Source organism: Zingiber officinale, chromosome 1A (genome assembly GCF_018446385.1).
Source record: "Zingiber officinale cultivar Zhangliang chromosome 1A, Zo_v1.1, whole genome shotgun sequence".
In the NCBI taxonomy this organism is placed as follows: Eukaryota; Viridiplantae; Streptophyta; class Magnoliopsida; order Zingiberales; family Zingiberaceae; genus Zingiber; species Zingiber officinale.
The window spans coordinates 160,932,919-161,004,659 of record NC_055987.1 but is presented as its reverse complement, the minus strand read 5'-3'; the positions used below and the strand labels follow the sequence as shown (position 1 = coordinate 161,004,659).

General features: G+C 40.6%; 4 protein-coding genes across 5 annotated transcripts; all 4 read right to left on the bottom strand.

Moving 5' to 3' along the window:
• Positions 1-39,184: 39,184 nt before the first annotated feature.
• On the bottom strand, positions 39,185-40,805 carry LOC122038205 (EPIDERMAL PATTERNING FACTOR-like protein 4). Its single transcript, XM_042597846.1, has 3 exons — positions 40,020-40,805; positions 39,879-39,913; positions 39,185-39,716 (listed from the first exon to the last, which is right to left on the bottom strand). Exons 1-3 carry the CDS (start codon positions 40,147-40,149, stop codon positions 39,471-39,473), a joined length of 411 nt encoding a protein of 136 aa, XP_042453780.1. The 5' UTR covers positions 40,150-40,805; the 3' UTR covers positions 39,185-39,470.
• A 32-nt stretch (positions 40,806-40,837) lies between these two features.
• LOC122038207 (transcription repressor OFP17-like) lies at positions 40,838-41,274 on the bottom strand. The gene has a single exon (XM_042597847.1). The coding sequence runs from the start codon at positions 41,247-41,249 to the stop codon at positions 40,929-40,931; it is 321 nt and encodes a 106-aa protein (XP_042453781.1). The 5' UTR covers positions 41,250-41,274; the 3' UTR covers positions 40,838-40,928.
• Positions 41,275-42,123: 849 nt separating this feature from the next.
• On the bottom strand, positions 42,124-46,129 carry LOC122038204 (superoxide dismutase [Mn], mitochondrial-like). Its single transcript, XM_042597845.1, has 6 exons — positions 45,696-46,129; positions 45,223-45,269; positions 45,027-45,152; positions 44,886-44,942; positions 43,542-43,619; positions 42,124-42,475 (listed from the first exon to the last, which is right to left on the bottom strand). Exons 1-6 carry the CDS (start codon positions 46,021-46,023, stop codon positions 42,383-42,385), a joined length of 729 nt encoding a protein of 242 aa, XP_042453779.1. The 5' UTR covers positions 46,024-46,129; the 3' UTR covers positions 42,124-42,382.
• A 1,352-nt stretch (positions 46,130-47,481) lies between these two features.
• On the bottom strand, positions 47,482-63,083 carry LOC122038203 (superoxide dismutase [Mn] 3.4, mitochondrial-like). 2 transcript variants are annotated; one of them, XM_042597843.1, is made up of 12 exons: positions 62,734-63,083; positions 53,768-53,816; positions 53,562-53,676; positions 53,377-53,472; positions 53,201-53,275; positions 53,053-53,122; positions 51,370-51,757; positions 50,875-50,921; positions 50,679-50,804; positions 50,539-50,595; positions 49,067-49,144; positions 47,482-47,899 (listed from the first exon to the last, which is right to left on the bottom strand). In XM_042597843.1, exons 1-12 carry the CDS (start codon positions 62,905-62,907, stop codon positions 47,807-47,809), a joined length of 1,368 nt encoding a protein of 455 aa, XP_042453777.1. In that variant the 5' UTR covers positions 62,908-63,083; the 3' UTR covers positions 47,482-47,806. The 2 variants fall into 2 exon arrangements, with proteins under 2 accessions (XP_042453777.1, XP_042453778.1); XM_042597844.1 differs by lacking the exon at positions 47,482-47,899 and having other exon boundaries at positions 49,074-50,429.
• Between the last annotated feature and the right edge of the window lie 8,658 nt (positions 63,084-71,741).

The following is a 71,741-nucleotide window of genomic DNA, read 5'->3' as shown; positions in this document are numbered from 1 at the left end:
TTAACAGCTCTAGCTTTGTTATGCTGTTTGACTTCCATGCGTGACTTTCATAGATATTTGGGTGGCCGCACGTGCGCGCATATCTTGATATCTATATATCTATACAAAGTTTTATATTAAGGGTTTATTTATAATTTTGTTTATTTGGTCTCCCGAGCAATGGTACAATTACATGCACACCTACTTAATTTTTTAGACATCTCAGAATAAGTCCTAGTTTTAATGAATTAATGGATGGATTCTTCTTAATGATTAATTAATCTAAGAACTAATTAATCTAAGAACGTTAAACTGATGGATCATCTACTATAAGTATTTTTCAATTTATTTTGATGGTCGATAAAATTTTTTTTGTAAAACTAAATTAATTAATCATTTTTAATATTAATTGATTTAAGTTACGTTTGATACGGGATGTAAACTAAAAATAATAATTAATTTTTAGAATATTTATTTCTATTTTGATTCGAATTTTGATTATTTTAATTTTTTAGTGTTTTATCACTAAAATATATTTTTTGGGTGGTAGGTTGGTAGGGTTAAAATAAGTTTTTATTAATAAATTTATAATGATATTTTCTTTTAACCCACTTAGAAATACTTATGCAACTTGAACTCCTCCTCCATGGGCTTGATGGTGATTCTTATGGTAATATATAATTCAAGGATTATACAAATTAATATAGAAATAATATGTTGACCATTCAATTGGCACACCACGTGTAAATTAACTTAACACACGAGTAAAAAAAAATGAAACTAAATTTTTAGAATTTAAGGCTTGAAAAGTCAATATAAATGTCCCCAAAGGAACAAATATATATATAATGATTACATCACATTATAAAATATGAAAAAAAATAATTTTCTTATAATCAACAAGATCAATTATTATTATTTTTTATTCGCGTGTTTGACAGATATTAATAAATGTTATCACTTGTTTTGAAGATTCATGATTCATGAGGTTTGTGTTTGTCCTAAAATTGAATCATTGCAACTACAAATTAAATTTGGGCTTCGCTTGGTAATTAATGGCTAAGTGTTTAATAATGATACACAATAAATTAATCAATTAGGCTTCTCAATTCACTTACGCTAGTGTCTCCTTCGTACATTAAAGCATGTTATTGATGGCTAGCTGAAGAGTAACACTATGAAATTGGAATGGAGATGGATAGCTTCACGAATTAAATATTTAGTGTGCAAGAAAGACTTCATTAGAGAAAGATTATTCAATAACTCACACTTGATTAACTCAGCACTTAATTAGTAATTCATATAAACATGTGATTACCTCAAACATGCATGTGTCTCTCTCTAGAATATAGTAATATAAACTTATAAATAAAGACAAAAACAACTAATATGGTTTATATAATGTGAGAATATATAAATACCACACTTTTTGTGGTATAATTAGTTATCATGAAAAACAAATGCAAACAGAGATAATCCAAAGTGAACTGAACTTTAGGTTTTAATTGAAGCCTATCATAATATATATATTTCCATGTCTATTATGAGATAGCATATCTTAGCGATTTAGATTTTATGGAGAGAGACATTCAACCACATCATCACATTCTATTATATGGGCGATATCATATGCTACGTCAATTACTTAGAAATTATAGTAAGATCCATGTGGTGTTAAATGAATGGCCAATTATATTCCACCAATTTAATTTCCAAGAATTAATGAGAGTCACTAGCTAGCTCCACACTATCAATTATTTGGGTCCAAGAATAATGGAGAACCAAGTTTCGGTTTCTATTATTCATATTCATAGCATATTCCTTTTGTTTTTTTTTTAATTTTCAATTTTTCGAATTGCGTTTTAATATTGTTTTTTCCAAATTTGTTTTGAAAAAAATGTGAAAAAGTCAAATAAAATTTCACGATTAAATTCTAGGTTTTCAATCATTTTCACCCATTTTAAAAATTAAAATATACATATTTTAAACAAATAAAATACTTAAGATGCATTATATATACTAATCAAATGAGCGAATTAGATGAAGCCAATGAGTTGAATAAAAGATTGTCTGGTGCATAACGTTTTTGTCAATAGGGGCATGACGGAATTAGAAATTATAATTTACTCAGGCTGATTACAGAATTTGATTTGAGAATTTAGGGTTAATCGGGAGTTGCATATAAAAAAACTCCTCCAGCTAATCGTGAAATTTAGTTTGGCAATTTAAGGTTGATCGAGTCAACAATTGCATATTAAAAAAAAAATTAACTTTGAGCTAAAGTTATATAGGATAACACCTCTCTCTACACTTAAATGCTATTCGAAACTGTGAAGTTGGTAAGATGAGAGATGACAGTTTCACTGATCAGACATGGACTCTGCTCCGTTTTGTAAAACAAATAGCGTCAATACCGAGTCAGGAAAGGGGTCCCCGGCGTTAGCCCTCCGACGCTCAAGTTAGTAACCGAAAAGTATAGAAAAGCAGAGCAACTATAGCAACAGTAGAATCCAATAGTAAAACATACCTCCATCGGTGAAGGACCCCCTTTATATAGAGCCCTAGTGGGCAGTTTGTGCGCTTCTCGAGGCATGAACACGCTCTCCCAAATGTCCCATGACAGAGAATGGGATCCTCTGGACCACCTTTCCTGCTTCGCTCCTAGACCAGGAAAGGTGGATTGGTGGGAGGCAATGACCCCCACATGTTAAACAGGTGGGGGACATTGCCTCCCACCAATGCAAATGTTGGACCAGGGGATGGTCCAGTATTTGCGAACCAAAGGATCCCTTCTCCCATGAAAAAACCTTATCAAGAAAGTATTATTAACATCATACATTAACAGGGCATGCATATCTCTGACGCGACAATAGATGCTTCAGCTGTACGATCCGCCTGTCGACCATACCTTGTGTCAGCGGTACTATCTCCCAAAAGGATGTCGAGAGATACTACAGTGGTCCTGTTGCTTGGCCGAGCGGGGTAGCCACTCAGTCGGGACCGCTCCGTCCATAACCAGGTCCCGTTGTTGGACCGAGCAGAGTAGCCGCTCGGTCGGGACTCCGTTGTGTCGTTGGCCAGGTCTCGTTGCTTGGCCGAGCGGGGTAGCCGCTTGGTCGGGACTCCGCTGCATCCTGCCACTCTGTATCAAGAGTCAGCTGCCTCGCTTATCAACCCAAGCCTGAGTGGGGATCAGCTCGGACCTGTATCCTTTCGATCAGGACCTAACAACCCGACCGACCATTGCAATTGTCCTCCGTTTGGCCCTTTGACATCCGAGCATTGACCACCTTGACTTTGACCTCCACCCCAGCAATTGACCTCGTGCTAGATAGACTTCCCTCCATTGACATATCACAAGCCCCCTCCCCTCAAATCTAGTCAAAAGATGCTGTAAGTCCGACTGACTGGACCAGTAGTCTTCGATGATTTATCCGCTTTTTCCGTTCGGCCTCGCAAGGCCCGACCGGATATATAAAATGCTGCTCGGCCTAATTCGTGCGGAGTGACTGTATTAAGGCCATTCAGCTATGTGGTAATCGCATTCTCGTGTCGCTCGGGTGATGAGCAACCACATTTGGTGAAAAATCCTTTTCTTGCACTCCTCGGGTGATCGCTTTGACGTCATCCAGATTTCTTGAAGACCATGCAAATCTCTGATCATTATGACTGAGCACGCGACCATGCATTTTAACTAAGCCTCATTAATGCAGCCCAGTGGTGGAGCGCCATGTGTCCTTCTTTCTACCGCTGCACGTTTGACGTGACAGGCGGATATCCACTGACGACGTGACAAACGTCTTTTTAAATTCAACGGCTGGATCTTCTCCTAGTTTTTCGCAACCCTGAATCGGGCGGCTCAGGGCGATTAACCGTGAGGTTTATAAACCTTGCGTGCGTCACCTTTGTTGGTGCAACCTTAGGTCAAGGTTGACCTGGTTGACCCGACTCGAGGTGACTTGACTCGAGTTGTATTTTGATGTTTGACTTGGGAAGATTGTCGGTGCAACCTTAGGTCGAGGTTGACCTAGTTGAGTTGCATGTCGATGTTTGACGAGAAGAGAGTTGTATTCTTGATGTTTGACAAGAATAGGTGTTTGGGAGATTGTAGGTGCAACCTTAGGTCAAGGTTGACCTGGTTGACCTGATTCGTGAAAAGTCCAAGTATGGAGACTTAGCACTGGAAAAGTCCAAGTACGGAGACTTGGCATGGGGGAAAGTCCAAGCAGGTAGCTTGGCACGCGGAAAGTCCAAGTATGGAGACTTGGCACGGGAAAAGTCCTAACTGGATGTTAGCAGATGGAAAGTCCCGTGAGTGAAGCAAGGAGAAAGTCCTAACTGGATGTTAGCAGTTGGAAAGTCCCGTGAGTGAAGCCAAGCAGGGGAAAGTCCTAACTGGATGTTAGGCATGAAAGTCATGGTGAGTGAAGCCAGGCAGGGGAAAGTCCTAACTGGATGTTAGGCAGTTGGAAAGTCCCGTGAGTAAAGCAGATAGGAGAAAGTCCTAACTGGATGTTAGGTAGTTGGAAAGTCCCGTGAGTAAAGCCAGCAAGGAGAAAGTCCTAATCGGATGCTAGGCAGGTGAAACCCTAGTGAGTGAAGCTAGGTGAAAGTCCCGTGAGTGAAGCCGGCAGGGAAAATCCAGATGGATCAAGGATGATCGACATCCGGTGTTGAGAAGGTCAAGTAGGTCAAGGGAGTGACCGGATACTTGACACGAAGAGAAAAGTCCAAGTGGGTCAAAGGGATTGACCGGACACTTGGTGGAGTCTTAGCAGGTCAAGGAGTGACCGGATGCTAAGCATGATGTACCAATAGGTCAAGGTTGACCGGATATTGGTTTGAAGGTTTGGGACTTGGTTTGGGCAAAATCTTTCGGATCGGTCTGCAGACCGATCAGATACGTTAGGTATCCGATCGATCCGGTGACCGATCGATAACAAATGTAAGGCAAAGCGCAGCTTCAGAGCTTACCGATCGGTCGGGACCGATCAGATGAAGTCTGATCGGTCTCCACGACCGATCGAGACGCAATGAGAGGTGGGATCGGTCCCGGACCGATCCAGTTGTCTCGATCGGTCCACGCACCGATCAGAAACGAATGTAAAGTTGGGCAACTTCAGAGAATCTGATCGGTTCAGGGACCGATCAGCCAGTGGCTCGATCGGTCCCCGCATCGATCGAAGGTCCCGGACCGATCGTGGAGCTCGATCGGTCCACGATTCGACCGTTGAGTCACAACGGGTCGCTCCGTCTTCTCCGCTGGCTTCTGTTTTCACTGTGCAGGTTCGCAGGTTATAAAAGGAGATCAAGGCTTTGGTGCTACTTCTTCTTTTCTTTTCCCTACTCTTCTGCTGAAGATTTGTGGGCTGTGATAAGAGCTCTGTTGAGTTCCTTCCGAAAGCTTCGCTGCTGCTGTTAGGGTTTTTGAAGCTGCTGCTTCATCCGGACTCCAGTCGACGAGAAAGCAAGTTTGGTAGAGTGCTTGTGTATTCTTATTGTATTTCTTGCTTATTCTTTGTACTTGTACTCCTGTTTACTGTTGCAAACAAGTGTGGCGAGGTTTCTCCACCCAGAAGGAGTTTTTATTAGCCGGTTTTCCGGGGACTCATCCACCGACGGATTGATTGGGTTCGTCCACCTTACGGACACGCCGAGGAGTAGGAGCATCATCTCCGAACCTCGTACATCGCTGTGTTAAGGTTTGATATTCTTCCTTTCGTTTCTAGTTTATTTTTCCGCTGCGCTAACGAATTGTAGGAAGAAACGAGCGATTTGGGGCGGCTATTCACACCCCCCTCTCTAGCCGAGTACGAAGAGATCCTAACAAGTGGTATCAGAGCGAGGTCGCTCTTCACGGATTAACACCCGAGGGAGCACAAGCTAGAGATGGATCAACTCGGAGACGACATCACCATTCCACCCTTCTACGATCGCGACGACTTCGCGTTTTGGAAGGTAAGAATGAAATATTTTCTTATGACTAATCTTGAGAATTGGAGTTGTGTCCAATTAGGTTTCAAGCCTCCGACGGACAAGAAAGGAGAAACCCTAGAGAAGAAGGAGTGGACCAAGGAACAAGTCCACCAATCCCTAGTCAACGATGAGGTATTGAAGATTTTTGAATTTTCTTTACCTAATGATGTTTTGTGTAGGATAGGTGGATACAACAATGCCAAGGAGTTGTGGAACAACTTGGCTAAGTTCCATGAGGGGAACTCCACTTCAAGCCATGAAGAGGAGTCAAGTGAGCCAAGTAGCTCACTTCATGGAGATGTGGATTTAGAAGTTGAGGGACACTCAACATCTAAAGAAGAAGAGGAGGAGAGTTCTTCTTCAAGTTCGGAGCAAGAAGAAGCTTCTACCTCCGGAAGGGATGAAGGAGAGAGCGTTCATCCATCCTCACCTCTAGGTAACTCAAGCCATTTAGTTTCTAGCAAATTGCATATAATGTGTTTTGAGTGTAGGGAATTTGGACATTACAAGAGTAAATGTCCAAAGAAGACTAAGAAGACTCCACCGGCGCCAAAGATCAAGGAAGTCGGAGTCCCAAAACGCAAGGGCAAGGAGCACGTGGTGTGCTTCCAATGCAAGCAACGAGGACACTATAGGAGTCAATGTCCAAGGGGGAGGCAATCTCACAAGGACAAAAGACCAAGCACGTGTAAAGGGGGAGCGAAGGCAAACCCTAAGGTATCCTCTAAGGTTCATTCTTGCACTTTTAATAAGATACATGCTAGTAGTCTTATTGCAATTGTCAAGAATGATAAGCATGTTAACCTTAGAAATCAATACATGTGTTTAGGTGCTAAACATGTTAACTTAGATAAGGATAATACTAGGAAGGCCAACTCTAGGATTAACTCATCTAAGGCTAAGGAAAACCTAGGTAGAAATCCCAAGAAGACTAGACACATGCCTAGGAATATCTCAAGAGAAAATGACAAATTAACACTTGAGGTATTAGAGAGGGAAAATCAAGTCTTGAGGTCAAGACTTGATAATTTAGAAAAGGCTCTTAAAAACATGGAGAAGTCATCTCTAGGGTTTAAGAGTCAAAAACCCAAGTCCAAGGACAAGAAAGGTTTGGGTCACAAACCTAAGTCCCAAGTGGTCAAGCCCACTTATCATAGTGTTCCATTCGATTATGGAACAAAGCCTAGGGCTAGGAAGACCACCACCAAGGTCACAAGGGGAGTCACCCCTAGAGTTGATCTTGATGAGTCCCAAATGACCAAGGCTTCAAAGCCTAAGAGGGTCATTATGAGGGTTGCTAGGGAAGTCATCCCTAGTGAATATTTAGTGAACCCAATGAGCTCACATAGATATTGGGTTCCTAGGAGCATCTTCTCTATCCCATAGATGGGTTAGAGAGTGTCAACTCCAATTAGAAGGGTAGTTAACCCAACTTTGAGGAAATTGACACTCAAGGAGCATTTTCAAGGTTTTGTTAACCTTTGAAAATGAAATAAAATTACTAGTTACTCCTTGAAGAGCTAAATGTGCCTGATGGTGGAAATATCATTTTTAATCTTAAGTGGCACAATTTGAGGAAAACCTAGAGAAATACCATAATTGGGATTTTGGTTTCTCTTAGGGATATAAGGGCAATCTAGGATTAGATGTTAAATTAGCTAAGTGATTAAGGATACTTAGATAGGTAATCTAGGTACTTCATTTGTGCTAACTTACCATGATTGTTTGCCATATGCCATGTCATGACATCATATTTAATTTATAATCATTTGAAATGTCATGATAATGATTAGGTTATTTATATGTCATGCTTTATTTAAGTTTTCAAACTTTATGCCATGACATCATGACATTGGCACATGTTTTTACTTATGATATCATTTTATGTCATGTCATCATCTCTTGCATTATAATCAATGAAATTGATTTGAGGACAAACACAATTTGATATTGAGATCAAATTGTTATTTAGAAAATGCATGAGAACTTAGCCTAAGATGACCTAAACCCATATCTCACATCAAAATTGACTTGGATGTGTTTGATACACTTTAGATGTGTGTGAGATATTAGGATGATGAGTTAGGATCAAGGTGCATAGTTCTTGTACCTAGATGAGCCTAATTCAAGAAATTGGGGATCATAGGGAAAGCTTATGTACAAGTCATGTACATATAGCCCAAAGATTGTGGTCCCAAATTAAAGGGTTTAAAATCATTTCAAAATTGATTTGAAAAACCTTGATGAAGCTTTTCTAGTGATAGCATTCATCATTGAGCAAATTGATACAAAGTTGAGGTAAACTTGAACTATTTCAAAGTTTTTGAACTTTGTATAAAGATTTGAAAATGGAACTTATTTTCACAGAAAACTATTTTTCCATGATAGTATATGTTATGAGGAATGTATCCTCAAAATTTCACAATTTTTCGAATTTTCTGGAATTTTCTAGGAGTTTCTGAATTTCGAAAGGAAATTTAGACCGATCAGCATGGAGCGGATCGGTCCGGGACCGATCCAGAAGTCCCGATCGGTCTCGGACCGATCCATGAAGGCATGGATCGGTCCGCAGACCGATCCAAGAAGAACCGAGACCTTGGTGCGATCCGGTGATGGCCTCGATCGGTCCGGGACCGATCCATGGGTCTCCGATCGGTCCGGGACCGATCGAGCGCATGCGCTTCGATTTTCAGCCGTGGTCTGAAATTTCAGCCGGAAGTTGGGTTTTTGGATTTCTAAAGGTTTGGAACTCACAAGGACATTGTTGGTGCAATGGTCAAGGGGAGTTAACCTTAGGGGAGTTTTACCTAATTGTCAAGGGAGTTGACTCTTAGGGGAGTTTTACTCCTTAAGACTTTTGAGGATTAGTGATATGGGATTATCACTAAGTTGATTGTTGAGTTTAGTATCAAGGGGAAATTAAGAGTTTCAATGAAAGGTATGGGACTTTCATTAGGAAGAAACTTTGACCTTGATACTCTCCTTTTTTTTTGATGTGTGTCAAAAGGAGAGTGTTCATTGGAGAATTATTGAGAACCCAAGTTAGGTTATCGGGTTAACCTAAGCTAGGGAAGAATGTCAAGGAATGTTCGAGGAAGAACATTGGAATTCTTTTGATGTGTCAAAAGGGGAGAATTATTGGAGAACCCAAGTTAGGTTATCGGGTTAACCTAAGGGGAATATCCGAGAATGTTCAAGGAAAGAACATTGGACATTGGAAGATGGTTGAAAACCTAAGTTAGGTTATCGTTAACCTAACTTGATTATGGGTTTTGTCAAACATAAAAAGGGGAGATTGTTGGTGCAACCTTAGGTCAAGGTTGACCTCAATGACCCGACTCGAGGTGACTTGACTCGAGTTGTATTTTGATGTTTGACTTGGGAAGATTGTCGGTGCAACCTTAGGTCAAGGTTGACCTAGTTGAGTTGCATGTCGATGTTTGACGAGAAGAGAGTTGTATTCTTGATGTTTGACAAGAATAGGTGTTTGGGAGATTGTTGCAACCTTAGGTCAAGGTTGACCTAGTTGACCCGAGTTGACCGATTGGTGAAAAGTCCAAGTATGGAGACTTGGCATGGAAAAGTCCAAGCACGGAGACTTGGCATGGGAAAAGTCAAAGCAGGCACGCGGAAAGTCCAAGTATGGAGACTTGCACGGGAAAGTCCTAACTGGATGTTAGGCAGGTGGAAAGTCCCGTGAGTGAAGCCAGTAAAGGAGAAAGTCCTAACGGATGTTAGGCGCTTGAAAGTCCCGTGAGTGAAGCCGTGCAAAGGGGAAAGTCCTAACGGGATGTTAGGCAGTTGGAAACCGTGAGGTAAGGCAAGGGGAAAGTCCTAACTGGATGTTAGGCGCTGGAAAGTCCCGTGAGTAAAGCCAGCAAAGGAGAAAGTCCTAATCGATGCTAGGCAAGTGAAACCCTAGTGAGTGAAGATAGGTGAAAGTCCCGGTGAGTGAAGCGGGGAAAATCCAGATGGATCAAGGATGATCGGACATCCGTGTTGAGAAGGTCAAGTAGGTCAAGGAGTGACCGATACTTGACACGAAGAGAAAAGTCCAAGTGGGTCAAAGGGATTGACCGACACTTGGTGAGGAGTCTTAGCAGGTCAAGGGAGCGATGCTAAGCATGATGTACCAATAGGTCAAGGTTGACCGGATATTGGTTTGAATGTTTGGGACTTGGTTTGGGCAAAATCCAAGCTCGGATCGGTGATCGATCCAATGATACGTTGTGTATCCGATCGATCCGTGACCGATCGATAACAAATGTAAGGCAAAGTACGCTTCAGGAGCTACCGACGGCTCGGGACCGATCAAGATGAAGTTCGATCGGTCTCCACGACCGATCGGAGACGCAAGAGAGGTGGGATCGGTCCGGACCGATCAGCTCGATCGGTCCACGCATCGATCAGAAACCAATGCAGTTGGGCAACTGCGGAGCATCTGATCGGTCTAGGGACCGATCAGCCAGGCCCGATCGGTCCCCGCATCGATCGGGGTCCCGGACCGATCGGTGGAGCCTGATCGGTCCACGATTCGACCGTTGAGTCACAACGGGTAGCTCCGTCTTCTCCGCTGGCTTCTGTTTTCACTGTGCAGGTTCGCAGGTTATAAAAGGAGATCAAGGCTTTGGTGCTGCTTCTTCTTTTCTTTTCCCTACTCTTCTGCTGAAGATTTGTGGGCTGCGATAAGAGCTCTGTTGAGTTCCTTCCGAAAGCTTCGCGTGAGCTTCCCCGACTGGAACAGCTGCTGCTGTTAGGGTTTTTGAAGCTGCTGCTTCATCCGGACTCCAGTCGACGAGAAAGCAAGTTTGGTAGAGTGCTTGTGTATTCTTATTGTATTTCTTGCTTATTCTTTGTACTTGTACTCCTGTTTGCTGTTGCAAACAAGTGTGGCGAGGTTTCTCCACCCAGTGTAAGACCGATAGGTTCGATAGAGGGGGGGGGGGTGAATATCGATTCGAAAATATAGAGTATTAGCGCAGCGGAAAAGTAAAGTAGACACAGTTATTTTTTACTTCGTTCGGAGCCTGTGACGACTCCTACTCGAAGGCCCGTGGTCCTTGACCACTTTCGTTGGGCAATCACTAGCAATTCGATAATAATTACAAAATGAATACAGGAAATGCTTAATGAAACAAAGTAATACCGACAAGAAAATTAACCAAAAACGAAGAAGCACTTTGTCGGAGCTTTGTTAGCGCAGAACGAGAGCAATGGACCAGCAATGAAAGTTCTCACCGATGATTTATTCAAGCTTCACCGAGGCTTCTTTTATATGTCCCGGCACCGATCCTTCCGGCACTGAATGTGACGAGCTGCACAAACCATGATGCTCCACGTGGCGACGACTCGGCTGGATGAATTTGCTTCCGGGCGCCCGGATCGCCCTGACCTCCGGCGCCCGGATCCTCTCCCCCCTCTTCTCCTGAAAGTCCTTCTCCGCAAGAAAAGGTTAGTCCGAGGCAAATGTACCTGCAACAAAGAATGTTACGTTTATAGACGAAAAGTATGACTTAGATTCCGCCTTTCCGAGACCGAATCTAGTCACGATCTCGACTTAGATATCCGAAATGGATCTAAGCCGATCGACGCCTAATGTCCCTTCCCGGGAACGCGTCACTCTCCCCTAGTGACTTACCTCACTTACCGCCGATCCGGTCAGCCCGTCGACCTGTCTGACTTCTCGCCAAGCGTCCCGGCCACCCCGACCCGCTGACTTCTCGCCACCATCCGGCCACCCCGACCTAGCCGACTTCTCGCCACTATCCGGCCACCTGTCGACCTAGCCGGACTTCTCGCCAAGCGTCCGGCCAGCGTCGACCCGCTTGGACTTCTCGCCACCTATCCGAGCCTGTCGACCTAGCCGGACTTTACACTTGATAAAAGTCTTGACAAAGACCTAACTTAATCCGATTTGTCATTCATCAAAACTCGAGTTAGACCGTTAGTGCTAACCGCACCAACAATCTCCCCCTTTTTGATGGAATGACAACCTGGTTAAGTTAGTGAAAAAAATATGCAAGAATCAAGCATGATTTTTAAGGTTTAAGTTAGTTTTTAAGTGCAAGAATCAAGCATGATTTTTAAGGTTTAAGTTAGTTTTTAAGTTTGCATTAAGTTGCTCTAACTTAACCAACCTAACCCTCCCCCTTTGGCATACATCAAAAACCGAGGGTAAACAAACATAGTGAGAATTACTGAAAACAATAAGACTTTGAAAAATAACTGAGTTTTTAAATCCAAGAAAAGATCAGATTAACTTTGAAATGCTACTTAAGCATAAGTTTTCAAAACCGAAATTCCAAAACTAAGTTTGAAAGGTCTATTTTTCAAAACTAATTGAAATTTATTTTTCAACACTAGGTGTTTAAGATTCAATTTTCAAAATCAAGGAAACTAATATTGAGAAAGCTCAATTTATCTTTCAAATTAAGTAAGATTAAGTTTAAATCTTTACTTTTAGTTTTCAAGGGTGTATTAAAATATGTTTTTCAAAATCAAATTTTTCAAAGTTTAAAAAATATTAGATTCAAAATCATGGTTTAAAATACTTGAAAGGTTAAACAAATTTTGTGAGTTTAAAATTTTCACAATTTTAAACAGATTATTAAACTTTGATTTTCAAAATTAAGGTTAAAACTTAATTTGTAAAACTAAATAGTTATATTTCTCCCCCTGAATTTGATACCTATCTTCAACCAGCTGTCTAACCAATTAGGTACTAACTAACTATCAGAAGATAGTAGTTTTCACTTGGTTAGTCAGATTAAGTTGATTATGATCAGTCAGTGTTTGACTTGACTGATGAACTTAATCTGATTAATATCTGAGTTATATTTAACGTCCAGACTTATGCTGATGCACTGAAATAAGCATCTTAAGTCCAGACAATTTGCCTATGCATCTCACCCCTTTCTATGTTTGTCAAACACAAGCAAGGTAATCCTAGGGTGTTGGTGAGATGATCAAGAACTCAACCTATGGGTACATGCTTTCTAAGGATGTAAACCTAGTCTAAGGCCAAAACTGTTTTTGAAAGTCTAAAAATGGAAATTTTGAAAGCACACAAGTTTAGCCTATAAGTTGATAAAATCATTTTTTGAAAGGATTTCTGAAATTTCCTAGTCTATTGAGCAAGAACATATTCAATGTAAGTTTGAAATGTCACTAGATAAATCCAAAATATTTTACAAATAGCGTAGCTACAGAAGTAGGTCATCACTAAAGCTACTGAGATGATGAAGGGGGTGGTCCAGATCCCAAGGATCGAAGAAGTGTCATCAGCTCAGTGTGGCGGGTGTCCCCGGCAGCTCGCAACTCGGCAACCTCTCGCCGTATGTCCCGATGAAAATCGGAGTTCTCCTGCTGGAGACTCGCCATGGCTCTCTCTAGTCCGGTCATACGGTCGGCTAGTGTGCGGGGAGCGCGTCGTGGTGGGGGTGGTGGTGGAGCCGGTGCGGCTTCCTCCGGAAATAGTGCGAGCATGAACTCGTCCATCTGTGCGTCTGGATCGGGCTGGTGCTGTGCCCCCCTCCGCCAAGTCATAGTCCCGTCATCTCTATCTACCTGGATGCCGGCTAGGGAAAAGTTCCGAGAGGATATAACATCGAACTCGGTCATATGGGCAACATCTCCTCTAGTGACATCAATGTGCAACGAGGACATATAGGCTGTCAGAATGTGACCAAATGGCATATGGACTCGACTGTCAGTCACGAATCCGGCTGAGTAAATGATGGTGGAGAAGATATGTAGGCTAATGTCAATTTCTAACCTATGAATCAGGGCATAAAGTAAGAATGAATGGAATGGGCGCATTACAGCGATGTCCCGAGTAGTCAGTGGTAAAATGCAAAGAACTACAACCCTATAAAGAGCGTAGTCCCGGACTCTAAGTTCTCTTGACCTAAACTGTGTCACAGTGGGATCTCTCTCTCCCTCAAAAAAATACGAATACATCGTATCGAGAGTAATATGTGAGTAGGGATCGTCGAACGGTAGGTCCTTCGGAGGATAGCACAAAAAGGGGCAAGTAGAAGGACGCAATTCTAAAAACTCTCTGATAGTCGTAGGGGAAAATACTATATCAGTGCCTGCTGCCCTAGTGGTATAGGTGAAGTCATCTACTTTTACTAAGTTATTGCAAAATTCGGCACATAGACTTATGTTTATTGGACTGGTACACTCTACAAGGTTCCTTAAATTGTAGTGGCCTATAACCTCTAAGGCAGGGGGACATGACCTTAGGAAGAACGCTCTATCTATGCAGGTAGTCCTAATGGCCTTATAGATGGTGGACTCAAATTTAATCCTAAGTTCGTCTGTGGGAAACCTAGGGTCTGCACTAGCATTGGAGGGTCCAGCACCAGTATTTGTTCGTTTCTTACTGTATATAAAGAATATATATTAAAAAATTTAGAAGACAACAACAAAACAAAAAAAATATTTTAGAGAGGGGAAGAATATTTTACCGAGGAGCCATCGAGAAAAATATAGATTTGACGACCTCGGTTGAATCGCAACAGCGTCTTCACCGCACGAAAATTTAAATTTAGAGTACTTTCGCACTGAGGTTCAAAGTGAACATTGGCAAAAGTGAGAATGAGTGGGGCAGAGGTTGGGGGCGCCAGCTGCCCCTTATTTATAGGGCATTCCGGGCGCCCGGACTCTTTCCGGGCGCCCGGCCCACCACTGGTTTTCGACTTTTTTTTTTTTTGGATTAATTTAAGTTTCTTTAAAATTAATTAAGTTTGAAATTAATTTTTAAGTTTAAAATTTTGAAAATAATTTTTAAGTTTAAAATTAAAATTTTGAAATTAATTTTTAAGTTTAAAAATTACAATTTTTGAAATTAAGTTTAAAATTAAAATTTTTGAAATTAATTTTTAAGTTTAAGAATTTTGAAAATAATTTTTAAGTTTTAAAATTAAAATTAATTTTTAAGTTTAAGAATTTTGAAAATAATTTTTAAGTTTTAAAATTAAAATTTTTGAAATTAATTTTTAAGTTTAAGAATTTTGAAAATAATTTTTAAGTTTTAAAATTAAAATTTTTGAAATTAATTTTTAAGTTTAAGAATTTTGAAAATAATTTTTAAGTTTTAAAATTAAAATTTTTGAAATTAATTTTTAAGTTTAAAATTAAAATAAGCCTAATTCATCTCACCCGATCTATATTATCAATCAGGGAATCTTATGATTTTGTGAGATGAAATTGGTTTGATTACAGACTTTTGGTTTAACTTGTGTTAGATTCAGATTTAGTTTTGGTTTCCACAAATAGGCATTCTTCGGATAAACTTCTAAGCTTGGTGAGTCACAGGGACATCATTAGAAGTAACCAACCTTTCGAAGTTTTCCGAATAGTCCTATCCACGGAACTTAGTACTAAATCTTGGTCTAACTGGTTAGGATCGTTTAAGGGTCGGTCAGTTCCACTTGGCCAAATGCACGATCGAAGCCATATCTTTCTAGACATGCGATGCCCAAGCTTCCTAACGTACTATCATCCAAAACTTCACCAGTACCATGAGTCAAGTTAACCTCTCTTTTTAACTAATCCCGACACTGCCGTTAGTTTGTTTTGGGTTACCTGCTTGCATGTTAGTTTTGAGGTGCCACTATTCCGAGCCTCCCGAATTATTGGCCATTAATTTAGCTTTTGGGTTTGTGTCGATTCTTTTATAGTTATAATCAACTTGGTGATAGTCTAAATTTTGTTGAGTTTTGAATTTTGATTTTAAGTTAAATTTATTTTTTAGTTTTTGATCTGATTTATTCAAGTTTATATAATGTATTTTATCTTTAGGTATATAGAATTGATTAAGTCCTACTTGCGTGGTTAAGCACGCTTTCGGGACCCAAGCTTGTTTAGTTGCTTTGTGTTGGGTTAATAATGATTTAAAGGTTTTGTTTGATTTTGACTTATATCCAAGCCCGGTTTTATTATAGCATGCCTTTTGGTTATTTAGAATTAAATCTAAATTTTTAGATCTTGTTGTGAATTTTTCCAACAATTCTTTTAACTTATTAATTTCACTTTTTAATGATAAATTCTCCTCCTCAAGTGTTCGGTCTTGAGTTGAATTCGAATTTTTTAATTGTTCCTCGAGGTTTTGATTTTCCTCAAGAAGCGATTTATTTTCATTTTCCAATTTAACTAATTTTTATTTAAACACGAGATAATTCTAAAGAATTTATGATTTAAGTTTCGGTATACCTCTTCGGAACCTTCGGAAACGAGTGCGGACTCGTGGCTCGATTCGGGTTCGGACCCGTCTTCCGATTCCTCTGATTCGTCTTCCGTTTCAGCTTCGCGAGCCATCAGCGCGAGGTGACTTTGGTTGCTTTTCTCCTCCGATTCGTCTGAGGAGGAATCGTCCCATGTTGCTTTGAGGGCTTTCTTCTTTGTTGACTTTGTTTTGTCAAGTTTCAATCTTGGGCATTCGTTCTTGTAGTGCCCCTTTTTGTTACATCCAAAACATGTGACATTTCTTGAGTCGGCTGGCGAACTGATCTTCTGAAGATCCTGTTTGCTGAAGTTTCTCTTTTTCCTGGTGAACATTTTCCTTACCAGGTTCACCAGGTGTTCTTCGTCTTCAGAGTCTTGATCGGAGTCTTCTTCAGATTCGGGTTTGTTTTTCTTTTCTTTAGAGGAACCTGCAATTAAAGCTACACCTTTCTCGACCCCGGCGTTAGTTTGCTCATGAAGTTCTAATTCACAAAAGAGTTCATCCAATTTTAATTTAGATAAATTTTTTGAAATTTTGTAGGCATCTACAATTGATGCCCACAAATTATTTCGTGGAAAAGCATTTAACGCGTACCTTATTAAGTCTCGGTTCTCCATTTGGTGTCCTATCGCGTGGAGACCATTGAGGATATCTTTGATCCTCGCGTGGAGTCGACTTGCCGTTTCTCCTTCCTGCATTTTTATATTAAAAATTTTATTTAACAGCAAATCTCTTTTTGTTACCTTCGCGTCGCTTGTTCCTTCGTGCAGCTCGATCAGTTTATCCCAGCTCCTTAGCGTTTTCATGCGGTCCGACCTGGTTCAGTTCTTCTCGTGTTAGTCCGCAGTGTAGAGTGTTGATGGCTTTGTTTTCAATTGATGCCTTTTTCTTTAAATCATTTGTCCATTCTTCAGGGTCTATTATTTTCCGGAGTTGTCTACTGGAATTTTATAAGCCTTTGTGACGCTCATCCATTGGTCGTAGTCTGTCTTCATGTAGACCTCCATTCTTCTCTTCCAAGACGAAAAATCATCCCGTTGAATAGGGAGGACGATGTGCTGAAGCCTTCTTGTTGAGACATCTTATCCTCCACACTTAAATTAACTAGAAATTCCAAGACTTCGCTTGGATTAGTAATCGGGGAAAAATAGAAACTCTAAGTGTAACGAAAAATCTTCCAAAACGATAATAATATCAGTTTGGAGTTAGAAAATATTTCACCCTCGATTGGTGGTTGCACCAAATCGAAGCGATACCGCTCCGATACCACTTGTAAGACCGATAGGTTTGATAGAGGGGGTGAATATCGATTCGAAAATATAGAGTATTAGCGCAAGGAAAAGTAAAGTAGACACAGTTGTTTTTTTGTTCGGAGCCCGTGACGACTCCTACTCAAGGCCTGTGGTCCTTGACCACTTTCGTTGGGCAATCACTAGCAATTCGATAATAATTACAAAATGAATACAGGAAATGCTTAATGAAACAAAGTAATACCGACAAGAAAATTAACCAAAAACGAAGAAGCACTTTGTCGGAGCTTTGTTAGCGTCGCAGGAACGTAGAGCAGCGGGACCAGCAATCGAAAGTTCTCAGTCGATGATTTATTCTGAAGCTCACGAGGCTTCTTTTATACGGGATCCCTTCCGGGCGCCTGGAATGTGACGTAGCTGCACAAACCATGATGCTCCACGTGGCGACGACTCTGCTGGATGGAATTTGCCTTCCGGGCGCCTGGATCCCTTCCGGGCGCTCGGCCTCTTCTCCGGAAAGTCCTTCTCCTGCAAGAAAAGGTTAGTCCGAGGCAAATGTACCCTGCAGCAAAAGAATGTTAGCACAGTTTTATAGACGAGAAAAGTATGACTTAGATTCCGTCTTTCCGAGACCGGAATCTAGTCACGATCTCGACTTAGATATCCGAAATGGATCTAAGCCGGATCGACGCCTAATGTCCCTTCCCGGAACGCGTCCTCACAGTCACTCCCCTCCGTGACTTACCTCACTTACCTGCCAGACGTCGACCCGTCTGGACTTCTCGCCAAGCGTCCGGTCAGCCCGTCGACCCGCTTGGACTTCTCGCCAGCTATCCGGTCAGCCCGTCGACCTAGCTGGACTTCTCGCCAGCTATCCGGTCAGCCCGTCGACCTAGCTGGACTTCTCGCCAAGCGTCCGGTCAGCCCGTCGACCCGCTTGGACTTCTCGCCAGCTATCCGGTCAGCCCGTCGACCTAGCTGGACTTTTCCTGCACACTTGATAAAAGTCTCAGACAACAACAAACCTAACTTAACCTGATTTGTCATTCATCAAAACCTGAGTTAGACCGTTAGTGCTAACCGCACCAACACCCAGAAGGAGTTTTTATTAGCCGGTTTTCCGGGGACTCATCCACCGACGGATTGATTGGGTTCGTCCACCTTACGGACACGCCGAGGAGTAGGAGTATCATCTCCGAACCTCGTACATCGCTGTGTTAAGGTTTGATATTCTTCCTTTCGTTTCTAGTTTATTTTTCCGCTGCGCTAACGAATTGTAGGAAGAAATGAGCGATTTGGGGCGGCTATTCACACCCCCCCTCTCTAGCCGAGTACGAAGAGATCCTAACAACCTTCTCCCTTACTTCGCGCACCTTCGTCCTCAAGTTCTCCGACGACCTTTCGTCCCTTCTGTCTCTCCGGCGATCTTTCAGTAAGCTCCATCCCCTTTTCATCAGATCTTTTCGTCCCACTTCTTCAATCTTTTTGTTTTTCCGATGGTGAGCTCCTCACTACCCCCGCCACCGTCCCTGAGCTCTGGTACACCTCCATTGAGTCCAGGTTTGACGGTGGCGACGTTGAGAGTGTTGGATCGAAAGCGCTAGAGGGGGGGGGGTGAATAGCGCTCGTGACTCTTTCACGTTTTCGGAAATCGTTCGAGTAATTTAAATGCAGCGGAAAGTAAATGAAAAACACACAGAAAGAACAAGAGGATTTACTTCGTTCGGAGCCTAGATCGACTCCTACTCGAAGGCCCGCGATCCTTGATCGCTTTCCGTGGGCAACAACTATAGAATCGATGATTACAAGATTAAATACAGTTAAGTGCAGTAAGAGAAATTATACCAACGAACAGTAAATAAAGAACTTCAGAGCTTTAAGTCGTTGGAGCAGCAGGGCCTTGTTGGAGTGTATGGAGCAGCACACAAGAGCATAGGTTCTTCTTTCTGAGAGTTGTTATTCGAAGCTGCATCCTAAGCCTCCTTTTATAGCCTCTGCAAGTCTGATCCAGATCTCCAAGTCTCGGGATCAGCTTTGACCCGAAGTGGATCGGTCGATCGATCCTCATGTTCGATCGACCGATCAGATGATCTCCACCGCATCTGATCCGTTGATCCGTCGCTCCGCTTCGCTCTGGGCAAGCTCTATCCCCGGCTTCGGTCGATCGATCCCAAGTTTCGGTCGACCGATCAGTCTCCTCTGACCCGCTCACCTCGGCCTGATCTAGTCGACACTTATCCCAGGTTCGGTCGACCGATCCCAAGGTCCGGTCGACCGATCCCAAGTGTTGGTGCAACCTTAGGTCAAGGTTGACCTGGTTGACCCGACTCGAGTTGACGTGACTCGAGTTGTATTTTGATGTTTGACTTGGGAAGATTGTCGGTGCAACCTTAGGTCAAGGTTGACCTAGTTGTGTTGCATGTTGATGTTTGACACTCGTGAGAGAGTTCTATTCTTGATGTGGGACAAGAATAGATGTTTGGGAGATTATTGGTGCAACCGTATGTCAAGGTTGGCCTGGTTGACCTGATTCGGGAAAAGTCCAAGTATGAAGACTTGGCACGGAAAAGTCCAAGCAGGGAGCTTGGCACTGGAAAAGTCCAAGTATGGAGACTTGGCACGGAAAAGTCCAAGCAGGGATCTTGGCACGCGAAAAGTCCAAGTATGGAGACTTGGCACTGGAAAAGTCCAAGTATGGAGACTTGGCACGGGGAAAGTCCAAACAGGGAGTTTGGCACGGGGAAAAATCCTAGTGAGTGAAGCTAGGTGAAGGTGAAAGTCCCGTGAGTGAAGCCGGGCATTGGGGTGAATGAAGTGAGGCGGTGAAAATCCTAGTGAGTGAAGCTAGGTGAATGAAAAAGTCCTAACGGGATGTTAGGCAGTTGGAAAGTCCCGTGAGTGAAGCCAAGTGGGAAAGTCCCGTGAGTGAAGCCAAGCAGTGAGAAAGTCCTAATGAGTGATAGGCGTGTGGAAGTGAAGAGGCAGGTGAAAGTCCCGTGAGTGAAGCCTGGCAAGGGAAAATCTAGATGGATCGGGATGATCGGACTGGTGTTGGAAAGTCCAAGTAGGTCAAAGGGATTGACCGACACTTGGTGAGTCCAGCAGTCAAGGGTGACCAGATGCTAGGGATGAAGTACCGATAGGTCAAGGTTGACCGGATATTGGTTTGGAAGTCTTGGGACTTGGTTTGGGCAAAATTGCTCGGATCGGTCACCGCACCGATCCGGATACCTGTTTGCTCGATCGGCCCGTGACCGATCGATCATCGGTAAGTTTCGTTTTGCCATCGATCGGTCCGTGACCGATCGCAAGCTAACAGAGGCGAAAGAAAGGCAGCCGATCGATCCACGCATCGATCGATCATGCATCGATCGCGGGGACCGATCGAGACGAGCATCGCGAGAAGGGGAAAGGAAGGGTCTGTGAACCGATCCACCTCCTCTCCGATCGGTCCACGCATCGATCGTAGACGATCCATTCTTCCCCGATCGGTCCGCATCGATCGAGTTCTAGCTGCGACGCAACGGCCAGTTTCTTCGCTGCTTCTTCTTCGCAGTATAAAGGGGTCGAGGGCTTCTCTGCTTCTTCCTCTTCTCTTTTCCACTTCCAGTTGTGCTTGAGCTTTGTTGAGCTCTTCTTCGAAGCTTCGCGTGAGCTTCTCGATCGGGATATCCTGCTGTTGTAGGTGTTCTGAGGAGCTGCTGCTCCAACGAAATCCAGTCGGCGAGGAGGCAAGAAAACCTGTGTTTTTACATTCATTGTTCTTGTCTTCTTGTATTTCTTGTTGTATTCCTTTCTTGCTGTTGCAAGAATATTGTGGTGAGGTTTCTCCACCCACAAGGAGTATATTGTATTAGCCGGTTCTCCGGGGACTCATCCACCGACGGATTGACTGGACTCGTCCACCTTACGGACACGCCGAGGAGTAGGAGCCCTAATCTCCGAACCTCGTTACATCGACGCGTTGAGGTTTGATCTTCTTGTTTTCGTTTCCTTGTTTGTTTTTCCGCTGCGCTAACGAATTGTAGGAAGAAAAACGAGAAATTGGGGTCGGCTATTCACACCCCCCTCTCTAGCCGCGTACAAAGGATCCTAACAAGTGGTATCAGAGCGAGGTCGCTCTTCATCGGATCAACACCCGGGGGAGCACGGGCTAGAGATGGATCTCTATGGAGAAGACGTCACCATTCCACCCTTCTACGAATGCGGCGACTTCGCGTATTGGAAGGTAAGGATGAAGTACTTTCTTATGACTAACATAATGAATTGGTTTTGTGTACAAGAAGGTTTTACTCCTCCGGTGGATAAGGAAGGAAAACCTCTTGAGAAGAAGGAGTGGACGAAAGAACAAATTCACAAATCCGAAATCAACGAAGAGGTAACGAGAATAATTGAATTTTCATTGCCTACTAACATCTTGTGTAAGATAGGTTACAACAATGCCAAGGAATTATGGGATAACTTGGCCAAGTACCATGAGGAGAGCTCCACTTCAAGCCATGAAGAGGAGACAAGTGAGTCATCAAGTAGCTCACATCATGGAGGAGAGGAATTAGAAGTTGAGGGTTACTCAACATCTAAGGACGAAGAGGAGGAGAGTTCTTCTTCAAGTTCGGAGCAAGAAGAAGAAGCTTCTACCTCCGAAAGGGATGAAGAAGAGAGCTCGCATCCACCCTCGACCCTAGGTAACTCAAGCAATTTAAGCTCAATTAAATTACACATTATGTGCTTTGAGTGTAGGGAACATGGACATTACAAGAGTAAGTGTCCAAAGAGGGTAAGAAAGACTCCACCGGCGCCAAGGGTCAAGGAAGCCGGAGTCCCGAAACGCAAGGGCAAGGAGCACATCGTGTGCTTCCAATGCAAGCAAAGGGGACACTATAGGAGCCATTGTCCGAGGGGGAGGCAACCTCACAAGGGCAAGAGACCGAGCACATCGATAGGGGGAGCTAAGGCAAACTCTAAGGTAACCTCTAAGGTTCATTTTTGTAATTCTAATAAAATGCATGCTAGGAATTTTATTGCACTTGTCGATAATTACAAGCATGATAACCCTAGGAATCAATACATGTGCTTAGGAGCTAAACATGTGAGTCTAGATAAGGATAATTCTAGAAAGGCTAACCCTAGGATCAACCCATCTAAGGCTAAGGATAACCTAGGTAGGAATCCCAAATCAACTAGACATATGCCTAGGAATACCTCAAGGAAGAGTGATAAATCAAAAATTGAGGTATTAGAGAAGGAAAATCAAGTCTTGAGGTCAAGACTTGATACTTTGGAAAAGACTCTTAAGAATTTGGAGAAGTCATCTCTAGGCTCTAAGGGTCAAAAACCAATGTTCAAGGACAAGAAAGGTTTGGGTCACAAACCTAAGTCCCAAGTGGTCAAGCCCACTTACCATAATGTTCCATTCGATTATGGAACAAAAACTAGGGCTAGGAAGACCATCACCAAGGTCACAAGGGGAGTCACCCCTAGAGTTGATCTTGATGAGTCCCAAATGACCAAGGCTTTAAAGCCTAAGAAGGTCATTAGGAGGGTTGCTAGAGAAGTTATCCCTAGTGAATATTTAGTGAACCCAATGAGCTCTAATAGGTATTGGGTTCCTAGGAGCATCTTCTCTACCCCATAAATGGGTTAGAGAGTGTCAACTCCAATTAGAAGGGTAGTTAACCCAACTTTAAGGAAATTGACACTCAAGGAGCATTTTCAAGGTTTTGAGAACTTTTGAAAATGAAATGGAATTATCATTTACTCCTTTGAAGAGCTAAATGTGCCTAATGGTGGAAATATCATTTTTAATCTTAAGTGGCACAATTTGAGGAAAACCTAGAGAAATACCATAATTGGGATTTTAGTTTTCTCTTAGGGATATATGGGCAATCTAGGGTTAGATTTTAAGTTAGCTAAGGCTAAGGATACTTAGATAGGGATTTAGGTATGTTATTTGTGCTAACTTGCCATGATTGGTTGCCATATGCCATGCCATGACATCATATTTATTTTATTATCATTTGAAATGTCATGATAATGCTTAGGTTATCTATATGTCATGTGTTAGTTTCGTTTCAAACTTTATGCCATGACATCATGACATTGGCACATGTTTTCATTTATGATACCATTTTATGCCATGTCATCATCTCTTGCATTAGTAATCAATTGAATTGATTTAAGGATGAAAAACACACTTTGATATTGAGATCAAATTTGTGTTTAGAAAATGCATGAGACCTTAGTCTAAGATACCTAAACCCATATCTCACATCAAAATTGACTTGGATGTGTTTGATACACTTTAGATGTGTGTGAGATATTAGGATCATGAGTTAGGATCAAGGTGCATAGTTTTTGTACCTAGATGAGCCTAATTCAAGAAAATTGGGATCATAGGGAAAGCTTGTGTACAAGTCATGTGCATATAGCCCTAAGATTGTGGTCCCAAATTAAAGGGTTTGAAATCATTTCAAAATTGTTTTGAAAAACCTTGATGAAGCTTTCCTAGTGATAGCATTCATCATTGAACATTGTGATACAAAGTTGACTTAACTTTGAACTATTTCAAAGTTTTTGAATTTTGTATCAAGATTTGAAAATGGAAGTTATTCTCATAGAAAACTATTTTTCCATGATAGTATATGTTATGAGGAATGTATCCTCAAAATTTCACATTTTTTCGAATTTTCTGGAATTTTTTAGGAGTTTCTGAATTTCCGGGAAGGGAAATCAGAAATCTCTGATTTCAGAGTGTGGATCGGTCTAGGGACCGATCCAGGGAAGTCCTGATCGGTCTGGTGACCGATCAGTGATCGAGACTGATCCAGTAAGATCCAGAGAGCTTGGTGAGATCTGGTGAAGGCCTGATCGGTCTGGGGACCGATCCATGGGGTTTCTGATCGGTCTGGGGACCGATCAGAGCGTGCCAGTTTCTGATTTCAGCTGTTGGTCTGAAATTTCAGCTGGAAGTTGGGTTTTGTGGATTTCTAAAGGTTTGGAACTCACAAAGACATTGTTGGTGCAATGGTCAAGGGGGAGTTGACCTTTAGGGGGAGTTTTACCTAATTGTCAAGAGGAGTTGACTTTTAGGGGGAGTTTGTACTCCTTAAGACTTTTGAGGATTAGTGATATGAGATTATCACTAAATTGATTGTTGAGTTTAGTATCAAGGGGGAAATTAAGAGTTTCAATGAAAGGTATGGGACTTTCATTAGGAAGAAACTCTTGACCTTGATACTCTCCTTTTTCTTTTTGATGTGTGTCAAAAAGGGGAGAGTGTTCATTGGAGAATTATTGGAGAACCCAAGTTAGGTTATCGGTTTAACCTAAGCTAGGGAAAGAATGTCAAGGAAGAACATTGGAATTCTTTTTGATGTGTGTCAAAAAGGGGGAGAATTATTGGAGACCCCAAGTTAGGTTATCGGGTTAACCTAAGGGGAGAATGTCCAGAGAATGTTCAAGGAAAGAACATTGGACATTGGAAGATGATTGAAAACCTAAGTTAGGTTATCGAGTTAACCTAACTTGATTATGGTTTTGTCAAACATCAAAAAGGGGGAGATTGTTGGTGCAACCTTAGGTCAAGGTTGACCTGGTTGACCCGACTCGAGTTGACATGACTCGAGTTGTATTTTGATGTTTGACTTGGGAAGATTGTCGGTGCAACCTTAGGTCAAGGTTGACCTAGTTGTGTTGCATGTTGATGTTTGACACTCGTGAGAGAGTTCTATTCTTGATGTGGGACAAGAATAGATGTTTGGGAGATTATTGGTGCAACCGTAGGTCAAGGTTGGCCTGGTTGACCTGATTCGGGAAAAGTCCAAGTATGAAGACTTGGCACGGAAAAGTCCAAGCAGGAGCTTGGCCGGAAAAGTCCAAGTATGGAGACTTGGACGGAAAAGGGAGCTTGGCGCGCGAAAAGTCCAAGTATGGAGACTTGCTTTGGAAAAGTCCAAGTATGGAGACTTGGCACGGGAAAGTCCAAACAGGGAGTTTGGCACGGGAAAAATCCTAGTGAGTGAAGCTAGGTGAAGGTGAAAGTCCTGGTGAGTGAAGCAGGGCATTGGGAAAATGAGTGAAGCCAGGCGGTGAAAATCCTAGTGAGTGAAGCTAGGTGAATGAAAAGTCCTAGCGAGATGTTAAGCGGTGTGAAAGTCACCGTGAGTGAAGCCAGCGGTGGGAAAGTCCCGGTGAGTGAAGCCGAGAAGGTGAGAAAGTCCTAACTGGGATGTTAGGCGGTGGGAAATCCTGGTGAGGCAGGTGAAAGTCCCGTGAGTGAAGCTGGGCAAGGGAAAATCCAGATGGATCGGGGATGATCGGACTTCGGTGTTGGAAAGTCCAAGTAGGTCAAAGGATTGACCGGACACTTGGGGAGTTCTAGCAGGTCAAGGAGTGACCGGATGCTAGGGATGAAGTACCGATAGGTCAAGGTTGACCGGATATTGGTTTGGAAGTCTTGGGACTTGGTTTGGGCAAAAACCAAGCTTCGGATCGGTCACCGCACCGATCCGGTGATACTGTTTGCTCGATCGGTCGGTGACCGATCGATACCAAGCTCTGTTCGTTCTTGTCGATCGTCCGTGACCGATCGCCAGCAACGAGACGAAAAGAAAGCGGTGATCGATCCACGCCGATCAAGGCCATGTCTCGATCGATGCGTGGACCGATCGAGGCATCGCGAGAAGGGAAAGGAAGGGGATCGGCGTGAACCGATCCACCTCTTCTCCGATCGGTCCACGCACCGATCGAGACGATCCACCTCTTCCCCGATCGGTGCGGACCGATCGAGTTCTAGCTTGACGCAACGCGGCTAGTTTCTTCACTGCTTCTTCTTCGGTATAAAGGGACCGAGGGCTTCTCTGCTTCTTCCTCTTCTCTTCGCACAGAGCCGCTGTTCGGTGCTTGAGCTTTGTTGAGCTCTTCTTCGAAGCTTCGCGTGAGCTTCTCGGCCGGATATCTCCTCAGCTGTTGTTGGTGGAGCTGCTGCTTCAACGAAATCCAGTCGGCGAGGAGGCAAGAAAACCTGTGTTTTTACATTCATTGTTCTTGTCTTCTTGTATTTCTTGTTGTATTCCTTTCTTGCTGTTGCAAGAATATTGTGGCGAGGTTTCTCCACCCACAAGGAGTATATTGTATTAGCCGGTTCTCCGGGGACTCATCCACCGACGGATTGACTGGACTCGTCCACCTTACGGACACGCCGAGGAGTAGGAGCCCTAATCTCCGAACCTCGTTACATCGACGCGTTGAGGTTTGATCTTCTTGTTTTCGTTTCCTTGTTTGTTTTTCCGCTGCGCTAACGAATTGTAGGAAGAAAAACGAGAAATTGGGGTCGGCTATTCACACCCCCCTCTCTAGCCGCGTACAAAGGATCCTAACACCAAGGTCCGGTCGACCGATCCCTGGTCGATCCCGGTCTAACTCCTGGAAACCTAATCTGCCAGCTTGGGGGTTTGGTCGACCGATCCCGGTCAGTTCTAACCCTGCACAAAAGTATTAGTTTCCTGCAAGACAGAGTTAGAACATAAAGGATAATAGATAGAAATAAATTTGACAGTCATCGGACTGTCCGGGGCTGACTTCGAGTTTCCGACCGGAAACCATAGGTCGACCCGACGCCTACTGTTCCCTTTACAGGGAATGCGTCCTCACCTACTCCACTCAAGAGATTTACCTGTTGCCAGTGTGATCCTCCAGATCGACTGTGTTGGTTAGTCCTAAGAAAATCGTACCGGTTCCACTATACAAAAATTTTTTTGTACAAGTGTCGAACCTTTCCTTAAATAACCTATTGTGTTCTTTAGAAGTTAAATTAGGAATCACAGACGGGAATTAACATCATTGATTCCAAATTTAACTTATCTGTTCTTAATAGTTTAGATTTGAATCGCAAGCGGAACTTAACACTATTGATTCAAATCTACCTAAGTTATTAATTCCATAAATATTAATTTCCAAAATTGGCTTCCAGGACTGCATGGCGAGGCACATGACCTTCTTGGATATGGGAGCAACCACTACCGCCTAGGCAAAGCCTTTTAAGGAAAGCTAATATTTATTTCCTTAAATAACTCTAGGATAACCAAAAAGAACAATCGAATCACAAATTCGAAAAAGAAGAAAACACAAACTCGAAAAAACTATTTCGAAAACTTTAGAATCATATGCCTCTTGTGTTTGGTATTTCCATAAATAACTATACAAAGAAAACTATTATGATGCGGAAAACAATTACTAGTTATACCTTTCTTTGTAAGTAAAATAACCTCTTGATCTTCTACCGTATTCCTTTTCTTATCTCAGACGTTGTGTGGGCAACGATCTTCCGAGACGAGAACCACCAAGCTCCTTCTTCTCCAAGCTAGATTCGGCCACCATTAATTCTCCATGAGAAGTAAAGGTCCGGCCGCCACCACCAAGCTCCAAGGGATGCTAGAAACGAAGCCTTCTTTCTCTCCTTCTTCTCCTAGCTAGAATCGGCCACCATGGACTTCCCTTAAGTTGATGCCGCCGGTCACAAAGGAGGAAGAGAAAAGAAGGAGAAGAGGAGACCCTAGGGCCGGCCACACCAAGGAGGAAAAGAGAGGAAGAAAAGAATAGAGTCGTTAGCCATTAAAACACCTCTACCCTCTCTTTTATAATCCTTGCTCTTGGCAAATAAGGAAATTTTAATAAAAACTTCCTTAATTCTTTTTCCATGAAAAAGAAAAATTAATTAATTAAAAATCAATTTTCTTTTTCCAATTTTCTTGGCCGACCACTTTCTCCCCAAAACAAGGAAAGTTTTAATTAAAACAAAAATTAAAACTTCCTAATTTGTTTCCAGAAATTTATAAAAATTTCTCCAATAATTTTAATCCCTTCATGATTGGTTAGTAAAAAGGAAATTTTATAAATTAAAATCTTTCTTTTAAACATATGGATAATTTCCAAAAAGGAAAGTTATCTTTAAAAATTAAAATCTTTTTTCAATCTACAAATAAGGAAAGATATCAAATCTTTTCTTAATCTTTTGTAGAAACTAATAAAAGAGAATATTTAATTTTTAAACTTTCTTTTAAATCATGAACATGGTTAAAAAGGAAAGTTTTCTCAAAATTAAAATCTCCTTTCAATTTACAAATAAGGAAAGATTTCAAATCTTTTCTTAATCTTTTGTAGAAAGTTACAAAAGGAAATATTTAAATTTTAAACTCTCTTTTAAAACCATGATATCCACATAAGAAATAATTTTAATAAAAATTCCTTTTAATTTTCTAGTGGCCGGCCACCAACTTGGCTCATCCACTTGGTCTTGGCCGGCCCTAGCTTGGGTTCCAAGTTAGCTTGGCCGACCCCATTAGGATGGGTAAGAAGGTGGGTATGTGGTGGATATAAATCTCTATATACAAGAGGCTACGATAGGGACCGAGAGGAGGAATTGGTTTTGGTCTCTCGATAAAATTAAGCATCCCATGTTCGCCCCGAACACATAACTTAATTTCATCAATAATAATTCATTCTACTAAAGAACTATTATTGAACTACCGCACCAATCCCAAATTATATTTTTGGGCTCCTTCTTATTATGAGTGTGTTAGTATCCCTGTGTTTAAGATGTCGGATGTCCACTAATTAAGTGAGTTACTGACAACTCATTTAATTAATATCTTAGTCCAAGAGTAGTACCACTCAACCTTATCGTCATGTCGGACTAAGTCCACCTGCAGGATTTAACATGACAATCCTTATGAGCTCCTCTTGGGGGCATTATCAACCTAGATCACTAGGACACAGTTTCCTTCTATAATCAACAACACACACTATAAGTGATATCATTTCCCAACTTATCGGGCTTATTAATTTATTGAACTAAATCTCACCCATTGATAAATTAAAGAAATAAATATCAAATATATGTGCTTGCTATATATTAGGATTAAGAGCACACACTTCCATAATAACTGAGGTCTTTGTTCCTTTATAAAATCAGTATAAAAAAAAACGACCTCTAATGGTCCTACTCAATACACTCTAAGTGTACTAGTGTAATTATATAGTTAAGATAAACTAATACCTAATTACACTACGACCTTTCAATGGTTTGTTCCTTTCCATCTTGGTCGTGAGCTACTGTTTATAATTTATAAAGAACCGATAACATGATCTTCTTTGTGTGACACCACACACTATGTTATGTACAATATAAATTAATTGAACATCTACATTTGGTATATATAAATGTAGACACTTGACCAATGTGATTATTATAAATGTTCATATAAAAGCTAGGCTTTTAGTATACACACCAACAGACTGGACTTTTGCTCGGTGCTCGATGCTTCCGGACTTTCTGCTGGACGTCCGCTTCCCGGCTGGTCCAGTCTTTCACCTGGTTCGTGACACCAGGACTTTCCACCTAGGGTTACCCCCCTTGGACTTTTGCCTGAAGCACTCGACCCACCAAGACTTTTCGCATAGGGTTACCACCCCCTATGACCTAGGGTTACCACCCCCTAGGGTTTTTACCTTGCCTAACCACAGTTAGGACTTACCTGAAACACTCAATCAAGCACGTTAGATTACAACACACCTTAACTTTGAATCCTTTGCCATTATCAAAATTCAGGTTCGATCGTCGGATGCTTCCCGCACCAACAGAGAGTTCGAGAGCCACTTATGAAATTCCCTTTGACTATCAAATTGGCCTTCCTTTGGCTTTTGACCACCCGAATGAATCGCCATCAGGTTTTTTATGCTTCTTTAGGGACCAATTTACCTTCGGCTTGCGGTTTCCGATCCACCCTTTCTTTTCCGTTGTTTGTAAATATTTTCGCATTTCTCTCCACCAATTAGTGTCGAACTCCTTTCGGCTGCTGTGCGGGGTTGTCGTCCTATTCCGCCTGCATGACATTCCTCTTACTCCTCGGCTCTTTCACTATTTCTATTATCCTAAATTGTTCGAGCCAGAAACTTTTCTCTTCTAAGCCCGAGTGGGCCTAATCTTTTTCGATAAGATGTCATCCTCCAACAAGCATTGGAATGACTAATTCTTCGTTCGTTTTCCCTAATGGCTGGACTTTCCGACCCGCTGGCAATTAGAAGTGTCGAACCCTCTAGAGCTCAAGAAATACAAGAGCCGATCAGACTACTTCTACGCAGCTTCAAGCTTGATCGGTCAGAAGTCCCATATCCATAAGTTGTTGCTAGAGGGCATCCTCTACGTGTTCGGTTTGAGCCCGATCCGCACAAGGCTTCCGTCCAGCCTAGGTATGCTCTTTCTTTTCCCCAATCTTTGAATCTAACTGATTTTTTATCCTTTTGTGCAGGTTGAATCATGTTGCGATCTTGTCTGGCCGGTAAGTGCAAGCTTGCGGACACAGACATCAATGCAACGACCGCAGCCAAGCTAGAAAGCCGCGGTTTGCATACGGTCGACTCCAACGAAGATCCCCTCGGTGAGGAGGAGGGAACCCAAGTGTTGTGGAGTGACGCTAGGGGAAGCCAGACAATTGCGAGTGATGCAGCGATTGCAACAACGGATCTCGCACCCCGTTCGACCGCCCATGGTCCCTATATCGGCCGCCTCCGAGTCGGCCACTTCCGATGAACCACTTCGGCAACGCAAAGGATGCCAAGTGGATGGTTCCTCCCGAACTACCACTTCAGCCCTACGGACCCCACCACAGTCATCTCTCGACCCCTATCCAAGAGGGGTGAGACTTCTCTTTCACCTCTTGAGTAGGGAATTGATGAACACCCTGCGTCTCTATCCTTCGACCGAACGCCTTCACTGTCCGGGCTGTCTCAGGGGACAATCTGCACGCCGTTGACCACCTTCATGCCCTCGCCTCTACTGGCGACGTAGGTGTCCCACATGCAGCCAGTCTCCTCACAGCACACTGGCAGGACAACTTCTGCACTTTTTGGCCCGAGCGGCTAGAGATCAATAATGGAAATCATCCATTTTCCAACTGACGAATACCGCAATCTGGACGACCCAATGTCCCTTACTCCTGAGCATCAAATAAGAAGCCAAGGGGCGCTCACCAGATATGGGCCGATGCTCAGGCTCGCACGGCGGCCATCTCTCTGGGGGAGCTCGCCAATAATCACACCCAGATGTCCACTGGGGTACACTCACTGCTTTTATATTCACGTTTTATCTGTTCAGCTCTCAAACATTTCTTGTTGCCGCAGTTCTGGGTCGAGAGCCTACCATGTGCCACAGGCTTGCTTATTTGGAGCAAGAAGTCCAGCAGTTATGTGCTCCGAGCAGCCAGTCTACTGCTTTATAGGCACAGGTGGAGCAGATGAGCGTCGAGGTGGCCCGATTAAAGGTCAACTTACAGCTGAGCTCTGAGCTGCTGGATTTAGAAAAGGGTAAGAGCGTCGAGCAGGTAACTCAGCTACCTCGGCATAATAAACAAGCCACTTCCTTAGAAGCGAAGGTCCACTCGCCCAATGCCAGGAAGCTCTGAGCCATTGAAAACTTGGAGATAAAAAATAAGGAGTTTCAGCTGTTAGCTCAAAAGCTAAAGGACGTGGAGGCCTTGTTGAACGCCGAACGAGAGGGTAGGTCGGTCGATCAGTCTGCAGCGAAGGCCCAACTTGAGGCCAAGGATGAGGAGCTGGCCCAATTGAAGGAGGAGTTGCAGGCATCCCGGACCACCCTCAAAACTTGTCAAGGAGCCTATTTTAGCAGGTTTGAGCTGATGAAAAAAGGTCTACCTCCGCTTGGATGTTTTTAATGAAAAGGTAGTCGATCGGGCTCTCCACCTCTTTAACCTCGCGATTGACGGGGTGCTCTACCAACTTAGGGAAGGCGGCTACATTTCGATTACTTTGACAAGCAATGTCATTAGCCGAGACAAGCTAACTGAGTCACTGCCCGATGACGCTTTGGATTACCTCAAGTGAGCTCGCTCGTGCAAATGTTGTCTGATTTTGTTTTACCCTCCATGCTCTTGTAAGAATTTTTGAAGTGTTAACGCTTAATCACCCATTCGGTGGGGTTTTCCTGTTGCTCCGTGTTTTCGCTTCGGCATTTTCTATACTTGCAAATGTCTTTTTCGATTAGCGACGGGCTACCCACTTTTACATCCGATCGATTAATTTAGGCTAGCTGATTGGCCACCCTATGTTTAAAACTTTTAAGCGACGTGTCTCCTGGTCAGTCATTTCCGTCGATATACTATTTTTCGTAGTCCCGTGCTTAAGGTCGCCGACCGACCGCTGAGGAAGGCAGGAGTTTATGGTTGCCTCTTGACCATTGATGAAGACTGGGGTTTAACGTTGTTGCTCAACGGTTGATGAAGACCGGGGTTTAACGTAGCCGCTCGACAATTGATGAAGACCGGGATTTAACGTAGTCGCTCGACAATTGACGAAGACACGGGTTTAACGTTGCCACTCGACGGTTGACAAAGACCGGGGTTTAATGTTGCCGCTTGATGGTTGATGAAGACTAGGATTCAATGTCGTCGCTCAACGGTTAACGAAGACCGGGGTTTAATGTCATCGCTCGACAGTTGTAATGCATAGACAAAAGTTTATAGTCGTCATTCGACTTTTAACTTGGTCAATCAACTCAAGAGTCTAGGATACTTGCGCTTTTATTAATTTGTCCTGCACTACAAAGACATACAGACGCTTACATATTACATCAATGCTCACTCGCGCACCTCTCACCCAGTTCTATAGGATTGGAGATGATTCGCGCTCCATGGCTGTTCGAGCCGCCTTCCATATTCGTCATCTAAATAGTAAGCTCTTGAGCGGAGTTTTTGTATGACCCTGTAAGGTCCCATCCACGATGCCTTGAGCTTGCTGACATCATAGACCGGCTTGATCCTCTTCTAGACCAGATCACCGACTTGGAAACATCTTGGGATCACCCTCCGATTGTAGCTTTGCTTCACACGCTTCCGGTATGCCATCAGTCGAATGGTAGCCTTGTCCCGTACCTCATCCACCAAATCGAGCTCCATGCGCCTCTGCTCGTCGTTCTCCTCATCGTAGAGATGAACTCGGTCGGATTCTACTCTGACTTCCATGGGGACCACCACTTCACCGTCGTACACCAGGTGAAATGGTGTGACGTTGGCCACCTCCTTGGGAGTCGTACGGAGGGTCCACAGAACACTAGGGAGCTCTTCGACCTAGCTACCTCTTATGTGGTCAAGTCGAGCTCGTAGGCCTTTGAGAATCTCTCGATTAGTGACCACCGCCTGGTTGTTCCATTGGGGGTATGCCACAGAGGTGAAGGTCTGCTGGATGTCGTAACCTTTGCACCATTCCCTGAGCCTCTGACCGACGAATTACCTTATGTTATCTGAGATGAGCTGACGGGGGATACCGAACCTGTAAAATACCGAAAAATGATGAATAACGATAATAGAATTTTTCAAAATTTTTAGAAATTTTCTGAGAATTTTTCGAAGACCGTATGACTTCGGTTACGGGGATAAAAACTGGGCCCCGGGAAAGCCTGTTTGGGCTACCCCATTTAAACGAGGAAAATTTGAATTTATTTATTTATTTTATTTTTCTTTTTCCTTATTTTCCTCTTCCTCGTTTTCTTCCCCGCGAACCCGTGCCTTGCCCTAACCGGCGCCGCGATGGTTTCTTCCCCTTCCTCGCGATTTAAGCCATCCCATTCTTTCTTCTTCCCCTCTTCATTTGTCGATTCTCCTCCTTCTCCTCCTCTTTGTCGAGCGACGACGCAGATCACCAATACAGTCGGCGTCGACCCTCGGTCTTTCCCTCATCCTTTGTAGAGTGTCGTCGCCGCACGAGACAACGCCGGCCACTGGAACCCTAGCGTCAAATCCTCCCTCTCCTCTCCTTGTCGCGGGCATTGGAGATCGTCGGGAATCTGTCATCCAAGCCTTCTTCTTGCGGACCCGTGCCCTAGATCGCCGGGAGCCGGGAGCCAGGAGCCAGGAGCCGGGAGCCGGGAGCCAGGAGCGTGAGTCGAGTGTTCATCTTCCTGTTGGTCGTGACCTGGTGTTGGATCCACCGTCGTCGCTGTCTCCGAGCCGTGCCTAAATCACTGCTTGCTGCCCCAGGTTCTATCGAGCCTCCCACTTTGACCTAGTGCCCTCACCAACCTCTGATTTACTTGCTGCCATCACCGGAGAAGAGGAAGTAGGTAAAGACTCTTGTTCAGTTCTTCTAGAGATGTGGATTTAGGTAAATTAGTGATAGAATTCCTAACTGGATGAATTTGGGATTTGTGTGTGCTAACTGTTTCTTGGTTCCGACAACTATTCCATCTAGCAACCCATCTTGTTGTCAGCAGCAACACTCCCTGCCGTGGATCAACAAGAATGACTATGAACTTAAGGTAAGGATTATTTGATTAGTTAATATATGTGTTGAATTAGGGCTTAATTGGATAAGTTGCTATGATTGATTATGGTTATTGCAAGTCCTAATTCGAATGGATTAGTTAGAATCGATTGAGGAGTTAGATGATCCAATTAGGGTTTATAATTGGATCTGGATTTATGTTAGCTTCTCGAGGATTTGATTTAGCTAATTTATTTATATGTAATTAGCTAAATCTGTATATCATGTTGTTACAGAACTGTGATTCGAGACGGGCGTCTCGACATCGAATTGGTTCGATTCGATCTATATCGGATGCGGGTACCTTGACTTATCTTTGATAATGTCATGTTGATATGTTTAGTAGGTTATAACTCTTAGTAATGATTATATTCGTCTTTGCTTCGGTTGGTCACTACCCGATACCTATTACATGCTTGTTTTGTTTACTTATTATGCACTTCATGATAGTACCTACCTGATTATACATGCTTATAGGGGTAGTGACACAACCATATATTTATTGTGTTCAGGATCTAGGTTTTTATACCTTATCTGATCTTTGTACCTTTGATTTGGTTCATTGCCCTATGGTACACATTTTATATATATATGGATATTGCTATGCTATTCAGGATATTGTTATGCTTAGTGTCATGTATCATCTTGCATGATTGCATGTTGTGCGATAGTCAGCTCCATTATTGTTGAGCACATTGCCAGTTACATGGATCTGCACACACCACCACTCATGGGTTAGTGGTATATCAAGCAGGTGTGTGGTAGTTCTGCTGTTTGGCTCCGCTGGTCCAGTGACTCAGCGCGGTAGCCGGCAGACAGTTTTGCTCTGTTAGGCTCCGCTGGTTTAGTGTAGCAGCGTGGTAGCTGGCAGACGGTTGGACTTTGTTTGGCTCCGTTGGTCCGCTCATGGATAGTGTGACGCAGCGTGGTAGCCGGCAGAGATTCCTCCCTGTCATCGTGTACCGGGAGATGAGAGCATTGTACTCCCCCACTTATGATTTGGGGTAGGAGAATAGGTGTACTCCGACAGCATCCCGTCCACTCGGTCACTCATCAGGAGCAGTGACGGCAGAGTGTACGGTTGTCACAGCCCTACCCACTCGGTCTCACCATTGTGTGTGAGATGGCTGATTGACGTCAGGGGTGACCTTGTCATTGGCATCATATTCATTTACTGATTGTGTTTGTTGCATTTATGTGTTGCATTTAGATGGATGCATATGTTTGACATGCATACAGGATTTATGATACTCTCGGTCTGACGACCTGACTATTCTGATAGGATGCCCTGATGAGTACAGTTCTCTTCAGCCTTTTCTATTGTGCATCTTCCAGCTTTTGTCCAGGAGACTGTACTTCATAGTTATTACCATTTGTTATAGTTTACTATACATGTCAACTAGGTATTTGCTGAGTTGTTGAACTCGCCCCCGTGGACACTATCTTTTTCAGGTACCAGGTTATTTATGGAGTCGCTTGGAGTATCATGCCTGCCGGTCCCCACGTCACATCAGAAGACCTATCTCCGCTTTTGTTTATCTGTATTTTGGTATATGAATTTGTGTATTTAGCTTTGTGTTCCTGCTTTGTTCCTGGAGTGTTGTTTTATTGTGTGGTGTAAGCCTAGCCGGCTAGCAGTCTTCGTTTTTAGTTTGTATGTGTGTCCATTGTATTTCCACTGTGTTTGGTTCTGGTATAGCCGAGTGGGCTGTTAGTTTTACATATAACTGCGTGGTTGTGTTTTTATTATATCAGCCGAGTAGGCTACATATAAACTGCGTGGTTGTGTGTATATTCCAGCCGCCTGTGGCTGAGGTATATTGTGCATGTAGAAATGATTCAGATTGTCACCCGTACAGGGGAGATGCTGCCGGAATTTTCTCTAGCAGGGACTTTTCTGGGGCGTGACAGAACCGACACAAGATGTTCTGCCAGATGAATTTGATTACCATCTGTTCACTTATTTTTGCCAGCGGTTCGACCTCCACCCATTTTGAGAAGTAATCCATCGCAATGAGCAGGAACCTTCACTAAACGGTGGCCATGGGGAACGACCCCATGATGTCCATGCCCTATTGGTCGAACAGGCAAGATACCGTAGACGCTTTCATCTCCTCGGTCTGCTGATGCGAAATGTTGTGGTACTTTTGGCAAGACAGATACGTGGCTACTGTTCGAGCGGCATCCTCTTAGAGGGTGGGCCAAAAATATCCTACCAGTAGAATCTTTCGAGCTAGCGAACGGTCGGCCGGATGGCTTCCACAGGAGCCTTGGTGCACTTCCTAAAGGATGTACTCTATATCCTTCGATCCAACGCATTTGAGCAGGGGCCTTGAGAAGACTCTCTTATATAGCTGATCCCCAACCAAGGTGAACCATCCAACTCTCTTTTTCAATAAGCGAGCCTCTTCCTAATCAATAGGTGCAGTGCCTGATCGTTGGAATTCTACCAAAGTCGTCCCCTAGTCACTCGGGAAGGTTATCCCTTCCATCTTGTCGATACACGCCACTAATGAAACTTGCTTGATCGGCTGCTCGATCATGCTCGGTGACAGTGAGCTCACTAACTTCGCCAACTCATCTGCAACTTGATTTTACGATCGGGGGATCTTCTGTATAATGACCTCCTGGAAGTTTGCTCTTAGCTTCTCAAAGGCTTCGCATACAATTTGAGTTGGGAGTTGGTTATCTCGAACGACCCTGATAGCTACTGAGTGGCCAATTGAGAGCCCAAATGAATGAGAACTTTTGTGGTTCCAACATGTCTCGTGGCCTACAGGCCGACTATCAAAGCTTCGTATTCGGCTTTGTTGTTGGTGGCCTGATAGTCAAGCCGCAAAGAGAGTTGCATCCGATCTTCTCATGGATAAATTAGAAAGATGCCGACCTTGCTGCCTTACCGGGTGGACGAACTATCGATATATATTCTCCAAGCTGCTTTTGGCTCAGTATTATGTACTTCTGTGACGAAATCTGCCAAGGCCTGAGCTTTGATCGCCGTTCGGGGATGGTACTGAATATCGAACTCACTTAGCTCAATTGTCCATTTGATTAACCGCCTAGATGCCTCTAGGTTGAGGAGAACTCTTCCCAAGGCGTTATTGGTCATCACGACGATTAGATGTGAGAGTAAGTACGGACAAAGTCTCCGGGCAGCAAGCACCCAAGCGTAAGCTAACTTTTCGAGACCGGTATAGCGGGATTCTGCATATTTTAATATATGACTTAGGAAATACACGGGTTGTTGTTCATGACAGTTTTTCTTTACTAATGCTGAGCCCACCGCATGTTCGGTGGTCGACAAATAGATCTAGAGCAGCTCTCCCGTGATAGGCTTAGCTAATACATGCAGAGAGTTGAGGTATTCCTTGAGTTCTTCCAATGTCTGGTCGCACTCTATGTTCAACTAGAATTTCATCACCCGACGCAGCACTTTGAAGAATGGTAGGCTTCAGTCGGATGATGTGGATATGAATCAGGGCAACACGGTAATTTGCCCGGTTAGTCGTTGGGGCTCCTTCAGGTTGCGTGGCGGTGGCATGTCTTGCAGGGCCTTGACCTTCCTTGAGTTCTTCCAATGTCTGGTCGCACTCTATGTTCAACTAGAATTTCATCACCCGACGCAGCACTTTGAAGAATGGTAGGCTTCAGTCGGATGATGTGGATATGAATCAGGGCAACACGGTAATTTGCCCGGTTAGTCGTTGGGGCTCCTTCAGGTTGCGTGGCGGTGGCATGTCTTGCAGGGCCTTGACCTTGCTTAGATTCGCCTCAATCCCCTGCTCGGTGACAATGTACCCTAAGAATCAATCGCTCTTCACGCCGAACAAGCACTTGCTCGAATTCAATTTTATTCTGTAAGCCCTCAGAGTTTGGCAGGTCTCCTCAATATCTGCACAAAGATCAACAACTCAGAGGGATTTTATTAATATGTCATTGACATATAGTTCTATGTTGCGACCGATCTGTCGTTAGAACACCTTGTTCATGAGCTTCTAGTAGATGGCACTGACGTTCTTTAGCCCGAACGACATGACGTTATAGCAGAACGTTCCATCAACCATGATAAAGATGATCTTTTCTTGATCCTCGTGGGTGAGCGACACTTGGTGGTAACCCTGATATACATCGAACATACAGATCAGCTAGCAGCTCACCATAGAGTCCACCTTCGGGTCTATCCAGGACAGCATATAGAAATTCTTTGGACACACCTTATTCAATTTATTTTCTACAATATTTTGTATGACATTTTTTTTTATACGTTAGATTGGGAGGAAACCTAAAAAAATTAAAATCATAATTAATATCCTTAATCCTGCTTTTACTCCTATTTCTTTTTTTCTTCACATCCAACTCTTTCTTTATTAAAAAAAAAATAGAATCGTCACATCAACCGCCCCCTTAGAGTCGGTCCTATAGATATAGAAAGAAAGAAATATAGATATACAGCTGAAAGCGCATGATCTAAACGTTAACACCAAACGTTAGAATGCATTAAGGATGAAAATTTTTAATTTTGATGTTAATTTCTAATGCTTATTTATTTTGTCTAATGCATATGTATTATTTTTTTTTTTATTGCTGAACAATTTTAGTCCGGATATATTATAATTTCTGGCTCCCCGAGTCAGTCTCGTACCCTCCCTATCCACGCGAGGGAGAGTACTAGAGTAGGACTGTAGGAGGATATGCAGCGTCAGTTATGGCACATAGAGGCGGCCGCCGCACCGGCACCGCCAGGCCTCCGGGTAGTACTCGGCGGCGTCCGCCTTCTTCTGCTTCTGTTGCTGCCTCGGCGGCACCGAGACGTGCACCGGTGAGCATGGCGTGCACGTGCCGCACCTGGACGTGCACTTTGGCGGCCAAGATCCGGATCCTACGAACAGACTACCCCTACTCCCACCTCCGCCCGCCGCCTCCGTCTCCGCTTCGTTCCGTCGCCACGCCTGCGCATGGCAACGAAGAGGCGCTCAGGTTAACTTGCTTCAGACAGGGAAGAGCAGGCGCAGTTTAGAATGAGAGCGCACCTTATGCCTTAATATGCGCCGCCGATAAACACATAATTTTGGAAAACAGAGACGCAAAGAAGATTAAGATCAAGATTCTACCTTGTAGTTGGAATTTCCACTCCAGATTGTGGTCACTGCAATGAGGAAACAGGAACGTCTCAAAATGATCAGAAAAATACCCTGCTCAGATTCTACTCATCAGAACTGTAAAACAGTGATAGGAACATGGAGTTTACCCACCTGAACAAGCAGAAACGCTGCTGCAGTTTCCTGCTGCGAGATCTAAAACCAATAGGATGCAAAACGAAAGGAAGAATAAAAGAACCATCTTGAACGCGATGACTGTTTTAGCACTCCCTTTCCATTCCATCGATGACAAGCGCCTCAAAAGAACGAAGAAGAGCAGTAGAATCTAGGCACATTTGTAGCTGCATCCGCCATTAAGGGCATACGAAAGATGATAAGCTAATCTTAAACATGTTCTCAGGGGATGGAGCAGATCGATCTCACGGGTTCTTGAGCTGCAGAGCCACTCCCAACTGGTATCGAAGACAAGAAGCGGAGTCAAGTCAAATTATCTTGTTACTGGATCTTGCATCAATTCGTCCACCTCCACCTTCAAGCATTAACGAGATTTATATCCCATTCCTGCTTTATTCCCTTTTTTTTCTTTCCAGTTTCTGTCTCCGACTTTGATAGAAACAGAGGAAATGCAGGACGAGGAGACAGCCTGCTGCTGCTGCTGGCGCTGAGCTATTTGGTGAAATTGATAAGATTCGGAGTCTCCACATGCACGCCTACTGTTGGCCAGTTCCAAACAACGTCAAGGAGTCCAATGAGTTCTTCCCCAATAATTGAGATTTAATCATAAAGGCCATTGAATTAACTCTTCAAGTACTCAGAGATGAGATTGCATGTTCCGTCCGATTACGACCTTAATGGTGGGTGCCTTTTGACCGAAGAATGCAAGTCACTTTTGTTCGTACCTTTCACTTTTAATGATGATGCAGCAGCGCGATAGACAAGCGAAGCAAGAACAGAGCCACAGACCATGCATACAATGATTCCCTTTTTTCCTTTGTGTTTTTTTAAAGAAGTAAAAGCAAATGCCAAATCCTACAACTGAACAAGAGTAATCGAATTACAAATTCAAGACACAATGAATTGCTCTTCTTCGTCGTCGTCGTCATTGGCGCCGGCGGCGGAGAACAAGTCGTTACAGAGGTCCCTGTAGAACCTGCTCACCAACTCCACGAACACGGGAGACGTCAAGTTGCTCCAGCACAAGAGCAGCTCCTCCACGTCAGCTAGCTCCCTCACCTTCCCTTCTTCCACCATCATCTCCACTAGATATTTCTCGAGGCTCCGGCACGCCGCCTCAAGATCGTCGTCATCCTCGAACTTACCTCCTTTCTTATTAACATTCGCCCCTGCCGGAGACTGATAACGCTGATCCTGCCTCTTCCTCATGCCACGTTGGATCAATTCCTGAAGTTTCCCCTGCAGAGGTCAGTGAGGAGTATATGGATGCATGGGAAGGGGCTTTTGCATGCTATACAAGGAAGCATCATGAAGTTGAGTGAAGTAGAAGGAGAGGAAGGATACAAGGTTGGTTGCTTCGTTGATGCTTTATCGCCACATTTAATCCCTTGAATGAGTAAGATGGAGGTGATTACTTGTTTGTTAATTAGGATTACTGGAGTTTGATAACCAGTTCCGTTGATGAAGAAGAAATTACTATCGTCTGTGTTATTAGTGAAGAACAATGGAGTGGAATTTGAGTGTTTCTTAGTCTTGACTGCAAAGTAGTCTCGCAAAGTAGGAACAATGGAATTCGAGTGTTTGTTTAGTCTTAACTTCAAAGTACTCTCACAACGTCTTCCTGGCATTATTTGATGTGAGACTATAGTATATTTAAGTTAAGAACAATAAAATAATTAAATTCTTCGTAATAAATAGTATTGTTATATGAATATAAATCATCACCATTAGATATAACAGCTACTGATATAACTGATTTGTGCTGTTGAAGAATTGGTTGAGCTTATCGAAACCATTGCAAAGAGTTCTTTATGAACTTTTGAATTGTTGGTCTAGATGTATGATTCTTGGGAACTCTCTGAATTTGTTTTGTTTCCTTGTGTTTTTGGCGGAAGATGACATTTTATTAGAATCCATGTTAGTTTACTTTTCTCATACTGATTGATCATCCTTGACATAGGTAGACCATCATTTTATTTAGTTTAACACTAGATGACTTTCTAACAACTTGAAAGCCTTTGGATAAGATTCTTTAGGGTGGGTTATATTCTAGTTAGTTAGAAAACATATGTATAACACCTGATTTTGTGTCAAAGTAGCATGCAGAGAATGACACATTGCACAGTCCATATCAGTAATGTTCTAGAGAGAGTGTACATAATCTCTTTTGCTAGTTGTACAAGCCAAACGCGCCAGGGAATGAGAGACCTTGCTTATTCAATCCATGGCAACAAAAGGAGAAGGTCAGGTGACTACAGTTCGTCTTTATTTGGTGATATAGTGAAAAGAAAAACCATTTAGGATGAATCATCTAGGGAGCATCCAGGGTTCAAAAAGTATCATCACGCAGTCTCCCTGTCGTACACTTCGCTTGCATATTTCCAGTTTATCACCTTCCATACGCTCTTAAGATAGTCAGGTCTCACATTTTTGTACTGTAAGACAGCAGAATCAGGGTTCAGAAAGCAGCAAGTCACAAAGACAGATAGTTACTATGGATCAATAGCAGTAAATCATCACCCTAGTGAAACTTGGCAGCAAAGTTAATAATGCATCAAAAAAGACAGTTTGCAAGTTTTTTATGGTTGAAGTTGCTAGAGACGCTCAAGTGATCACGTTGCCAGCTGAGCAATAACTGCAAAGCTGAATAAAAAACCATCTGTCTATCTGTAAACGCGTATGATACAAGGCTATTGGATCCGAATCATGTGTAAATGTGATTAATTACATTTTGGGATATTTAGGTCGCAATATTATGCAATAGTCTCAAGTAACTGCATTCAAATGCACATGGAGCCATTTCTGTATCATGAGAATGACAAATGATGCAATTGTGACCTTTCTAATAATTTGTAGCATGACAATGTAATTGTATACTGCCTTCTAATCCTAGTGGCTGCTACTATATAAACTATTTTAAACACATGGCAGTAAAATACTCAGTCCCAAAAAGATTTTACTATAATTTGTCATTTAGATGATATATGTGTTTGTGATCAGATGAGGAGAAATTGACTTGGTTGTCACGTGGTATTAAAGTAACAAAATCAAGGTCATTTGGCAAGAAGCTAAAGTGAACATAGCTGCACCATGGCAATTAAGGCAGACTTAAAAGAATTCACATGTTTTGAAATATCATTAGTTTAATTTTGTCCTCAGTTGTCTGATAGCTACCATGTGGACTTGCCCCTTAGAAGGTTTTGAGGGGAAATTCACATTCTAGAAGTGTAGGGCTATTTTGCAAAAACAAGTATGGAGGGGAAAGGGAAAATTTTGCTTCTCTTAAAACAATGATATGAACTAAACACACAAGAGAATAAGATTGTGAACAAAATACATGTTTGTTAGGCTCAAGCATAAAAAAAAACACAGAATGCTTCGAGATTTTCTGAAGTGATTGCTTGAGCTTGCATCATTCTAGGAGTATAATCACAATATCCTCTTTAGCATGCCACAAGTCGGTGTTTCATGCAGCAAACATAAAAGAGGTTAGTATTTTACCTGTAGGTAGTACGCATGTTCCCACACATCAATACCAAGCAATGGAACAAGGGTTGCACCTTTGGTCACCAAAGGATCCTACAGAAAGAGCATCCAAACCTATCAGCTACATTTTCCTTTTTTTGGGAAAAAAAAAGTGCTACAGGAAATCAACAAAGAATTGAAGTATGTACCAAAGAGTTAAAAAATATCATGTGATGTAACAGAAATATACATAATGCACATATGAAATCACTAAAGCATGCTAAAGATGTAGGCCATGTTGGTGGTCCAAGTTAAAAGAACTAGATGGTGTGACAAGTGTTTTTGTATACTCACACCAAGATAATCACCTTCCACAAGTATGGCCTTTAATTAACACATAAGAGAACATTAAACACAAACCAACATGCCAGACTATTAATTGATCTACTGACATATCCATTTTGGAATCAAATTAATATCCCTATAATTTTGACCACACAATTTTCCTTGTAGAATTTAACTGAAGGATCTTCTAAATCTACACTTTTAAATCATTAAACCAGCAATGCATTACATGCAAAAATCAGAGTTACACATTTGGGCTATTAGCATAGGAACCTACCAATCTCGTATATGACATTCAAACATCAATTAGACTTATATTCATAAGCCTTAGCTCTTTCCATGTGGTGGTTAGGCATCTCCAAATTATGCGTAACTAAGTAACTAACATCCAAAAATGTACAAGCCACAATTCTTCATTTAATGTTCCAAACGACATTAGTAGCATCGCATAATCTATCTTAATTGAATAAATCCAGGGGCATGTTGCACATGAAAATCATATAATCTGGACCTGGTATGGACACGTTCCCAATTGTGAGCCCTAATTAAGGGGAAAACCTTTAGTTATTCTATTCTATTCATGATTTCTAATGAAAACTAAAAATGATTCAGTTTAATTTAATGCAATGATGAAAAAGGAGATTTAAGTAAGATGAAAAACAAATGCATCTTTGAACTGAAGTGCAAGTTGTCTGCAGTCTTCTATTCCAATCAAGGAAACAACTAAATGATGTCAAGGAAAAGCAGCCAAAATATTGCAAGAGTTCCATTGAAAATTAAATGGACTCATTTTTAACATAGAGGTAACAGACAGCTTTGCATTTTGCAGATTTGGTCATCCCGTGATTCATCAACATAGCTTCCATGACTTCATACTCTAGAGCTTTATTGATTATAATTTAAAAGAGACTAGCCTAGTCTTTTACTTGGATGAACTTGCCGACCAATACGATGTTGTGCACAGAACAAAAGCATAACAGAAACCAAATCTGATGAGGTAAGAATATTCACAATGATGGCAAAAAATTGTCTTACTTGATTTGCAGTTGTTTCAACACTGAGTTTCTTACTGCCCTTATCCAAAGCTAGCCACTGTTATGCATATTGTCAAAGTGAATCAGCGAGAGGTCACTGTACAACAAACAAATATGGTCTATGAGGGGTCATCCTACTCACCACCCACCCAGAACCTTGTAATGCAGCACCTTCTGCATTCATTTTCTGGACCAGAGCCTCCAAAGAACCAAAGTTTGTGTCGATTGCCCAACCTAGTGTGCTGTGTGGTGGCTCACCTCCACCTTCCTGCATGCTTATTCCATTATCAAATTTGTGGGAACATGAAAAACAAGATGTTCCAATGATTATTGATTACATTTGTCGGCTTCAGATTTTGCCAAAATATTGTGTGGTTGACATGACCTGCAAAAGAAAGCAATTTGATACCGTGTCGAAACAATCAATGCGATTAAGTATCACAAAACCATTTTTTTCATCTTATCACCAACTATCTATCAACACTATCAGGTACCTGAATGGGCACATAAAAATAATAAAATAGATTTTTGCCAGCTAAAAATTATGTTTTGGACAAGACATCTGAATCAACATCTAGCAAGATCATGATAACTGTTAAATCTTAAGCCACATACGCACGAGGAATTATAACGGAGATGGAATAGAACGTCCTTCTAAAGCTAGCATGCGTACCGAACTCGAAAAGAACGACTATGAAACCCTAACAAGTTCAAATACGTCCATTAAATCACGATCCAACCCGAAATCTTAAAAATTAAAAAACATTTTAAAAAAAAAGAACAAAAAACGAAGATCACGGAAAAACAAAACCTCCCCCATTGAACTTGATGGCGCTCTGCAGCTGGACGACGGCCGACGCGTCACCCTTAGCGATTGCCGCGTCGAGCTTCTCGAGAGCGTTGTTGTAGTTGGTGATGTACGTCTGATGGTGCTTCTGATGGTGGATCTTCATGATCTCTCCGCTGATGATTGGCTCAAGGGCGCCGTAGTCGTAGGGAAGGTCCGGAAGGGAGGCGACAGTGAGGGTCCGGACCCGGTGGAGACTCGCTCCAAGCCATCGATCCCCGGAGGCCGAAACGGGGGCGAAGCTAGAGGCGAGTGCTAGCGTCTTCTTGGCGAGGAGGGTTCGGAACGCCATGGCGATTTGCTACGAAGCAATGAGAGGGAGGAATGGCGGTCGGTAGGCGGTAGCCCGTGCAGTGAGATTAGCCCTTGTAAGTGTAACTAGGCCTACTATGCGTCCAAACCCGGTTTAACCTTGGCAGATTCTGGTGATCACTATGGTGGTAAACAAATCAAATCGAGTCGAACTGAGTCGAGTCGAGTCGAGTCGATCTTTAGAACATTCAAATTTATTTAATAAAATAATTAAACCAAGTCGAGCTGAGCTTAAAATGAACAATGCTTTTGAAACGAGTATTTAAGCTTGGCTTGGTTTATTTTTTATGAGCTTGAGCTTGGTTTGTTTAGATATTATCAAACTCTCAATCCAAGCTTGGCTTGAGCTTAGTTCGAGCTTGGCTTGAGCTTGGTTCATTTAGATGTTATCAAGTTCTCAATTCATACTTATTTGATTATTTAAAACTTTTAGTTGTTTGATTGATTATTAAGCTTGATAATTTAAATTTAATTATTTTATTTATTATTTTATTTAGCATATTGAAAAGAGTTTTATTAATAAATATTGTTTGTGAACATTATTCACGAACGTTAATAAACTAAATATATGTGTTCAAGCTTGTTTATTTAGCTTAACGAGTTGTTCAAGTTGTTTTATTTAATTAATCTTATGTATATTGAACGAACATAAATAAACTTTTAATAAATCGAACACTAAACTTGTTCATGAACACTTGATTCATTTATCGCTCTAGTGATCATCGACAAATTTGACTTCCGATTCAGAAGAAAAAAAAGCAATAAAATCATAATATTGTTAGAAATTCGAAGGTACATATTGAGATTGTTATAATTTATCAATTATCAACTAGATAGTAACAAAACGAATTCAAATTGAAATAAATGGGCTCTTCATAAGTGTTAAATTATTATTTTTGTCAAGTATAGCACATGTTAGTATAATATAGTATAGTGAGATGACATAATCCTCCTGAGCATGGTAAATGGGCAAAGTGTATTTTTCAAGTAACTAAGGTTATATATTCTTAGTTAATATATATTTGAAGAGTTTTCAAAAGAATATTTTATTTTTTAAAAAAATCTTACCCCTCGCTACTTATCTGAAGTTGACGAGGGATGGAAAATGAGGAGATACAATAAAGAGGTTAAAATTTGAATTTAAAAAATTCATTATCTTTGATTATAATTTATAAAGTGTTCTGATATAAGATATAAAGTTAAACCTATTTGAACATCTAACTTTTGGCTCATCCAGTAAAATAGTCTAGTAACAGACTCCATTTGCTATATAACTAGTGCTTACTAAAAAAAATACTAAAAAGATGCTAAAGTCACCTAATAGCATACTATTTGATAAAAAAAAGGTAGCCAAGTCCAGGGGCCACCGAATAGCATATTAGAAAGATGATGTGTGTCCAACATGTGTAAGAGAGGCTAATTCATTGCAATTAAGAAGAGTTTCAAACTAATCATCCTTACAACTCGACCAGGCTCTTTTCATGAAAATCTGTATGGAAAATTGTTATGAAAAACCTTTTTTTTTTAAATAAATTCGATACGCTCATGTAGTGGTACATTTACCAGGAAGTGAAACAGTTATCTGAGGACCAACATGAGAATTACATTATTTGTTTTAAATTTTATTCACTAGAACGTGAAATGAAAACACAGAGACTGTGAGATGGAACGAGATTTAACAAAAGCTAGCATGAATCAATTAGATCGCCTGCACAAGTGCTTCCTTGGAAATCAGTGGTTCATCCAGGGTTCAATAAGTATCATCAAGCAGTCTCCTTGTCGTACACTTCGCTTGCGTATTTCCAGTTTATCACTTTCCATATGTTCTTAAGATAGTCAGATCTCACATTTTTGTACTGTAAGACAGCAGAAACAAGGTTCAGCAAGCAGCAAGTCACAAAACCAGATAGTTACTATGGATCAATAGCAGCAAATCATCACCTTAGTGAAACTTGAAAGCAAAGTTAATAATTAAAAAAAAAGACAGTCTGCAATTTTTTTCTGATTAAAGTTGCTAGAGACACACTCAAGTGATCAAGTTTCCAGCTGAACAATAACTGCAAAGCTGAATAAAAAACCATCTGTATAACTATCAACACGTATGAACAAGGCTGTTCGATTTGAATCATGTGCTAAATGTGGTTAGTTACATTTTGGGATATTTAGGTCACAAAATTATGCGATAGTCTCAAGTCACCAGATTCAAATGTACATGGAGTCATTAGTGTATCATGAGAATGACAAATGATGCAGTTGTGACCTTTCTAATAATTTGTTCCATGACAATGTAATTCTATACTGTCTTCTAATCCTAGTTGCTGCTACTATATAAAATATATTTTAAACACATGGCAGTAATTTCAGTCCCAAAAAGATATAAAAGTTCTCTATAATTTGTCATTTAGATGATATATGTGTTTGTGGTTAGATGACCCCAACTAGTGGGATAAGACTTAGGTTGTTATTGATATGTTTGTGGTCAGATGAGGAGAAATTGACTTGGCTATCAAGTGGTATTAAAGTAACAAAATCAAGGTCATGTGGCAAGAATTTAAAGTGTGCATAGCTGCACCATGGCAATTGAGGCAGACTTACAAGAATTTACATGTTTTGAAATGAAATTAGTTTAAATTTGTCCTCAGTTGTCTGATAGCTACCATGTGGAAATGACCATCAAAAGGTTTTGAGGGGTTCTAGAAGCCTAGGGCTGTTTTGCTAAAACAAGCATGAAAGGGAAGGGAAAATTTTGCTTCTCTTAAAATGATGATATGAACTAAATGCACGCACAAAAGAGAATAAGATAGTGAACACAATACATGTTTGTTAGGCTCGAGAATAAAAAATAATAAAATAAATAAATAAATAAACTGGGAATGCTTCCAGATTTTCTGAAGTGATTTCTTGAGCTTGCATCATTCTAGGAGTGTAATCACAATATCCTCTTTAGAATGCAAATATACAAAGCATGCCACAAATTGGTGTTTCATGCAGTAAACATATGGCAAAAGAGGTTAGTATTTTACCTGTAGGTAGTACGCATGTTCCCACACATCAATACCAAGCAATGGAACAAGGGTTGCGCCTTTGGTCACTAGAGGATCCTACGGAAAGAGCATTCAAACCTATTAGCTACGTCTTTTTTTTTTTTTGTGGAAAAAAAGGTGCTACAGGAATGGACAGAGAATTGAAGTATGTACCAAAGGGTTAAAAAGAATTATGTGATGTAACAGCAATCCAACATAATGCACATATGGAATCAATAAAGCATGCTAAAGATGTAGGCCATGTGTTGCTAGTCCAAGTTAAAAGAACTAGATGGTGTGACAAGTGTCTTTGTTTACTCACACCGAGATAATCTCCTCCTTCCACAAGTATGGCCTCTAATTAACACATAATTTTCAGGCCAGAGATTAAGAACATGCAAAGAGAACATTAAACACATACCAACATACCAAACTAATTGATCTACTGACATATCCATTTTGGAATCGACTAAATATCCAGTTATGAATTGTAATTTTGACCACACAACCTTCCTTGTAGAATTTAGCTGAAGGATCTTCTAAATCTACACTTTTAAATCAATAAACCAACAATGCAATACATGCACAAATCAGAGTTACATATTTGGGTTATTAGCATAGGAACCTACCAATCTCGTATATCAAAAAAGATGACATCCAAACATCAATTAGACTTATATTCATAAGCCCCATCTCTTTGCCCCTAGGGCGTAGCTGAGTTGGTACTCACATGGCAGACTTGCATCAATAAGCCCTATCTCTTTGCATGTAGTGGTTAGGCATCTCCAAAATATGCTTTACCTAATATCCCAAATGTACAAGCCACAATTCTTCATTTAATGTTCCAAACAACATTAGTAGCATTGCACACTATCTTAATTGAATAAATCCAAGGCCATGTTGCACATGAAAATCATATAATCTGGACCTGGCATGCACACGCTCCCAATTGTGAGCCCTAGTTAAGGGAAAAGCCTTTAGTTATTTTATTCTATTTATGATTTCTAATGAAAACTAAAAACGATTCAGTTTAATTGGATGCAGTAAGGAAAAAGGAGATTTTAAGTAAGATGAAAAACAAATGCATCTTTGAACTGAAATGCAGGTTGTCTGCGGTCTGCTATTCCAATAAAGGAAATAGCTAAATGATGTCAAGGAAAGAGCAGACAAAATATTGCAAGAGTTCCATTGAAAATTAAATGGACACATTTTTTAACATAGAGGTACGAGACAGCTTTGCATTTTGCAGATTTGGTCATCCCGTGAATCATCAACATAGCTTCCATGACTTCATACTCCAGAGCTTTATTGATTATAATTTAAAAGAGACTAGCCTAGTCTTTTACTTTGATGAACTTGTTGACTGCAAACCCAATACGATGTTGTGAGCAGGAAAAAAAAAACATAACAGAAACCAAACCTGCCGAGGAAAGAAAAATATTCACAATGATGGCAAAAAAAAATTATCTTACTTGATTTGCAGTTGTTTCAACACTGAGTTTCTTATTGCCCTTATCCAAAGCTAGCCACTGTTATGCATATTGTCAAAGTGAATCAGCAAGGGGTAACTGGACAACAAACAAATATGTTCTATGAGGGTAATCCTACTTACCACCCACCCAGAACCTTGTAAAGCAGCACCTTCTGCATTCATTTTCTGGATCAGAGCCTCCAAAGAACCAAAGTTTGTGTCGATTGCCCAACCTAGTGTGCTGTGTGGTGGCTCACCTCCACCTTCCTGCATGCTTATTCCATTATCAAATTTGTGGGAACATGAAAAACAAGATGTTCCAATGATTATTGATTACATTGGTCGGCTTCAGGTTTTGCCAAAATATTGTGTGGTTGACATGACCTGCAAAAGAAAGCAATTTGATACCATGTTGAAACACTCAATGTGATTAAGTATTTGATACCATGTTGAAACACTCAATGTGATTAAGTATCACGAAACCATTTTCTTCATCTTATCACCAACTATCTCTCATTACTATCAGGTGCCTGAATGGGCATATAAAAATAATGCAATAGGTTTTTGCCAGCTAAAAGTTATTTTTTGGACAAGACATCTGAATCAACATCTTGCAAGATCATAATAACTGTTAAATCTTAAGCCACATACGCAGAGGAATCATAACAGAGATGGAATAGGACTTTCTAAAGGTAGCTGCATACCGAACTAAAAAATAATGACTATGAAGCCCAAACAAGTTTAAAGACGTCCATTAAGTCATGATCCAATCTCAAATCTTAAAAATTAAACAGCATAAAAAATAAAAATGGAAATCATGGTAGAACAAAACCTCCTCCATTGAACTTGATGGTGCTCTGCAACTGGACGACCGCCGATACGTCACCCTTAGCGATTGCTGAATCAAGCTGCTCGAGAGCATTATTGTAGTTGGTGATGTACATCTGATGGTGCTTCTGATGGTGGATCTTCATGATCTCTCTGCTGATGGTTGGCTCGAGGGCGCAATAGTCATAGGGAAGGTCCGGAAGGGTGGCGATGGTGAGGGTCTGGACGTGGCAGAGACTTGCTCCAAGCCATCGATCCCTGGAGGCAGAAACAGGGGCGAAGCTAGAGGAGAGTGATAGCGTTTTCTTGGCAAGCAATTGCAACCCTGTGTCAGCATTGGCAGTGTTAAGCCAAACACCATAGAGCTTATCAGAGAACAACACGAAATGTATCTGCAAGTGAAATTTTGTCAGGAAATCATTTAACTTAAATAAATTGCATGCACACATCGACATGATGATTAAGGTGAAGATCCTCAATATTTCTATGAAATACGCTTGTCAGAGAATGAAGCATCATCTCACAATGTAAGCATTGAAGACTATAAGTTTGAATTTACACGAAAAAGGAATACGGATATCCTTAAGATGGGATGAATACTTTGTGATATCAAAATGCTTACAACAATAAAATAATTGTGAGTATCAAACTCTGCATAAGGTTATATTTTTTCACATGTTTAAATGTTTTAGACTTTGCAAGGAAAGTGCTTTACTCTATCAAAGATATGTTCATGTGAATTCTTGATTGAGAAGCCAAGGGACCAATTATACCACTACTATGGCTCTAAAATAAGGTCTGCAGGCGAGCAACCTAATCCACATAAGATGAGAATTTCAACTGCACAAAACTCACTGCGGCACAAAATGGATGCATGCTATCCCCTTACCCAAGAAGTATTGCCCTAGCCTAGCCAGTATTTGAGATATCTAGTTCATATGAATTTCACTAAATGTTTTTTAAAATCTATTTTCTAATATCAAATATTCATTTTAGTAATCTCATTGTTATTATAGTAATTTACTATAGAAGTTTTCTAATTGTTCAACGTTTATAGAATATGTTTGATCTACCATGTCCTTATAAAATTGTACTGTAAATGTAAGGGGCACACTACGATTGCACAAGACCTCAACAAAATTCCATTTTAACCATTCCATTTTTGTTTTATTAATAACATCTTCAGCAATATCTCTTTGTTGGCAATAAATTCAAGCTTTCTAAAACCCCTTGCTTGCAAGAATTTCCATGTCTAAAACTTAGCTATCCCTTCACACTTTCATTCTCATTAGTAACGTTGTATTTTGTGTATTTAATTTCAGTCTTGCTTTGTTTAAATCCTTTGGTTTCCATAGTCCATAATTCAAGGTTCAAATTCATTCTGTCTAGACTCATCACTTATCCATTAGCATAATAATATCATCAATTAGCACCAAGTACAACATCAAAATGCCTATATACCAATAAATAGTCAGATTCCAAGTCAGTTGTTAACACCTTCAAGGCATCTATATAAAGCGGAATCAGAAACAAACAACAAATTAATACAATGGAAAAGACATGGATGATTAATGAACTAAAGCAATAAGGTATATGATAAGAGCGTATCTTTCATCTTTTCCCTTTTTTATAGGAAAGAGCAATTCTAATCCATTTCAAAGGGGAGTATGAAAAAAAACATATCTACCTCTTTAAAGGAGTCAAGGAACTCTTTTGCCACTGATATAGCTATCCTGGAAGCCTCTTTGAAAGGATATCTTCAACAAGACAACAAAAAAAATCAAAATGAAAACATGAGAAGTCACTCAAATATTCAAGCATAAATGAACAAATACCTGTAGAGACCACAAGATATAGCTGGAAAAGCGATGTATTGAACATTATTCTCCTTAGCAAGCGTCAAGCTATTTCTGCAAAAGAGAATGAAGACAATCGAATTCTATCCAAGGTCATTGACGAGCATGTCTTAAGTAAGAACAGCCATCAAAAGCTAATGGGAAGCTGTCTCCACCTGTATGCATTAGTAAGGGAAATCTCAGGATGTTCATCACTGTAATAGATGGGCCCAACAGTGTGTATCACATGTGAAACAGGCAACCGGAAAGCTCTGCGCACAATGTAAATCATTTTGTGGTGAGAAACAGGGTAAGGTCAGCATGCAACAACACTATTGCCTTTCGCAGAAAAAGAACCTACGGAGTGATTCTGGCTTCCCCTGTAGGGCAGCGGACTGTAATCCTCGAGAAGTTCTGGACCTTTGGAACCTTTCGACATGCCTCGAGAAGTTCTGGACCAGCAGCTCGATGTATAGCTGATAAAAAGGTCAGGTTTTCAAAAATGAAAAACAAATAAAGGAAAAAAGAGAAAGCAAAAAACTAATTTCTGTGACAGAATTTAGACACCTTCATCCACGCCACCATCTCCAAGCATTAGTTTGCTAGTTGCATTTACCTGAAATTTACCCATTACTTATAACGCTATTGAGTATTATAGCATATTACAGAAAACTTATTATATCTGGCAAAAATCCATTAAATGTTGCTTATGAATCTACAGAAATAAAGTAAACAGAACTTTACTACTACTACTACAAAAAGAACATTGATCTTGACTCAAATAAAGTCAAAAGTTTCTCTTTGATTGTATCAAATAAATTCTCCTCTATGATATAGCAAAGTTCAATTCATTAATGGCTTGTTTCTTGAGGCCGCTAGTTACCCTATTCAGTTTTCTAAATAATCTTCATAAAACATAGTTCCTGTCCATTATCTTCACGAAAGTATTCTAAATAATCTTTGATCAAGTATGTTACAAAACTTATAGTGTTGGTCCATAATATTCTAACACATAAAACAAGATGAAACTAAGTTTATTTATCTATAATTATTTATAGGATGTTAGATAAATTCATAGAGAAGCTAAGTTTCATCTCTATCAAGCTTAATTATATGAAGAGATTGGCTCTGGACCTCTGGTTGAGCTTGCCACTTGGTCTAAGAAGTGCTGCTGGAGTTTTATAAGCATCCTAATAACAATTTTTGAATACAAACTTTTGAGCTTGGTTGAGTTTGAGATGGCTCGAGCCAGTTTAGCTTGGTGAACCCATTGATGATGGTTCGGTCTACCTCATTTCTAGCCCTACATGTATTTTCAGTTGACTCACTGAAACCAAGATAATTTATTTAGATTAACCCAAAATTGTAATTGTAGGATTAAATTAGATAGAAGATGAATAACTTGGTTAATCATAACTTGGTTTAAAAAATGAATAGATCTACAATGAAAAGGGATTTCTTAGTGCATTATGAGAAGAGAAGAAATCACTTAGTGAATATGGGAAGAGAATTTAATTGGGCTATGGTATGTGGCACGTTGAGAAGCGAAGAAAACTCTTAATTCATCTCCCATAATATATGCCTAAGGTATCAGCAAAAGAAGTCAAGTCAACTTTAAGCCATTTAGTGAAAGGTGCCTGGCATTCTATCAAACAATGTAGTTGGATTACTACTGAATTGCTAGTTGATTAGGCTAAGCTTCCAATTCAAAATGGAACTTAGAAAAAATGAGAGACCATTCAGGAGATGCTTCAGGCCACTTTAGAGAATATTGCTACTTAATGAAGGATAATGTCGAATGAAAGGTGGAATGATAAGACTCATAATAGTAATCATATACTGGTTTTACATTTTAGCTCCTTCCTTATATCATTGTTTTCTTCCTCGAGTAGGTTTTTGGCCAGTAAAAACCACCTGAATGGACCATGAAAACAGCCAGGAGCCACAAACCGAACTACCGAAGGTGTTTTCTAGTGCCTCAGCTTTTGGTTGTGCTAGAAAACGCCAGTCTTTCATCCCCTTGAGGTGATGTGCACTATCATAATTTCCTTAGGAAACAGTCATGACTGGCCGAATACAGTTTCTACTTTGTCTCATTGTGGCAATATCTCAGACGTCTTATTTAGGAAATGACAATATCTTCCCATAAAGAAATTTGGGCTCTAAACCTATGGGCTTGCAACATCCAGCCACATGCAACCAAACAAATACAGAAGTCAATACTGAAAACGACTCACGTAACTGGTACCGAGTCCAACTTGATGGAAGTTGTAAAACCTAAGCCGCATGATCTCTAGAAACCAAATAAGAATTTGACATAGGAAATACAACTATAAGCATGGATCTTGTTTCAACATAGAACATGGCATAACAACGTAAAAGCATAAACCAACGACAAGGAATCTGATTGAAGAGTAATGGCCCTTGTCTTTAGTGTCGTCTGAGTGATCCCTGTGGAAGAAGATGAAGCGGAAGCAATAGGAGAGACCTTGCAAGAGAATTAGGGTGACGACACCGCAAACCTTTGTTAATGGGGAACGAAGGAAGATGTTAAGATGCTTTAACTCCTTGGGGGCCTCTCCCTTAGCGCTCCGACTTGTTATCAACCCATAGATGATAACGGGTCAGGCAAAAGGTTCTACACATTAAACTCACCTCCAATAACCTGAAACTCAATAATTAAGTTAGATCACTTAAACGGGTTTGGTTTGCATTCATATGCACAACTTACAACTAGGTCAACGTAAAGGGGATAATATCCAACAATCTCCCACTTGGACTGCTTGTGAGTTGTATATAAAATACAAGTAAAACTTTAGGTGATATCAAACTTTATGGGTACATAATACCCTGTAAATAATCTGGTCCATTAACTTCATTGGTATAGGAAGTTCATAGCTACTATATATGCATGTAACAAACCTCAATAGTAATCGCAATACCAATGTCATTAATGACATAGATCAAGATGTAGATATATAGTGTGGAAATTACATGAAATATGATTACATGTCAATTTCCAATTGATCCTAAGTGACCCAAAAACTGATTATATTTGCAAATATCTTATGTTAAACTGCAATAACAAATTATGATCTAAACCTTATAATTCCTAAATAGAATCTATATCATATTTAGAAACACTAAATGTTAAATCATGATATCTTATTTTAGAAAGTTTAACAAACAAAATTCCCATTAATGTTTTGAACTTCAAATACGCACAATAATCAAAACAAAATATTTGTCTTTATTGACATAGAGCAATAAATAAATACAGACTCTCACTAGATGAATTCTTCTTCTATTAGAATAATTCATATATCCACAACATGCGCATGAAACACTTAGGCACCAAGCCCTTGGTGATCATTATCTGACAACTCTGAACTCTTTCTTTAACCGATAGAAACTTGATGTAAATATGCTTACACTTCGACAAACTGCGGTTGTTCTTAGCATACAATTTTGCGGCTTTATTATCACATTTGATCCTTAATGGCCTATCAATTCCATCAATGATATGCAGCGCTGTGATAAAGTTCCGCAACCAAATCCCATGATGAGATGCTTCGTGACATCTACCAACTCTACCTTTATAGTAGAAGTGACTACTAGTGTCTGCTTGACACTCTTCCAATATATAGCCCCTCTAACAAGTATGAAAATATAGCCGTAGACCTCTTGTTATCCAAACATCTAGTAAAATTGAAATCTGAATATTCAATCACCTCTAGGTGATCTGACTTCCAATACATGTACATGCACCCTTTAATTCTTTACAAATAACACATCACTCTCTTTACTACTTTTCAATGCGATGGTCCTAAGTTACTAACATAGACATCCTCACTGTAAACGTTATATTTGGTTGTGTAGAAACTTGTGCATACATGAGACTTTCCATGCATAAGGAAATTGTTCCATCTCTTTTATTTCAAGTTCAAGACGTAGACACTAAGGGCGTAGCCAGGAAATCTACTGACCTTGGGCTGATTGATCTAATAAATTAAATTACCAAATACCTTGAAAAATCAAAGAACAAATCAGTAGAAATGGAGCCGCGATCTAGGGTTTTGGGTTTCAAATTGGTTCACATTTTACATCTCACACTTGTTATCAAAATGAACCATATGGCGTGAGAAACAAAAACCCTCAATCAATTTTGAGATTGCACAGACAGAAAGAGAGAAAACTAATCAATTATTTGAGTTTCCTATGTTTTATCGGGCTAAAAGAAATTAATCGGCTAAAAAATTGTAATAAGTTAAAGGTCAAAATAATTTACCTAGGGCTTAATCCCAATAAAAAATAAAACTCAATACATACTAACTACTAACTTTAAAAAAAAAATAAGCCTGGGCTAGAGCCCACCCTAGCCTTTGGGGTGGCTCCGTCCCTGGTGGACACTGCTTTAAATTGAATTTATCACCTTTAGACACAGGTGTGTCACCAAGTGAACAGTTTTGCATGTCATACATTATTAAAAGTACCTTTTTCAATATAGGCAAAGTCCAAGAATGAATGTTGAACGATCACGATAGATCTGTATGTCTAAAACAAATGATGCTTCACCAAAATCTTTCATTTCAAAAATACCAAATAGAAATGACTTGGTTTCATGCAGCAAACCCTTATTATTGCTCGCAAGCAATGTCATCCATAGATAGGACAAGTATAACAAACTTGCTCCCACTAAACTTGATATATATACACTTGATCACCATAAATGGATTTCTTTAATCTACATATTAGGTGTTTTGAGTCCTGAGACACAAAGTTCTCCGATTGAACCATATATATAGACTCCTCAATGTCTCTATTAAGGAATGCAATCTTTACGTCCATTTAGTATAACTCTAAATCATAATGAGCTACAAGTGCCATGATTACCCTAAAAGAGTCTTTCGTCGACACAAGTGAGAAAGTCTCCTTGTAATAAATGTCTTCTTTTGGAGTGAATTTCTTGGCAACAAGACGAACCTTATACTTTTCGACATTGCCCATTAAATCCCACTTTGTTTTAAATATCCATTTACAACCAACAGGTTTCGAACCTTCAAGCAATTCGACAAGTTCTCAAACGTCATTGTTTGCCATAGACTTCAACTCTTCTTGCATGACGTTAATCCACCTTTCAGGGTTTCAGGGTTAAAGCATTGTTTGACCTCTTGGAAAGATGTAGGATCACTTTCCAACTCTATGTCAAACCATGCTCTTGGAGATAAATATAATCACGAGAAGTCATAGTTTGAGGTGGTTGAGGTACTTACTCATCAATATGAGGCAATACATTAATTTGAGTGATAGGCTCCTTTGCATTGGAGATTATACAGGAATATCTTGATTCACTACTCTCACTGGAGGTGCAATATCCACAATGTACGGTATGAAAATCATTCTGCTACTAATCGCACTAGTAGTGATAACAGGAGGATCGCTAACAATTTCCTCAAAAGATACTTCTTTGACCTTATCACTCTTATTGTTCTCAATAAATTTGGTGTTTTCCATTTCAAAGAAAGATCTCTTAGATGGATCATAAAATTTATACCTCTTGACTGTTCTTAAGTTCAGTTTCCTTTCGTTAGGCCTATAAGACCTAGTCTCAACTCCCCGGACATGTAATGCCTAATGCTAGGTTGTCTACCTGTCCACTTCTCGAATGGAGTTTTAGTTATTGCCTTACTAGGTACTCTATCTCACCTCATAAAGACTTCGGTAGAGAAGTGAAGGCTCACATACTTCTCACCGTGTCTTTTAGGATTCGACGACATTCAGCTATACTATTCTGACTAGGTGTACCAAGCATGGTATATTGAGGCATAATCTCACACTCAACAAGGTAGTTCACAAAAGATCCTGGATGTTGTTCACCTGATCCATCATATCGACTGTAATATTCACCTTCACGGTCGATTGGATAGCTTTAATTTTCTTACCTAGTTGATTTTCAACTTCAATTTTGAAAAATTTGAACATGTCCAACATTGCGACTTCTCATGAATAAGGCACGGATAGCCGAATCAAGAGTAATCGTCTATTAAGCTAGTGAAATATATTTGACCATTCCAAGGTGCCTTAGGAATAGTCCATAAATATTCGTATGTATTAACTCCAATACATTACTAAATCGATTTGCTTTCTTATTACTTTTGTTAGTTATTTTCCCCTTAACATACTCTATGTTGTCTGGATATATGTCTTAGACGCCTATGCCACAATATTGGCGAATTCTCATTAGTTAATTTGCGTTTTATAACTATACTATACATAATCATGTTGTCAACTGTAGGACTTATAGTGTTTAATTTATAAAGCTTATCAAACAAGGAGTCATTGTCAACCAACATTGAATTAAAGAAAATACTAAAAATTTAATTTTTAAATGAACAAAAATAACCTGATTTATTCAAGTAAGAAATTGAAATAAAATTCCGTTGAAAAGACAGTATAATACATGTATTTTCCAAATTCAAAAAGACATTAGTTCTAAACAAAGCCTAAAAACACCAATCGACTCGACTTTAGCCTTTTTTCCATTCCCCGTATAAATGTATCTTTCACCATCAAGCGGAAATTGGTCCTATATAGTGACACTTATGTGAGTAGTAGCATCGATATCTATCATTGAGTACAATTGTCAAATTGACTTATGAACTAATAAGAGTGAGAAATTTACCCTTCTTTACAGGCTAGTTGGTGTACTTGGGCAGTCTTTTTTCATATGACCTTTCTTCTTAAAAAAAAAATAAGTGGACTCTGCTTCTGTTGCTTCTTATGGCCAAAACCTCCAGAATCTGCAGTTTGCTTTCCCTTTCTTTTCTTGCCCGAACCTTGGGAATCAGATGCTAAGTGTCTCACACTTCAATCTCTCCTCCTTTTACACGCAATGAGCTATAAGCTCATTCAATGTCTACTTTTCCTTTTGAGTATTATATAAAATCTTAAAAATAGTGAACCGTGCAGGCAGAGATATCAAAACGAAATACACTAACATACACTCAGACATATTGAGTTTAAGTATTTTCATACTTATGGTGATATTGGGCATCTTCATAATGTACACCCTTATGTTTTCTTTGCCCTTATACTGCATAGTTACCAACTTTGAAACAAGTGTAGTAATCTCGACCTTTCTATTAGCCATAAAATGGTCTGTTAATTGACTAAGGAAACTCCTAGCATCCTCTCCCTCGATTATTGAATCTTTAATTGGTGCTGAAATGAAAAGCCTTATGATACTTAGACACATGCGGTTTGATTGCTCCCATTCTTCAAATTCTTCCCTCTGCTCTATAGTGGTAGCACTAGTTAGGAGTGTGAGATGATCATGTCTCAATGCATAATCTAAGTCGATTCGGCCTAAGACTACGATAACATACTCTTTCCATTCAGCAAAATTCGAACCCGTTAGTGTAGGGATGTTATTAATACTGGCAGTAATAGATTGTACTGAAATGAAAAGAGTGTAGATTATATAAGTTTATGATTTAATTAAAGCCAAGAACATGAGTAAAATTATGCAAATACAATAAAATTTTAAATGCATATAAGTGAGCTATTTATGAGATACCAAATACGGCATTTTACTCTATGGACTAAAATACAATTTGTTAGCAGTACTCTCTAATATAACTTAAAATTTAATTGGCCACATAATGAGTCTTCCTTTGGGCTGATCCATTATGTGCATAATTTGACACTTTATATGAGTTATAAATTGATTCATAGCTTACAATAACTTTAATCTTTCACGCAATATGTCTCCTTTATCCCAACATATTTTGTGTATGATCGGAATAAAATAAATTTTGTTTTATAGTCGTAGGTTATCTTAAATATATATCTGACATAAAAGTAATTTTTCTTTAGACCAATTACTTTTAGTATAGATATACGTCTACCGACATAAAATGTACTAAACCTACCTAAAATGTCTTCCTTTGGACTGACACATTAGTTCAATTTAATAGCATGTGTGTAGATAGACCCAAGAAACCGTAGGAATTTTAATCGAACAAATAATCACTTAATCGGCCTTAATAGCTCAAAATTAGGCTTATTAATTGATTGATATCATATGACAACCGATTACCACAATAGATTTAAAAGCATACTGTATGCGACTACATGATCATTGTTTAATATCATTTAATTAATATTCTCCAACATGAATTGCTATAATTGTTTAAAGCCATTTAATTAATATTCTCAATCATGAATTGCACTGTTTCACGTTTGAAAGAAACACTTAATGGATTGTAGGCATTCTAATCGATTGATGGCATTAAATATCATTCTCATGCATGAAAAAATTGTTTCACGTAGAAAACATTCCGTTAATCAATTGGAAACAAATTCCAACCGATTAACAATTGATCCTTTAGCAACTTAAAGCTATTAATCGATTGGCAACTTAGTTGCCAATCGATTGGTAATTTTAATCGATTGGAAATAAATCAATCGATTGATGACATCAATCGATAAGGCTGATCGATTCTAATCAATTTTATCGCAATTTAAAGGTTGTTAATTGATTGACAAAAATTGTCAATCGATTGGTAGCATCGAATTCGATCCAATCATGCTAATTGATTGGAGAAATTCACCAATCCATTGATGTCAACTGAATCGATTGGGTAATCGATTCGGCTCGGTTTTGTTCACAATTTTAGACTTGGTAATCGATTGGCCAACCAAGTCAATTGATTGAGCCATCACAATTTGACGGTGACGGTTCTTCCCCAAGACGGCGACAGTCCATCACTGTTCTTTGTGTTCTTCGTGAAATACACAAACAACACATAAGATCAAGTCTTTCCTAAGTTTTCTAGGCAAATGATTTTGACGATCAAACATGCTAGCATGAACACAACAAATCGAAGAAAACCCTAAACTGTATTGCCATGAAATCAAAGAAAGAGAGTCTTAGCTCTGATATCAATTGATGGAGATTGTAAAACCTAAGCCACATGATCTCTAGAAACTGAATAAGAACTTGACATAGGAAATACAACTGTAAGCCTGATTGAAAAGCCATGGTCCTTGTCTTTAGCGTCGTCAGAGTGATCTTGTGGAAAAAGATGAAGTGGAAGTAATAGGAGAGACCTTCCAAGAGAATTAGGGTGACGGCACCGCAAATCTTCGTTAATGGAGAACGAAGGAAGATGTCAAGATACCTTAACACCTTAGGGACCTCTCCCTTATATAGACACTCTGATTTGTTATTAGCTCACAGATGATCAGGATAAAGGGTTCTACACATTAAATTCACATCCAATAATCCGAAACCCAATAATCTTAAGTTAGATCACTTAAACAAGTTTGGTTCGCATTCATATACATAACTTACAAATAAGTCCACATCAAGGGGATAATATCCAACACAACTCTCAAAAGATCTTCCTAAACGAGACTATCCTAGCGGATAAATTCATAACAAAAGAGAACAAAAGAAATCAAACATCACTGCAATAAAAGAACAACAATGAATTTATATAGAAGCATCAGGGGGGTTTCTCGATACTGACGATCGCGTCGGTCGATCCGTCCACGGACCACACGGTAATGTCCCCTTTCTGAATCTTAAGAACGCTCGAAGGAGATAACTGGAAGGTTCGGACAGAACCGTCGGAGGATGAGGCCGAAAACCCTGCCATACCCATGGCCGATCGGACGTCGCCTGTTCTATTGCGCCGGAACATATCAGGGGCACTGGTCGAGCGCGGAACGTCCTCAGAAGGATCTCGACTGCAGGAACCCTTGCGAGGCTTCCCAGAGAGGGAACGATGAGGCACCGAGCGGCCTTCGTTAGCAAAAACGACGATGGAGTAGACGTCAGCATTTGAATATCAGGGCTGTCGAGTCGACGACAGTTTGCGGCCTTTGACGGTTCTCGTTGAATTTTTCTAAATTCCTAGTTAAGAAAAGAGAGGAAAGTTTCATTTCACTACCGAACTTATCATATTTTTCAGTATAACCCTTGCAATTTTAAAATTATTTCACTATTCTTAAAATCTTATTATTTGTCGCCTAGTGTTAGCCTCTTAATTTGATGGCATGGCTGGTGCAAGGATTAGTACGTTACTTCTTGGATCCAGCATATTGGGCATGTGCACAATGCATGTCAAGCAACAAATAGATTTGTGATAGCGAGCGGGGTTGTTCAAGCATAAGTCAAACGGGAGGTTGACTTGACAATGACTATCAGATGCAAATGTTAGACGCGCGGAATCTAAGCATTTGGCCAAGAATGACTTGCAAAAAATGTGAGTCATGACATGCAGCGGGTGCATGCATATAATGCAATATGAAGGATGATGCAGCAAAGTGACTATTTGAACCAAGCCCATGAAGTAGAACCATGGGCCAAGCACAATGGTGCATGCTGGCCTTTGACATGATGCCAAGATTGTAAATGATGTAGATGGCAGTTTGGGACATGTGGTATGATAGTTGAGGAAACTAACATGCAACCGCTTATAATTATCATGCCAATTTTTTCATATGAATTATAAATAAGTATGGTTGGACAATGAAAAAGGGACATGAGAGGAATATACTAGCAATCTATCAAGAGAGACAACTTATAATCCTTTAGTATTAATATAAAAAAGTTGAGAGCTCTTTCCTGTAAGTTGGCTTGTTTTTGTTGGTGCTTGTTTAGTGCGTTATCTTATGCATTCTCTAGCACATGGTAGTCTAATTATAGGCTGAATCAAGTAAGGTGGTTGGTCGCCGCATAGAAAATTTTTAAGATAAAATTTACCCTGTGACATCTAGCCATTAACCATTAACACGAAACCCGTGAAACGTGCGCTAGGCAGCCTTCGTCCAATTGTTTTATGTTAATGAATAAACAGATAAATCATAAGAGCGAACATTTTAGGAATATTTGGTAATTTTAAAATTATAGTATATTTTCTAAAAAAATAGTAAAATTCAAGGGTTGTATGAAATTTCATGAGGATTTGAAGGACACATGAATCTTAGTAGGATTTATTAGGATTCTAATTGTCCTATATTGGACTAGCATAATACTAGTCTATTTTGGTTTTGATTTAGCATAGGCATGATCATGTCAAGTCGTGTACTACTCAGCCTAAGCCACGCCTGAATCAGTCTTACAAATAAAAATTTATTGAGAATCATCGCACCACACTTTATTTTTTAATAAAAGAGATCTGATTGCTGAGTCAGTGTACATTTATCCTTTTATCTTATAATATTATTTTTATTAGTATATTCCGTCTAAATCTTAAATTAAGTCGGATGTGTTGAATAGAACAGAAATACTATACAAAACATTAAATCTCATATCTTATTCTGAGAAGAAATTAATGAGAAGAGTTTAGTGTTTGCGAGAAAATCATACTATACAAAACATTAAATCTCATATCTTAATCTGGAGAAGAGATCAAAGAGAAGAGTTTACTGTTTGCGAGAAAGTCATAACGAATCTCCACGCTTGATCCTTGAACCAAATCCCAAAATGAATAAACCTCCACGCTTGATCCTTGAACCAAATCCTAAAATGAACAAACTTCTTTTTCTCTTCCTTTCACTGATTTCCTTAGACGATTATATAGAAGAGGAGTGGGCTTTACTTGCCCACTCTCTCGGTAATATGTGGTATATTATATAGGAAGAGGAGTGGGCAAGCAACGCACACTCTTTCGGTAAAGTATGCAGTAATAGAACATGTCCAACATAGTATTCAACATCTCCCACTCGTCCAAGTCAAATCATAAAGGTCATTTAGTCACAAAGACTACGTAAGAGCATTCAATTCATACTTTAGGAAAATGATTTGTAAAGCACATTGAACAATTACTACTAAGAAAATTAGTACACTTAACTTAGTTGTTCTATCAAACGATTTAGAGACATCAATATCTTTCTTTTACCCCTTATTAAATTAGTTATATCGATATGAATATTTCTAATCCCTCGTAATGATAATTATGTTGAGAGCAAGTTCAATATTTTCATTCAATATAACTATTCACAATCACATTTTAAGTACTCAATAAAAAATTATAATTGGTTAACCAGTGAATAAATGTCAAAGATGTAAATATATTTTAATCTTCTATTTTAGCTAGAATATATACATTATAATCAGTTGCTTTTCTAGTTATATTTCATAGACCGAATCATTCATAACCAATAGGATACATGATAAAATAGCAAACACTAATTAGAACTTTAAATAGATGCTAAATAATTAATTAGGGTAAAATTATGATTAACTTATAATTTCAAAGGGTCTCATATAGTAGAGAGACAGAGATTCATTCTCCTACTACCCTTTATTGTTGCTATAACACATATGGTATGAATCACATGCTATGATATTTTTCTATTTACCAATAAAGAGTGCATGTCTTTCTCAATTATTTCAACATCGTATAAATTTTAGATCTAGATATTCCAAATGTCTAATTCTGTATTTAACTCATGAATTCAAATTTGGCCTCTAGCAGTTCAGTAAATAGTAGGTGTATTTACTCTGATTATTATTAATTTACAAATGATCTCCTTTTGATACAATAATCAAGGCGACTCCAACTTACAAGTAAGTCTATGTGCACAACTTCATTAATTGTCCCTAAGTAATAATATTATCTCAATTTGTACTTAACAAAATAGAGATCATTGTCTATATGAGTGGATCAATCTCAACCTGCCAACATGCATACCAAGACTTTATCCAAATGTAACATAGATATTTACATTGAATAGATTATGACTTTTCATATATCTAATTGTCTTTGCAATATGTTACATTTTACGAAATCTCTACGATTTCACATGTCCTTAAAATAACTCTTTAGTCAATGACTTGGTAAAAGGATCTACAAGCATACCACATATAGAAATATACTCAAGAACTATTTTTTTATTGTCAACAATATTCCTTACAAAATTATATTTAATAGTTATGTGTTTGTCCTTGCTGTAATATTTGGGATCCTTAGAAAAAGCTATAGCAGCTTAACTATCACAGTATACTATAACAGAACTTCCACTATCCTTAGCAATCTTCAAATGTTTTAAGAACTTTCTTAACTAGACAACTTCTTACATAGCCTTGCATAAGCTATTAGAGCAATCTAGGTTCCCTAGGTTTTGATATTTGGACAAATGTTTAAGTTATATTTATTATTGTATTTGATATGCATTGTGCATGTGCAGGATATAGGTACAATAAAGAAAGTCCAAGTGTGAGAAAGTCCAAGAGAAGTCTTGGCGGTGTAAGTCCAAGTATGTAGTCTTGGCAACGTAAGTCCAAGTGTGACTTGACAAATGTTGAAGTCCAGGAGGCGCGGTCTCTTGGCAAAGGAAGACCTGACAATAATGACAAAGCCAAAGGAAGCTCTTGAAAGCAAGGCATGAAGGATAAGGAAGCATCCGAGGGACGCAAGGCTGATGGAAGAGGCTAGAATGCTAGGTCTAGGTTGGTCAGGCAAGGACGAGTGCTGAGTGAATGTACTCGGGGGGTTAAAATCCTAGGTTTAGGATTTTACTGTAAAAGTACTATAGTAATTACTGCAGTAGTACTATAGCATTGTAGCAGTCGACTGATATTTTTATCAGTCGACTGGTAGTGAACAAAATGCCTCTGTTCACTCAACCCATGTGGAGTAGTCGACTGATACTTTCATCAGTCAACTGGTATCGAGTCGTTGGCTTGTAACGATCAAATTTCACTTAAGAGCAATCGACTAGTATTTTTACTAGTAGACTGGTGGCGAGAATAGCTTAGTGTTTTCCTCCTAAATTCTATTTAATAGAGCTCGGGATGCATGAGCAAAGTTGATGAAATAAAGGTGGTTAATCCCTATTAGTAGTCTTCCAAGTGCCCTAGCATCCCAAGCGTTCTTATGCGAGTTGTGGTGAGGTTTCTCCACCCACAAGGAGCTACGTGAGCTAGCCGGAGGTTTTCTAGGGAATCAACCACCGATGGAGCGAGATCGTCCACCTTAAGGACAATCGTGGAGTAGGAGCTCTATCTCCGAACCACGTTAAATCAACATATTAGGTTTGCTTTCTCTTGTTAGTATTTATTTTTGTATTCCATTGTGAGTACTAACAATTTTTGGAAGTGACATTTTGGGTGAGACGTTATTCACCCCCTTAGCAGACGTCAAGGTCCCAACAAGTGGTATCAGAGATAGGTGAGCTTTTGTTGGACTAATCCTCAAAAGAGCGGCTAGAGGAAGAAGAAGATGGAGTCGGAAGGACCACTAGGATGGAATATCTGAATCCCACCTCCGTACAACCGAGACTCCAGTTATTGGAGTATGCGGTTGTAGACATGGTTCCAAATGGAGTGGAACTATTGGATGGCTTTGGAAGAACCATTCAAGACTCCAACGAACAAGAAGGGGAAGCGTCTCAGATCTCAATATTAGACCGAGGAGCAAAGGGAGCAATCGGAGATGGATAAGGAGGTAACGGAAATTCTATTAAATTTATTGTCTCCTAAAGTGTTGTTGAGTGTAGGTACTTACGAGATTGCAAGTGATCTTTAGAAAAAGATCATTGCATTTCATGAAGAATTCTACAAAACTTCAAGAAGTAGAGGAGCCCAAGGAGAAGGGCTCATTAGTCTAAGAGGAGAAGGTGTTAGAGTGTATACTGAAAGCCTAAGCTTTTGTAAACATTTATTTTGAATAAAGAATCACATTTGGTCAAATTGTCTACATTTAGTTGTAGTTGTTCAATTAATTTATATTGTAGATAACATAGTATGTGGTGCAACATACAGAAGATGATGTTATCAGTACCTTATAAATTATAAACAGTAGCTCATGACCAAAATGGAAAGAAACAAACCATTGGAAGGTCGTAGTGTAATTAGGAATTAGTTTATCTTAACTATATAATTACACTAGTACACTTAGAGTGTATTAAGTAGGACCATTTGAGTTTGTTTCTTTTATACTGACTTTATAAAGGAACAAATACCTCAGTTATTATGGAAGTGTGTGCTCTTAATCCTAATATAATAACAAGCACATATATTTGATATTTATTTCTTTAATTTATCAATGGGTGAGATTTAGTTCGATGAATCAATAAACCCGATAAGTTGGGAAATGATATCACTTATAGTGTGTGTTGTTGATTATAGAAGGAAACTGTGTCCTAGAGATACTAGGTTGATAATGTCCTCAAGAGGAGCTCATAAAGATTGTCATGTTAAACCCTGCAGGTGGACTTAGTCCGACATGATGAAAAGGTTGAGTGGTACTACTCTTGGACTTAGATATTAATTAAATGAGTTGTCAGTAACTCACTTAATTAGTGGACATTCTGTTGGTGCAACCTTAGGTCAAGGTTGACCTGGTTGACCCGACTCGAGTTGACGTGACTCGAGTTGTATTTTGATGTTTGACTTGGGAAGATTGTCGGTGCAACCTTAGGTCAAGGTTGACCTAGTTGTGTTACATGTTGATGTTTGACACTCGTGAGAGAGTTCTATTCTTGATGTGGGACAAGAATAGATGTTTGGGAGATTATTGGTGCAACCGTAGGTCAATGTTGACCTGGTTGACCTAATTCGGGAAAAGTCCAAGTATGAAGACTTGGCACGGAAAAGTCCAAGCAGGGAGCTTGGCACTGGAAAAGTCCAAGTATGGAGACTTGGCACGGAAAAGTCCAAGCAGGGAGCTTGGCACGCGAAAAGTCCAAGTATGGAGACTTGGCACTGGAAAAGTCCAAGTATGGAGACTTGGCACGGAAAAGGCCAAGCAGGGAGTTTGGCACGGGAAAAATCCTAGTGAGTGAAGCTAGGTGAAGGTGAAAGTCACGGTGAGTGAAGCCGGGCATTGGAAATCCTGAGTAGGCGGTGAAAATCCTAGTGAGTGAAGCTAGGTGAATGAAAAGTCCTAATCGGGATGTTAGGCGGTGTGGAAAGTCCCGTGAGTGAAGCCGAGCAGGTGAAAGTCCCGGTGAGTGAAGCCAGGCGGTGAGAAAGTCCTAACCGGGATGTTAGGCGGTGTGGAAATCTGGTGAGTGGAGCCGGTGAAAGTCCCGTGAGTGAAGCCGAGGAAAATCGGATGGATCGGGGATGATCGGACTTACGGTGTTGGAAAGTCCAAGTAGGTCAAAGGATTGACGGACACTTGGCGAGGAAGTCTAGCTGAGGGAGTGACCGGATGCTAGGGATGAAGTACCAATAGGTCGAGGTTGACCGGATATTGGTTTGAAGTCTTGGGACTTGGTTTGGGCAAAACCAAGCTCGGATCGGTCACCGGACCGATCGGTGTCTGTTTGCTCGATCGGTGCGGTGACCGATCGGATCAAAGCTCTGTTCGATTCTTGTCGATCTAGTGGCCGATCGGGCGAAAAGAAAGGCGGTGATCGATCCACATGTCACGATCGGTCTATGGACCGATCGGGAGGATCGCTGATCGGAAAAGGAGGATCGATGTGAAATCCGATACCTCCGATCGGTCCACGGACCGATCGGAGACGATCCACCTCTTCCGATCGGTCTGCGGACCGATCGAGTTCTAGCGACGCAACGCTAGTTTCTTCATTTTCTTCTTGGCGGTATAAAGGGGCTGAGGGCTTCTACAGGCTTCTTCCTCTTCTCTTCTGCTACTGAGCTGCTGGTGTGCTCTTGAGCTTTCTTGTGATCTCATCGAAGCTCTGCGTGAGTTTCCTGCTGGTGTTCTAGCTGTTGGATCTGAGAAGCTGCTGCTTCATCAAGGTTCCAGTCGACAACAAGAGGCAAGCAAGTGTTTTACAATTTCTGTTGTTCTTGTTTGTTGTCTCTATTGTTGTACTCCTTTGTTTGCTGTTGCAAAAGACTGTGGCGAGGTTTCTCCACCCATAAGGAGTATTTATTAGCCGGGTTTCCGGGGATTCATCCACCGACGGATTGACAGGGCTCGTCCACCTTACGGACACGCCGAGGAGTAGGAGCCCTAATCTCTGAACCTCGTTACATCCTTGTGTTAAGGTTTGGTTTTCTTCTCTTTCGTTTCTTTGTTGTATTTTCCGCTGCGCTAACCCTAGTTTGTAGAAAGAAACGCGAGCGTTTTGGGGTCGGCTATTCACACCCCCCCTCTCTAGCCGTACGAAGGATCCTAACAAGTGGTATCAGAGCAAGGTCGCTCTTCATCGGATCAACACCCGTGGGAGCAAAGCTAGAGAATGGATCTCTATGGAGAAGATATCACGATTCAACCCTTCTACGAGTCTCACGACAACTTCACGTATTGGAGGGTAAGGATGATGTATTTTCTTAGGACTAATATGTTAAATTGGTTTTGTGTACAAGAAGGGTTTTCCCCTCCGATGGATGAGGAAGGAAAACCTATCAAGAAGAAGGAGTGGACGAAAGAGCAAATCCGACAATCCGAAATCAACGACGAGGTAACAAAAATTATTGAATTTGCGTTACCTAATAATGTTTTGTGCAAGATAGATAGGTACAACAACGCCAAGGAATTGTGGAACAACTTGGCCAAGTTTCATGAGGAGAGCTCCACTTCAAGTCATGAAGAGGAGCCTAGTGAGCCAAGTAGCTCACATCATGGAGGGAGCGAATTGAGAGTTGAGGGCTACTCAACATCCAAGGAAGAAGAGGAGGAGAGTTCCTCTTGTTCAAGTTCGGAGCAAGAAGAAGAAGTTTCCACCTCCGGAAGGGTTGAAGAAGAAAGCTCATCTCCACCCTCAACCCTAGGTAACTCAAGCAATTTAAGTTCAATTAAATTACACATTATGTGCTTTGAGTGTAGGGAACATGGACATTACAAGAGTAAGTGTCCAAAGAGGGTAAGAAAGACTCCACCGGCGCCAAAGGTCAAGGAAGCCGGAGTCCCGAAACGCAAGGGCAAGGAGCACATCGTGTGCTTCCAATGCAAGCAAAGGGGACACTATAGGAGCCATTGTCCGAGGGGGAGGCAACCTCACAAGGGCAAGAGACCGGGCACAACGATAGGGGGAGCTAAGGCAAACCCTAAGGTAACCTCTAAGGTTCATTATTGCAATTCTAATAAAACTCATGCTAGTAATTTTATTGCATTAGTCAATAATGATAAGCATGTTAACACTAGAAATCAATACATGTGCTTAGGTGCTAAACATGTCAACCTAGATAGGGATACTACTAGGAATGCTAACCCTAGGATTAACACTTCTAAGGTTAAGGAAAACCTAGGTAGAAACCCTAAATCAACTAGACACATGCCTAGGAACACCTCAAGAAAGAATGACAACTCAAAACTTGAGGTATTAGAGAAAGAAAATCAAGCCTTAAGGTCAAGACTTGACTCTCTAGAAAAGGCTCTTAAGGATTTGACTCTAGGGTCTAGGGGTCAAAAACCCAAGTCCAAGGACAAGAAAGGTTTGGGTCACAAACCTAAGTCCCAATTGGTCAAGCCCACCTATCATAATGTTCCATTCGATTATGGAACAAAACCTAGGGCTAGGAAGACCACTACCAAAGTCACAAGGGAAGTCACCCCTATAGTTGACCTTGATGAGACCCAAATGACCAAGGCTTTAAAGCCTAAGAGGG

Coding starts and splice junctions, on each gene's coding strand:
- LOC122038205 (XM_042597846.1), bottom strand. CDS start 40,149: ATGGAATGGAAAGGGAGTGCTAAAACAGTCATCGCGTTCAAGATGGTT. Junction 39,914..40,019: donor CAGCGTTTCTGCTTGTTCAG/GTGGGTAAACTC, acceptor TCCTCATTGCAG/TGACCACAATCTGGAGTGGA. Junction 39,717..39,878: donor GTGGAAATTCCAACTACAAG/GTAGAATCTTGA, acceptor TGCCATGCGCAG/GCGTGGCGACGGAACGAAGC.
- LOC122038207 (XM_042597847.1), bottom strand. CDS start 41,249: ATGAGGAAGAGGCAGGATCAGCGTTATCAGTCTCCGGCAGGGGCGAAT.
- LOC122038204 (XM_042597845.1), bottom strand. CDS start 46,023: ATGGCGTTCCGAACCCTCCTCGCCAAGAAGACGCTAGCACTCGCCTCT. Junction 45,270..45,695: donor CATCAAGTTCAATGGGGGAG/GTTTTGTTTTTC, acceptor TTTCTTTTGCAG/GTCATGTCAACCACACAATA. Junction 43,620..44,885: donor TTGAAACAACTGCAAATCAA/GTAAGACAATTT, acceptor CTCTTTCTGTAG/GATCCTTTGGTGACCAAAGG.
- LOC122038203 (XM_042597843.1), bottom strand. CDS start 62,907: ATGTTCCGGCGCAATAGAACAGGCGACGTCCGATCGGCCATGGGTATG. Junction 53,473..53,561: donor GGGGAAGCCAGAATCACTCC/GTAGGTTCTTTT, acceptor CATTGTGCGCAG/AGCTTTCCGGTTGCCTGTTT. Junction 50,922..51,369: donor CATCAAGTTCAATGGAGGAG/GTTTTGTTCTAC, acceptor TTTCTTTTGCAG/GTCATGTCAACCACACAATA.